Genomic DNA, 72,089 nt, shown 5'->3' on the forward strand with positions numbered 1-72,089 from the left:
ACGGCCTTTTTGCATCAAAACAGCTCTAATACCTATTCCTGAAGCATCACACTCAATTTCAAAAGCTTTAGCAAAGTTAGGTAAAACAAACAAAGATGCATAAGTTAATTTTTCTTTGTTCTGATTAAATGCCTTTTCTTGTTCTTTCCCCCACTTAAACGGCACATTTTTCTTGATGACTTCAGTAAGAGGGGCGGCTAAGCTACTAAAATCACGCACAAACCATCTATAGAAACTAGCTAAGCCGTGGAAACTCCTCACTTGGCTGATTGTTGTAGGCGTTGGCCACTCTTGGATTGCCTTCACCTCTTCCTCGTCCATCTCAATTCCTCTTTTACTAACAACAAAACCAAGAAACACAAGCTTATCCGTACAAAATGTGCACTTTTTGAAGTTAGCAAACAATCTTTCTTTCCTTAGAATTTCCAAAACAGATTTCAAATGCATTACATGTTCTTCCAAATTTTTGCTATAAATTAGGATATCATCAAAATACACAACTATAAATCTACCAATAAATGCACAAAAAACATGGTTCATCAAACGCATAAAAGTGCTTGGAGCATTAGTTAAGCCGAAAGGCATCACTAACCACTCATACAAACCATATTTAGTCTTAAAAGCAGTTTTCCATTCATCACCTTCCTTCATCCTAATCTGATGATAACCATTCTTAAGATCAATTTTTGTAAAGACACAAGAACCATGTAATTCATCCAGCATATCATCTAATCTAGGAATGGGATGACGATATTTTACCGTTATGTTGTTGATGGCTCGGCAGTCAAAACACATCTTCCATGTTCCATCCTTCTTAGGAACTAATAACACTTGGACCGCACAAGGACTCATGCTTTCACGCACGTATCCCTTCTTCAATAATTCACCTACTTGCCTCTGAAGTTCCTTGGTCTCCTCGGGATTACTCTTATAAGTAGGTTGGTTTGGAATTGATGCACCAGATATGAAATCAATTTGATGTTCAATCCCTCGAATTAGATGTAAACCATGAGGTACCTCTTCGGGAAGGACATCTTCAAACTCCTGCAAAAGAGAAACAATATCGCTCGGCAAAGTACCGACGAGATCATTAGTACATAAAAGAGCCTCCTTGTACATGAGTACAATAAGGGGCTGGTGTGAAAATAATGCCCTCTTGATCTCACTTTATTTTGCAATGTAATTGAATTTTTCCTCTCTTGCTCTCATTATGGACGAAATCATCTCTCTTTCTTTTTCACTTTGATCAATGTTTTTCTCTCCTTTTTTTTTTAAACTCTTTTTTTTCAATTTCGGCCTTCCTTTCTTTTTCCTTTTTTTTTCATTTGATCTTTGTAACTTTAATTGGTCCCCCTTAACCTGTTGATGAGAATCAACAAGCATTCAAGGATCCATTGCATGTTCCAGTTGGGCCTATTACAAGAGCAAGATCCTAGAAGATCAAAGTAGCACTGAATGGGCTGATTCAAGAGATTTTGGCTGATTCTAACGCAGGACATTCCAAGCTTGGCCCAAAGAAAGATGAAAGCGTAATAAATTTAATTCAAGCTATTTAGGGCTAATCTGGCTTAATTTGGAGTGACTTATGGCATGGATTAATGTCTGATTGATTTCCTGCTCTATATCAGTTAATGGAGATTTTTTCCTATTCTAGAGCTGTTATTTCAGACCAAATCTACCTGAATTTAGGGTTTTTATTATTTAGTACGTTTTTTAGGTATTTTCCTTGTTTTTAGGTGCATTTAATGCTTTTTAGGTCAAATTTGATTCTTGATATGGTAAGGTATCAATTAGGAGTTATTTTAGAATATATTTTCTTGTCTGTCAAGTTTTATGGAGCCCTTAAATAGGCTCTGAAGTTTGTAAACGTCTTTCATAATATTATTGAATAAAAATCAGAAAAGGTGAGGCTTTGCTCTTCTTTTGGTTCTTCAAGAACTGTGAACTTATCAGGGATTCTTCCTTGTGGCGTTCAAACTTTATACCTTCGGTTCGTGATTCTTTATAATCATTGGGTCAAAGGTCAACTTATACCTTTGGTTCACGTTTCGATTATAAATGTTGGGTCAGGGTTTCTATCATAAATCTGAATTTTAGTTTTCCTGGGTAAATATTCCAATATTTTTGTTGGGTCTCAAAGCGTGTCGATTAAGGTTCGCATCATATTCCAATATTTTTGTTGGGTCTCAAAGCGTGTCGATTGAGGTTCGCATAATTTGTTTTGGAGTTAATGGCACAAGAGTAATAGGTTGCCCTTTAAGAGTGAATAGAATACTTATTTATGAATCTATCATGCATAACCCTCCGATCAAACTGCCATGGTCTTCCCAACAATAAATGGCATGCATGCATGGGAACCACATCACATAGCACCTCATCCTCATATTTGCCAATTGATAATGCCACCAACACTTGTCTTGTCACCTTGATGTTGCCACATTCATTTAGCCACTGAAGCCGGTAAGGTTGAGGATGTTTCAAGGTAGTTAAGGCCAATTTTTCCACCAAATAAGTGCTGGCTACATTTGTGTAACTCCCTCCATCGATAATGACACTGCAAACTTTGTTATTTACAAAGCACCGAGTATGAAACAAGTTCTCCCTTTGGTTACTTTCATCCTCCTTAACCTGCACATTGAGGACTCGCCTTGTTACTAATAAATCTCCAACCACAGCATTTTGATCATCATCGACATCCTCCAAAGATGGCATGTCAACATTATCTACTTCTTTTTGATTCTCCGACTCAAGCTCGCCTTGAGCATTTATCACCATCACCCTTTTGTTTACACACTGGCTGGCTATGTGTCCTCGCCCCTGACATTTAAAACACTTAATATCACGGGTTTTAGAACTCGAAGCCTCGGTGTTACCTAAAGTAGTGGTGGTCTTTGAGTTAGCACTCTTAGATGGTTCAAATTTTGGCTTATTTTGTAGCTGCTCGTCCCTTTTTGGAGCTGTCTTCCACTGACTGGTGGTAGTCATAGGTTGTCCCCTTCTAGCCAATCCCTTCCGTTTGAATTGCTCCTCCACCTTTATGGCTTGATGCACCATATCCGTCAATTTAACATAGTGCGGCACCTCAACTATATCCGTAATCTCACGATTTAAACCGTGCAAGAACCTAGCCATTGTGGCTTCCCGGTCCTCTTCTACATTAGCCCGGATCATAGCTACCTCCATCTCCTTGTAATACTCATCCACACTCTTGGAACCTTGAGTTAACCTTTGCAACTTTTGATACAATCCCCTATAATAGTGATTGGGTACAAAATGCTTCCTCATAAGCATTTTCATCTCCTCCCAAGTGTCCACGGGTGGCTCTCTATTCCTCCTCCTATTAATCAATAATTGATCCCACCACACAATGGCATAATCGGTAAATTCAATTGCGGCCAACTTAACCTTCTTTATCTCCGAATAGTTGTGACAATCAAACACCATCTCCATTTTAGTTTCCCACTCCAAATAAACTTCAGGATCATTTTTGCCTTGAAAAGATGGGATTTTAATCTTTATGTTTCCTAAATCATTATCCCTCCTAGGCCTACCCATTCTAGCTTCTCTATTCCCATACCCACGCTTAAACCTGCCTCGATTCACATATGGCTCATCAACCTCCTCCGACTCTGCCTCTTCCTCAACATTCCGCCATGGAACACGCCCACCTTGTTGCCTGTTGTGGATGTCATGTTGCTGGCCTCTAGGAGTTTCTGCTTCTACCCTATCCAATCTCTCATGAATAGGTTCAATTTCAGGCCTCAACATACGCCTCATCTCCCCTAACAGTGCTTGCATTTGGAGGTTCTGATCTATTGGTTGTCGAAGTTCTTCAGTTGTGTCTTCTTCTTGATTGTTGGCCATGTTTAAAATCTGCAAAACAAAGTTAGAATCCTCACAGGCCCTCCCTCACGTGTTTCACTCAAAAATTGATACACTTGCACTCGTGTTTTCACTCAAAAGGCTTTTACCCTCTTATGGTCTCACACACTCTTGCCTTTTTCCACTCTTTTGTGTCTTCTTTAGTTCTTAATCGAACTTCAAGAAACTAATTCAAAATAATCAAGCAGTAATTTAGAATGGGAAACAACCAAAACTCATCAAAAAGGTCAAGAACTTGAATAAGGTAAGGAACAAGATTGAGAAATTTTCTTTCTTTTTTTTCGTTTTTTTTTTTTTTTTTTTAGTAAGGAACAAGAAATAGAATGAAAATAAAAGATAGTCAAACTTATCTTAGAACCAAAGCTCTGATACCAAATTGATATGAAATCCACCAACAATTGTGATGAAACCCAATAACAATGATGGTTTGGAACCCCAAGATCATGTAGACAAGATTTGTTGAGCCTTGACCCAGCACCCAATTCAGATGAAAAACCAAGACTACAATGGATCGAAAATGCCACACCAAGAATTCTTAAGAAACTCTCAAGAATCAAGGTGATAAGTTTGGTTGTTTGAACGCCACAAGATTAACTTGATAAGTTCAAGAGTTCTTTTAAGAACCAAGAGGAACACAAGACCTCACAAGGAGAATAATTTTTCTGCAAACCAAAAGTTGATTTTTAAAATTCGTACTACCTATCTATATACCTGGAACAACCCTCCAAGAATAGGTAAAGTCATAATTACAGCTTTAAAAACAGAACAAAAAATTAATCTAAACAAGTTCCCACATTTTTTGGATTCTTGGACTTTTAAAGGCAGTTAAACATAGCTAAATGACTAGATTTAATGTATTTTAACACCCTTTAATGGTCAGACCATGCTAGGTGCGAATTTACATGCTAATTAGCCTCTTCAATTGCTTTGATGACATGGACTAAGCCTTGATTATTATCTGAGCCCATCTTGGTCTTTTCAGAATCAGCCTAATTCTCTTGGACTAGCCCATTTAGTGCTTCCTTGAAACGTTTGGCTCTAAGTCTTGTAATTGGGCCACTAGGAAGTGACAAAGGGTCATGTGCAAATTCAACTCCATTTCCACGTGTATGATCAACATGACCAGCTCCTTGATTTGCATCAATACTAGACTTGAACTATTGTTCCTTGAAGTATTAAACACATCATAGGTCTACCCAAATACAAGTAAAGTGTGTTTTGTCAAAGGATTAGCCAATTCTACAGGACATATGTTCTAACAGGTTCCACATATGTCCTAACAGTCACCCCATGGCCTTTCCAAACTTGGGGGCTTGATTTGGTGGTGCCAATCAATACACCTTCCAATGGGTACATATGGATCCTTGTGGCCACGAAATACTTTGCCAAGTAGGCGGAGGCCATACCACTTCACAAAGCCACCAGCGGAGCCGTGGCAAACTTCATTAAAGAAAATGTAATTGTTTAGTTTAAGGTACCTCATAGAATCATAAATGACAATGGTACGCATTTTGTAAACAAGGAAGTGAGGAAGATGCTAGAATTCTACCAAGTGAAGCATCACCAGTTATCGCCTTATTACCCACAAGGAAATGGGCAGGCGAAAGCGACAAACAAGACCCTCATTAAGATCATTAGCAAAATGAGTCAAAAGTATAGCGGAGGCTGGGTGACACATTTGCCAGACGCGCTTTGGGCTTATCAAATCTCACCCAAATCTACCACAGGATTCTCCTCATTCTCCTTAGTATATGGGACAGAAGTAGTGAGCCCAGCAAAGGTAATGATACCATCCATGAGGGTTATACACATTTGCCAGACGCGCTTTGGGCTTATCAAATCTCACCCAAATCTACCACAGGATTCTCCTCCTTCTCCTTAGTATATAGGACAGAAGTAGTCAGCCCAGCAAAGGTAATGATACCATTCATGAGGGTTATACAGATGTGAAAGAAAGAAAGGGAAAAGAAACTCTTTACAGCAGAAAGGTGCAAAGACCTGGAAGGATTGGATGAAAAGAGGGAAGAAGCCCAACAGCGTAGCTGTAGATACAGGAAAAGGATGACCAAAGCTTATGACAGGAAAATTAAAGAAATAGTGTTTACAGAAGGACAACTCGTGTTGAGAAAAGCAAACCATGTTAGGCGAGGTATGGCAAGACTATCTAAATTCTCACCAAAATGGGAAGGATCCTTCATGATAAGGAAAGCACATGCAAGTGGGTATTATTGCCTAACCTAGATGGATGGAAAATATTTGATGTACCTCATTAATGGCAAGTGGTTAAAGCGTTACTATGCGTAGGGAAATATTATGTAATCGTTCCTTTTTCGTTGTTTTTTTTTTCCTTCAAGTGACCACCCTTGCAAGGGATATGGTGTCACAAGAAAGTATTGTAGTTTGTTTTACCTGTAATCATGTGTAAAGGAAAAAAGCAAAAAGTAATGAAGATCATACATGAGGTATTAGCGGAAACATATTGTATCATAAAGCATAATAATAATTGTTGCAGATGTAGCATAATAGATTACAAACCAAAATGTATAAGTCATACTGGACTTATCAATTAAGTCATGAGTACTGAAGAAATAAAGTGTACTATGAAGGGAAGGGGGGAAAGAAATAAACACAAATGAAAAACAACAGCAAAGCTATAACATTTGGTGATCAAAGGCTTGAAATAAGAGTCTAGTCCTCAAAGCGGCTAGGGTCGATAACACCAAAAAGGAGATGCTCATGATGAGCCTTTAAGTTTGCCACCTCCTTCTTCAAATTCTTGATGCGAGTGTCAATGGCGTCAACAGCGGGTTGGATCTTCCTCATAAAGAGGGCTCAAATAATCTCTCATAAATGCCCTAGCAAAAATTCCACAGCAAACCCAATGCGAATCAACTCTTGAACCGCAACCTTCCACTGCAAGATCCTCTCAATAAAAACTGTGTCAATGAAGTTATACTCAATGTTGTTCATCACACACCCTAGCAACTTGAGGAAGTGCTCCTTCGCAGAATGGCCAAGAGGGAACCACTGTATGAAGTCCCCACAGCTACTGTAAATTACCTCAAAGCACATAACGCACTCCTCAAGTTCCCGATAGCCATAAAATTCCACGTAAGGAGATCAATCACTCCAGAGTTCTGCCGAGTTAAGGTCATTAGTCTTAACTTGCTCAAAACGGCCAATGAAGGCAGAAGCCTTGCTAACAGGATTGGGGACAGTGGCAGAACTGCTACCAATCTCAAACTAAGAAGTCGGAGCTGCCTCAGCAAGTGATGGACTTGAAAGAAAATTCAAGGCATAATATAAGCCCCTAGCAAGGAAACGAAGAAAAGAGATAGGCACAATGACAAAAGTTTTAATTGAAAATAGTACGAGGGTAAGGAAGTTACTAGGGCCACCAAGAATAGGGGTTGTGGGTACTACAGAATTGGGGGCCATGGGCACTGTAGGACTTGCTACAGCCTTAAACCTCAGGCATCCCCGTGACTACGTGGCAAGAGCGACATGCAAGGTAAATAAAGGGATGTATTGAGAAATTATAGGAAGATAAGAAAAACAAGACATAGCAGAGATAGAGGATACATACCAACCCTCTTGCTCATCGTCATTGGCTTCATCAGAGTTAGAGACTTATGTCCTCACAACTGGCTCACCATCAGAATCCTCAAGGACCTCCTCAAACCCTTCGTCAGAAGACAAATTTGCATCAGGCCCTCAGGTGGAAAAACTAGGAATAGAGGACGGGGTGAAAAACTAGTGAAGATCCATCCTTTACGGCCTGTGAAAGGGCAATGAAGGGGTCGCTGGCAGATATAACAGCTGAATGAGTAGAAGGAGAAGTGCTCTCAGTCTGGGATGTCCCCACAGGAATGTCTTCCTTTTAGGAAGTAGGGATCTCGGCAGAAACATGGTCGAACTCCTCAACGACAACCCCTTATCATAGGCATTCTCCTTGGCAAAAACAGGCTCAGATAAAGGAACTGGAGTCTCGACAGGAATTCCCTGGGCAGTAGCAGTAGTGGCAGAAGCCATGGCCTCGGCAACGACATCTACTCCATCAAAGAAGCCCTCCATAGGCATACCAGTGGCGATAGAAGCCTCTTTGCATGTGGGGTGGTAAACAGGAATGGGCTTTGGATCGATCTAAGGAAAGGATATCAAGAAAAATGGTGAAGAAGCATAATAAGAAGCATAATAATAAGCATAATAATAATAATAAGCATAATAATAAGCATAATAATAAGCATAATAATAATAATAATAATAATAATAATAATAATAATAATAATAATAATAATAATAATAATAAAAGAAGAAGAAGAAGAAGAAGAAGAAGAAGAAGAAGAAGAAGAAGAAGAAGAAGAAGAAGGACGCATGCACAAATAAGAAAATGCAAAGAAGGGAAGGGAATGTACCTCAGCCTCGAGCTTATCAAGCAATATGGGGCGAGTGGCAAAAGTGTCCTCCTTGTACTTAGACTGCAAAATGAGAAGAAAACACGTGCATAAAGTTAGCCGCAGGAAAGCCCAATAAATAATTATAATAAAAAAATGAGCAAAATTTAGAGATAACATACTCTCCTCTCGGCAGTGACAGAAGGGGCTAGAGGAGATGTCTTCCTCTTGCAGCCACAAAACCTGTTGGAAAGAGGAGCATCCACAGTTGGCTTCAGTGAGGGAGGCCGAGGTTTGGCTGAAATAGAAATCTAGCTAGAATGGGTATGGGCAGAAGGAGAGGGAGAGCTCTCAATGACTATGTTCCGACAGGGGGAAGGCTTTCCTTGTATGGAACGATATCAGAGCAAGTCTTAGAGGAATTATCACCCTTCTTGGCAGACTTAGGTTTAGCGGACCAAGACACCGAACCTTTCTTTGTTAGCGCAAGAAGGTTCACCACTTTCACATTCTTCTCCTAACTAGGAAGGAACTCAACAGCATACAGATACCACCCCTCTCCTTCTCTTGTCACTCAAATATGGCCGACCTACTCTGCTTCCTAGCACATGCCACCACAGACTTGGAGGGAAGCAATAGTTGCGAGTTGCGGAAATAATAGCATGTAGACCCTCGGGAGGGATAAGGGAGAACCCATGGCCACCCAATAACTCCTAGACAAAGGAAATCATCACCGCCTACCAATATCCCATGCATTTAGGCAGTACAAAGACCCTCTCTCTGGGAACTCGGAATGGTGACTGCTATAAAGTGCTTGCTCCAAAACTCAAAAGCACTAGGGCGAAAGAAAGGGCGAACTAAAATGGTAGTCTCGAAGATTGCAATGAAATCATCAAGTATGTCCTGATCAAGCCTAAACTGTCTCCTCACTCTATGGGCAAAATAGTGTACATACTGGATACTCTTATCAACCAAGTAAGGCAACCGACCAACATTGGTGGCTACCAAGTAAGTAATCCCCCTCTTATCAAAAGCTATCAATGAGGTAGTGGTCCTCACAGTGGCCATGAAATGGCCCATCACCCTCAGCATAAGTGAACCCATTACCTAGGTTCCTATAAGCCATCCACGAAAAATCAACCTCCTTATCAAAGAAATCCACAGCAGAGTGCCTAATGGGCTTCAACCCGACCCAACGATAAGCCAACAGAAAATCAGTAACAAAGCAACAACAGAAATTAGTAATCACATTGGGGCAGGACTGATACTTCTCCTTAGCTTGGCGGACTGGCTTACACTTAGCTAGATGCCTAGCATAATGCTCCCAAAGAAGATGTTGCAGTATGGTACTATAGGTAGAAGAAGTAACAATGCGGCAAGAACCTGCCTACCTTTCATCACTTTGCAAAATATCCAATTGAATGTATAGATGACCCAGATGCATAAGGGCCAATGGTAGACTCACTCTAGTAGAAATCTTTATGGCTAACCGAAAGTAAAGGGGTTTCACAACATAGTGTGGGTGTGAACCAAAGATGAACTTACAGAGCCAAAATATGATGAAGGGGGCCTAACAAACGGCAGTGGCAACCGTCAAGAAAGCCCTAACCCAATGGGACAACTTCGTGTTCCCACTTTGAGAGAAAACTATGGTTTTTAATACACTGACTTGTTAAAGAACTGTCATAAAACCCACATTGGACAACTCCAAGTCCACCCATTCCTCCCAACCTAAAAATGTACTCAACTCGAATTTAAAGAGAATGGGTACTGGTAATACCGTTCCTTGGCAGATGTCAAGGTTAGGAATGGAGGAAGCCAAGGGAGCCCAAGAAACTTTGAAATCACGGCGACAAAGGGAAAGCCACACACGGCCTGGCGGAGGAGGTGAATAGTCACCAGACACCACCGAGAAGTGGATATGGGTATCATACCATGAGTCAATGAGAGGAGGTCACTTGCTACCTAGATCGCGACCCCCTTCCTCCTCCTCGGAATGGTCTGATTCAGAATGGAGAGCCTCTCTACCCATGGCCTCAAGGGGCAAATCATCGGTGTCAGCCTCTTTGCCTTTATGATGGGAAAAACTCTCATCCTTTACCGACAACATGGTAGACAGATTGAATGATAAGGGTAATGGGTAAAGAAATTTAAGGACAATGAGACAGTGAAGGGAATAAGAGAGAAAAGAAAGATTATGAGAAGGTTAAGGAAAGTTTAAGAAAAAGAAAGTGAAAAGGCTAAGACAAATAAAAATGCTATGAAAGGAGGCAACAGGTCAACCACCAAAAGAAGCATCACATTAATGAAGCGAAGGTTGTGTTTCAGAATAAATGCTAAACTGGGAAACTTAAAGAGACAAGCCTATTCATGGTAGAAAAGGAAACAAGACAGCATCCATTGTTTAAAAAACTAGCTAAAGAAAATTGCATAAGTATTCAAATATGAATTGCAGGAGCAATTCATATGCTTAGGAGGCTGAATGTTGATGCCCATTTTTGACAAAAAGCCCAGCAGCAGAAGAAACCCAACAATATGGGAGATGGGAAAGAAAGGAGGGGCAAAACGGTAAAGAAATAAGGAAGCAAGCCCAGTGGGTTGAATTGGCAGGATTGATAGCCAGCAAGCTCATGAAGGTAACAAGAGGTAAAGAATGAGTAAATGGGCTGAAGAAGCCCATGGGAATAATGAGAGGTAAAGAAGAAGTAAATGGGTCGGGGAAGCCCAAGAAATAAAGTGGTAAACTCAATGTGCTGACGTGGCAAGAATAAGGGTTAATAAGCTCATAAGAGTAATAAAGAGGCAAAGATGTAGTAAGTGGACCAAGGAAGCCCAAGGAATCAAGCAATAAGCCCATAAGAGTAATAAAGAGGTAAAGATGTAGTATGTGGGCCGAGGAAGCTCAAGGAATCAAGCAATAAACTTATGAGAGTAAAAAGAGGTAAAGAAGAGGTAAATGGGCCGAGGAAACGCAAGGAATAAAGTGGTAAACCCAATGAGCTAACATGACAGGAATAATGGCCAACAAACCCATGAAGAATGACAAGAGGTAAATGGGCTGAGAAAGTCCAAAGGAAAGAATTAATGGGTCAATGGGCTCATACAGCAAGAACACCAGTCAGCAAGCCCATTGGAGCGATGAGAAGTAAAGGCTAGACAAGGCTGTGGTTGACACGATGAAGCAGTATGGTAAGATTGAGGGCCAAAAGGCCCACGACCATGAAGAAGAGAGACAAGATGAAGGCCCAGTAGGCTACGAGGGCAAAGACCTTCGCCTGGACAGTACCAAGCCTAGGAAGGGATAAAAGGAAGAAGACATGAGCTCAAAGCCCACATATCCTCCATGCCATAAAGGATAAACACAAACTAGTACGCACAGCAGAACTAGACAATGCAAGAGTAGTAGAAATGATGTGAAGGCTTGAAAGAAACAAACATAAATGGAGTGGAGCATGCACAAAGGACTAGAACACCACCCACTTGTACCCAGCCAATACAGGGGAGGTGGCCCACGAGTCAAGTTATTCAGAGTGTGTGGTTTGGCGATGGGGGGAAAACGGGGGTCTATTCAAGGCTTCCCGCCTAAGCTTCTTTAGGAGGAATGTCTTGTTGGGATGACATTTCACCTAAAAAAGGAAAGTATGGACTAGGACCACTTGATGCATGCCATAGAGGTAGGTGGTGAAGTAGCTTACTCCTTATCCATTGAGGTAAAACAAAAATGTAGAGAGGTAAGAAACAAGACAAGTAATTGTCTGGAAGTGGAAAGTGGTGCAACCAACACACTCTAGGCAGAGGTAATGGCTGGATAACCAAAGGGAAAGTAAAACAGCAAGAATAGAGGCATGCATCAATAGACCACATTTTCTTTCTCTCATGGCATACCCATTCTCTATAGATTGTAAATCGAGGCTCAAACCACTTAGGCCCATTCTCTAGAGCGAGTAACTTCTATGTTAGAAGCCCTTTGTTGAGGTTACTTGTGTTGGAGATAGGTTCCCTTCTTGGGTTCGCTTTTGCTGGAAAGCTTAGCACATAATCCAATAGACAAGTTGTTCCGTTGATTATGTTTATTGGATGATATTCTTACTGCTTGGCTAGAACTTACCAAGTTATTTATTCTATTTTATTGTAGTGTTATTTCTACTCGTATTAATTCTACCATAACTCTGTTAATTTTCTTAACAGTGTTAGCTTTATTTAGTACATTTTATTGTCATAGTTATCCTACTATAGTATATTTCAGCTATAATACTTGAATCAGTTACTTCTGCTACTACCACACCATACATTTAGCCCATAGCACTCATGCCCAAACGTGTCTACGTTCGATAAGCCTGACTTGTGCACAAGCTGGCCTGAGGCACAGCCCTAACAAGGCCAATCCCGACTCTCTTAACTCAGACTAACGGGCCATAGCGCAGTAGAAGGAGTTGAAGCCCAACAATACAAAAAATGCCCCCATAGGTGGTTGATAGTTTTTGAGTCAAATGATACGTCTGTTATATATATATATATGATAGATTTGATTATATGGTATTCATTCCATGATGATTGTGTCATATTATTATAGACCAAAACATCAATTGATTTTTTGTGTAAAAAAAATTTGGATACAAACCTCTTATTCAAAGACTAAAATACTTTACCTTGAATCTAAGGTTCCTCAATCCTATAATATATGGGTACTTGGATAAATAAAAGTTTCTTTAAATGTATATTCTCATAACACTAACATGACTAGTCAGGTTATATACTAGTTTTTTCTATAAATTTTATTTTTATTTTTATAATTTGATAGTTACAATAGGGAGGATGAGGTATTTGAACCCTTATGAAAATAATATAAAGTATCAAGCATACATTATCATATCATACACATACACATACATATTTAAAAAATGGGAAAATTACACTTTACTCACTTGTGGTTTGTCCAAAAAACACTTTGTCTACATATGATTTAAAAATTGACAGTTTACCCAACTGAGGTTAGCTCCGTTTGTCTCCTGTTACCCACCTCTATTAAAAATATGAGTAAATTTATATTTTTGTTACTCTTTTATGTCTCTCTCTTCTCAAAATATAAAAAACTAAAAAATTAAGGGAAAATAAGATCTAAAAGCTAGGTTTTATAAAAATCAAAACCTAACTTTTACATCTTTTTTTCATGCATCAACTTTTAGATTTTCTATTTTAACACATTAAAAATTGAAGTGAAGCCAACTCTGACATTCTCATAATGTCATTAATGTAACCCTTGTAGATGGTATCGAAACCACCTTCACCAAGAATGTAATTGGAGTGAAAACTCTTGGTGATAGTCTCGAGCTCGTACAATGTGAAGGCAATAGCGTGAGTGTAGAGGAGAGCGTTCTTTTTGGAGTCCTCAAAGTTGCGAGGGGTTGAAGAAGGATCACTCATATCCGATATGGACTGATTGTGCCTCTTGTCCTTGTCGGTGTGACGGTGAGTTGGTAACATGTGGAGCTGAGGAACTGCTTCCGATTTTACATTTGTCAAAGGTCAATACTCAATAAAGCACTTTGAAATGAACAATTTTATACCAAGTGCTACAACATTTTTAGGGGAAAAAAGGAGAAATTATGAAAGTTGAACCTAGAGAAAGTAGAAATGAGAGAGAGCAAGGAATAGATCAGAACTCAGTGATAAATTGTGAGGAAAAGCAGTAATAATTAATAAAGCAATGGGAGTGGGAGTGTGTAGTGCGGTTGTGGTACTACAAACAAGAATAGTGCTCGAAGTTACAGTGGTTGTGGTCAATGTGCTCCTAATGGCCCAGACCCAAGGTTTCATTCTTCCCTGCCTTCACTATCTTTCACTGCCCCTATTTTTCCCAGCTTAATAAATTAAATAAAAGTCATATTTCTAATTTTCTATCACTATTAATACTATAAAATACTCTCTCTCTCTCTCCTAAGAATTTTTTTTAGTACTCCATAAAATTAAGTAATATAATACATTTTTGTTAAAATAGAAGATCTAAAAGTTGATGATGTCGTGGAAGCCTGAAGAAAGTACACACAATACTCTCTTAATGGAACAGAAACTAAACTATTAGCTTCTGGAAATAAATCTCAAATGCACGAGGGGTTTCCTTGAATCAACAAGGAGATAAATTAGAATCCACATAAGAAAGAATTTGACAAAAGTTTGTGTTTATAGATAATATTCTTATTTTCCTTTGACGACTACAAAACATATAAATACTAGGAAAAATGTCTGAAACTCTAATTTGCACTAATTATGCTATTAGTTAACAAAATATTGAAATTTACCAAAAGTGGAAAAATTGAGTTAAATGCAGAATCACAAACTACTGACCTTAAGGGTCATCCCAAAATAAGTGGGACCTTATTATGACTTTTGAGCAAAAAGTTATTAAGGAAACAAAAATTGCTATAAACGCAAATTGCAGCTTTTGGGGTCTAAATGAAGGAATTTGCCATTTTTAGGGGGTATCTTGTTGCAAAGCGATGACTATTGCTTAGAAGGCCATTTCATTTCAACTTGCCAAATTTCATGCGATTCCGACTCTGAGGCCTATGATTTCTACTAGTGCATTTTTGCCTTGCGAGTTGTTTTCAAGCGTGCATAAGAGTCCAAGAAGGCCATGGCGATCTATTCTACATCAATATCCCCTACTTGAAAAGAACTCAACCCCGAGTTCCCACTATCTGGTGCATCAAGAGGATAGTACTCATATAAGTCAGCAACATTGAAGGTGGAAGAAATATTCATGTTTGGTGGAAGAACAACAACATAAGCATTGTTGTTGATCTTCTTTGTAATCTAAAATAACCCATATTTCTTGTCCTTCAACTTGTTGTAGGTACCAATAGGAAACCTCTCCTTTCTAAGGTAGATTAGCACTAAATCCCCAACACTGAAGATCTTCTCACCTCTTCTTATCAACAACTTCCTTGGAATTGGCACTTATAGCTTCAAGTTTACTTGGCACTTATAGCTTCAAGTTTCTGCCTCACTGCTTTGTGCATGGCCTGAAAATAATCAGCCATATACTCTGCAACTTGACTCATCCCTGGAAGATCAGGTAAAGATACCAAGTCCAAAGCATGTTTTGGGAGCACGTAGTAGATGATGGCAAATGGTGTTAGGATCAGTGCCCTTAAATCCTATTGTATAATGCTATGTATGATATTATGAATGAAATTATGTATGACATGATGTATGACTTAATATTATGATTGATAAAGTTGTTTTATTATTATCTAAAGTAATGGTAACATGAATATGGGACATTATCATATCGTCCATGAGATGCATAGTATGTGATTTATGTGAAAAGTCATAAATGATACAAATCACAAGTTCTTTGTAAACTCAGAATTATAGTTCGTAGTCGGTGATGAAATTTGACATTTCATCTGCGAAAACTATACCATATTAACTAATTGGGACATTATCACAAATCATCTTAGTTGATATGTTATAATCTTGATCATGGAAGTGTAGACTACTAGTTGATATGTTTTAAGAGTCAAGACATATTGAATTGGACCACTTTGAGATTTATTATTCTCCTAACGACTGTCAAATGAATAATAAATCTCATGACTTCTATTTACATAAACTCTTAATCCTAAAAGGATAATCGACCTGATCATAAAGTGTAGGTTACTTTGATATATCAAGAGTGAGATCTAAAGTAACAGTCAAAACCTTAGTATGTTGGGCAGCCACATTTAATGTTGATGGAACATATATTCTCAAGATGGAATTCATAGTCTCTTAACGGAGATATAAAATATTCTCTTGAGATAAGTTTAATGGTTCAATTATTCAGAGAGTTAGACCTAACCACTTTGGTAAGAAGTTACTAAAGTATATATTTATAAAATTGGATTTCATAAATATATGTTGAATAACTTTAAGGGATTAAACTGTGTACTCAAGGATAAGATGTAATAATTTACAAAGTGGTAGTCTACATTCATGACTTTGTATTACTGCAAATATTTTATGAAGGGGTTGCATGTATAATAAAGTCTTGGGATATAATTTATTAATAAAGCCTAGAGTGCAACTATATTTATATAGTGATATTAAATATAATTAATAGTAACTTTGGACTTGTCAAGAGTTGACAGAAAAGTCCAAGACTCATTGGAGCTAGTATCTAATTAGTCCCTTTTGGTCCCACTCCAAGTCGCATACTAAAGCCCAATTGGAAAGGCTCAAAAGGCTAGCCCAATTAGAAAGGCCCAAAAGGCTAGCCCAATTAGATAATCAGTTATAAGGAGAGAAACATACAGAATTTTAATGTATGAAAAAGAGAGATATCATTGTGAAATAGTATGTATGTGAGAGTGAGACACACTTTCATCCTCCCTTGAAAACTGATTAAGAGACCACACATCTTGGGCGTTAGTGAAATTGGAGTGAAGATTAAAAGCGTTCTCAAGAACTTATGATCTTTGGTTTTGAAATTCACTGCACCAAGGTACACTCTCTTAATTCTATATTCTGAAATTTACATAGTGCATGTTATCAATTACGAATAAAGTAGATCTGTTAATTTTCTGTTGCGTACATGCATATTTCCATCAAATGGAGACTTACCAGTGCTTCCACAAGGTCCGTCAGAAGTGATTGATGAACTTGGTATCATGGTCAAATGTGATGGACTTTGACACTCCATAAAATGCACAACTTCTTTAAAGAATAGATTGGCCAATTAAGTAGCATCTGAAGTCTTATTGCATGCTAAAAAATGGGACATCTTTGAGTACTTGTCAACCACAACAAAAATAGAATCCATACCTCACTGGGTTCGAGGAGGACCCAGTATAAAATCCATAGACAGCTCCTTTCATGGTGCTTGTGGAACTGGTAAAGGCATGTATAAACCAGTATTCTAAGATTGTCCCTTGGAAGTTTGGCAGATTGGACACTTCCTCACATGATTGCCAACATCCCTCTTGAGTTGTGGCCAATAATACCCCTCTTCCACCAATGCTATAGTCCTATCTTTGCCTATGTGCCCACCCAAACCTCCACTATATAGCTCCCTAATAATCCGTTCCCTCAATGAACTTTTAGGGATGCATAATTGATTACCCTAAAAGAGGAAACCATCCCGGATGTACATATTATTGATAGCAGTATGGGTTTGTTGACACTTACCCCAAATACCACCAAAATCCTCATCATTCTCGTATAACTCCTTAAGGCAATCAAACCCTACAACTTCAGTATATAGCATGGTCAAGAAATATGCTCGCCTACTAAGCGCATCTGCTACCTTATTAGTGACACTAAACTTGTGCTTCAATGTGAAATGGAAGCGCTATAGATAAGCCACCCACCGAGCATGAATCTAGTTAATGCTAGCTTGACTATTGATGTACTTCAATGCCTAATAATCTGTATATAATACAAACTCCCTTTTAGTCAAGTAGTGCTCCTAATGCTTACGTACTACAGCAAAGAACTCCAGTTCATAGGGCAACCATTTACTTTGATCTTCACAAACTTTCTCATTGAAGAATGCTACTAGTCTATTGTCTTGTGATAGAACAATGTCTATCTTGACCATATATGCATCACATTCCACCTGAAATACCTTATCAAAGTTAGGTAATGCCATAACTAAAATGGTGCTTAGCTTCTCCTTGATTAAGGTAAAGCTCTATTCTACCTCATTTCCCCATGAGAACCTCCCCTTCTTTAGACACTCAATGATAAGGGCTACTATGCTACTAAAATCTCAAACAAACCTTCGATAGAAGGTTGCTAGCCTATGGAAGCTTCGAACATCACTCACTGTCCTTAGGGTTGGCCATTCTCTAACTGCACGGACCTTGTCCTCATCAACATGAATCTCATCCACACTAACCACATACCCTAAGAACAACAACTTATTAGTTAAGAAGCTACACTTTTTCAAGTTGATATACAACTCATTGGCTTGCAACACTGTCAATACTTATCGCACATGATTATAGTGGGTTACTTTTGTTTTACTATAAATCAAGATATCGTCAAAACAAACTATCACAAACTTCCCAATAAATGGTTTCAATACCCGATTCATAAGTTTCATGAAAGCGCTGGGAGCATTAGATAGTCTAAAAGGTATCACCATCCATTCATACAACCCCTCCTTTGTCTTGATAGCTATCTTCCACTCATCTTCAAGTCGAATTCGAATCTATGATACCCATTCAGCATATCAAACATGTCATCTAGTCGGGGAATAGGGAATCGATACCTAATTGTGATCTTGTTGATGGCTCGACTATCCACACACATACACCAGCTCCAATCCTTTTTCGGTGTTAATAATGCTAATACTACACATGGACTTATACTTTTCCTGACCTGTCCCTTGCTCAGAAGCTCATCCACCTGCCCTTGTAAAATCTAACCCCCTTGAAGATTCATTTGGTAGTGTGGTAGATTTGGTAGACTAGCTCTAGGAACTAAATCAATTCAATGCTGGATGTCACGCATTGGTGGTAAACCTGCAGGCAGCTCTTCTAGAAACAGCTCTTCAAACTCCCTGATCAATGGTTGAATTGCCTCAGGTATCTCAACAACCTTCTTCGGCTCTCTATCCATTACCACTACTGCATTAACCTATTTCAGCTCCTTACACTCCTTGTCAAACTCATCCTCATTGTTGACTATGAGAAGTGATGGCTTCCCCTCCACTTTATAGGCTTTAGGTACACTGCCTTCCTTAATAGGACCAAGGACAATTTTTCTGCCATTCTTAAAAAATACATACATATTATCCTTACACCTATGAGTAGCATCTACATCATACTCCCAAGGTCTACCCAATATTAAATGACATGCATCCATTTCACAACATCACAAATGACTTCATCTACATAACATTTACCCATATAAAAAGTAACATGACATTGTTAAGTAACAAGATTTTCTGTACCTTTATTGATCCAACTATTTTGTATGGGGAGGGATACTTTTTTATCTTCAGCCCCAACTTGGTAACTACACTCTTCAATGTGATGTTCTCTACACTGCCACTATCAATGATCAAGTCATAGAGCCTCTTACGGATGTTGCAACGTGCTCAGAAGATCTCATTCTGCTAATCACTGTGAGCTACCCTTGGTATGAGCAATAATCTCTGAATCACTAAAGACTTCCCTAGTGGCTCACCTTCCTTATCTCCCTGAATCTCATTAGGATCATAGGCATATAGATTAGCATCATTATACACCTCGTCACCCTCTTGCTCCTCTTTTGCCATGCCCTATTCTGCAACCACCAGATTCACTGCGGCTCACTTAGGGCAAGCAGTAGATCAATGTCCTAGTTTTCCACACCTGTAGCACTAATTCCCAATTGGCCTAAAATAGAGGTTAGCGTTTGCTATCAATTGGGCTGCAAAACCAATTACTGCCATTGTGGACTGGTTGACACCACTATTCTCCCAACCACAAGTTGTGATTGTGGTGTATATATGGGTTGTTTACCTTTGTTGGTAGTGGAACTGGATGAATCTGAACTGCGGTTGGGAAACTTCGAACCTACCTTGAGATAATGATATTTTATTTTCTTGGATAGGGTTACAGCCTCATTTAAAGTATATAGGGTTTGTAAGGATACTTGATCTTCGATGGAAACTTGCAGCCTATTTACAAATCTGGATGTTCGTTGATCTTCAGTTTCCTCCAAATCATTGCAATATGCCAACCTGTCAAACTCCTTCATGTACTCATTAACTGTCCAAGTACCTTTACCTAAAATCCTGGTACTGTTTGAACAACTCCTGCTGGTAATTTGGTGGCAAAAACCAATTTGGCATTAGCCTTTTCATCCTTTTCCATGATCTTATTTGAAGCTTTCTCTTATAGGTCCGATTTAACTAAACATGATCCCACCAGGCAGATGCTCCTCCTTCAACTTCTATACCACCGAACACACCTGTTAATCATTTGGAGTACCCATATAATCGAAAAACTTTTCAACCTCACTGACCCAAATGTAGATGATCTTTAAAGGAGACATTACCATTAAAGGATGGTAATTCTACTTTCATATGATAGTCCCTCTGATCCTAATAATCTTGGCCATTATCCCTAGCAGGACCACGCTAATTCCTAAGGACTCCTTCAATGTACTCTTCGTCCTCACTGTTCTCCTTATTGTAGTCTTCCCACTTATTTTGATTTGGACCACGATGGGAAGGGTCATGTCATTCTTCGTCATCATGATTCGAGTTTCAAGTAAGTAGGGTGGCAAGCACTTCTTGAATTTGGTCTAGATTCTGTTGGGTCAAATCATGAAATAGTTGATTCTCATCACAAAAATCGAGGAACTCAGCCCTAGTGAGGACTGTGTTGTCGACGTCATTGCCACTGCCGTTGTTGTGGTGGTTACTGTCTCGCCGGTTAGCCATCAGACTAGGGTATGTCAAGGCTTTGATACCAACTGATGTCGCAGAAGCTTGAAGAAAGCACATCTGATGCTCTATTGATGGAACAAAAACTAAATTATTAGCTTCTGGTAATAAAACTCAAATCCACGAGGAATTTTCCTAAATCCATAAGGAGATAAACTAGAATCCACAAGAGGAAGAATTTGACAAAAGTTTGTATTTATTGATAATATTCTAATTTGCCTCTAACGGTTACAAAACATATAAATACTGAGAAAAACGTCTGAAACCCTAATTCGCACTAATTACGCGATTAGGTGATAAAATACTGAAAGTTATCAAAAGTAACAAAATTGAGTTAAATGCAGAATCATAAACTAATAATCTTAAGGGTCCTCCCAAAACAAGCGAGGCCTTATTCTAACTTTTGAGTAAGAAGTTATTAAGGAAACAAAAATTACTATAAATGGCAAAATTACTGTTTTCGAGGCCTAAATGAAGGAATTTGCCATCTTGTGGCAAAGTGATGACTATTGCTCAGAAGACCGTTTCGCTTTAGCGTACCAAATTCATGCGATTCCAACTTCGATACCCATGATTTCTACTAGTGCATTTTTGCCTTGCGCGTTGTTTTCAGGCGCATGTGAGAGTTCAAGAAAGTTACAGCATCCACATCAGTCCATGGATACTCTTGTAAAATGCAAAAAACAACTCTTTTTACACATTTTGATCAAAAAAACACCCACATCAGTGGATGTAAAGTTGTGCAAAATATAAACCTAGCTTGTAAATGAATAGTAACCGTGTAAATATACATGGCTACTGTTCACGTTTTAACGATTTTTTTATTCTTTTTTTCTCTCAGACTTACTTCTCTTCCACAACCATTACAACAACACAGCGCACCAGAATAACCACCAAACCCAACGCCACCACCAAACACCAAAACCTAGCACAGAGAATTAACCCAACACAAAATTAACCCAAAATCAACATAAAATTAGCCCAAAATCAACAGAAAATCAATTAGAAAATCCAACTCAAAATCAAAACAAACCCACTAAAAACCCAACTCAAATTAAATCAAAACTCACCGGTAAACCCAACCCAAAAATAGTCCAAACCCATCAGAAACCCCAGCCCAAACCATACTCAACGGAAAACTCACGTGAAATGTCCAACGGAGCTAGATCTGCCGCCCGATCTGCTGCCACTACTGCCGCCTAATCTGCTGCCGTCGGGTCTTCCATTGCTGCCGCCGAATCTTCCATTGCTGTTGTTAGTTGGGGGTGGGAGGCGAAGGGTCGGTGGTGGAGGAGAGAGGGAGGGGCGAAGGAAAGAGGGAGGCCGAATCGGTGGAGGGCTGAGGCAGCGACCTGGATCGGCATGACGGCGGGCTGGGTGAGGCGACTGTGAGGGAGAGAACGAGGGAAGGAGAGGAACGGGTGAGATTGAGAGAGCTGAAGAAGTATAAAGGTAGAGGAACTGGTATTGAGTGAGTATTAATAAATAATAATAAAATAATATTATTTAATTAGAATAGATGTGTAAAATAGATGAACTGATGTGGTTGTTTTGGAAATGTGGTAGTGTAAAAATAGAAAAAGTAAGTTTTTAGTGTAAAATAAACGAAAATTTTAAACGGACTAATGTGGTTGCTTATGACGGTTTGTTCTACATCAAATGATACATGAAAATAAGATGTAAATGTTAGGTTTTAATTTTTACAAAGCCTAGCTTTTAGATCTTCTTTTCCCTTAATTTTTTTAGTTTTTTATGTTTTGAGAGAAGAGAGACATAAAACAATAATAAAAATACAAATTTACCAATGTTTTTAATAGAGGTAAGTAATGGGAGACAAACAGAGTTAACCTCAGGCGGGTAAAGTGCCAATTTTTAACCATAGGCAGGCAAAGTGTTGTTCAGATAAATCACAAGTGAGTAAAGTATAATTTTACCTTAAAAAATATTAGAGTTTGAAACCTTGAATACTATAATAAAAATATATGTTATTATATTTTTTTATAAGTAAATTTGTATTGGATCAAATAAAACTACTTCTTGTCAATAAAAGTGAAATACAATAAGTTTAAAAAATTACAAAGGTTATGTACAATTTGAATACTATAATAAATATATATATATATGTTATTGGAGTCTTTTTATAAGTAAATATCTATTTATAAAACAAGACTATTTCATGTATATAACAGTGAACACAAGAAATGGTTTATTTGGGATCCGCTTATTTTGCTAAAATTAAAAACTTTATGCTGAAAGTACTGTAGACAAAGGTAAAAGTTAGCTAAAATAGTATAGTGAGACCCATAAATAGTAGCAAAAATAAACTAAATAGTAAAATAAGTTGGAAAAATTAATCATATCAAACGGACACGAATTTTAAAATGTCGCAAAAGGTTATGTACATAAAGATAACAATTCTAAAAATTCAGGATTTGACATTACGATTAATGAAAAGTCTATGTACACAAAAAGTCTATAATTTAAATGATTATATCTCAATATCAAATATATATGTTATAATCATACATAAAAGTGATAAAACAATATTCTAATCCATAATATCATAAGAACATAAAATCATATGAATATCGTTACAATCTAAGGAAAAACTTGTCTCATATGCTATCCTCAAAGGGCTAAACTAGTTACAATTTATGTTCCTTGAAATTACTTATATTCGTGAGATTCACCTAGTAACACTTATGTGGGACTCATCAAGTGCACAACTCATACTCATACAATTAAATCCAAATAATTTTGAGGCATCACAATGCTAGAAAGTACAATGAAAAATTGAATAATATATTCTCAATACATTAAATTACTTAATTAATAACTTTACTAAGTTGATACTTGACAATGTGTCACAAAATCATATCAAAGAACATAAATATGCTACTAAAATTGATTATATTTAAAATATAATCCAGCATAAGTAATCGATCTTTTAGTATTTGAATTTTTCATTTAAATTTCTAATATACCCTTAGTATATTTTTCATTTTTGTAATATTAAAATTTGATATATTTTGTTTGTTAAATTATTTTGTGTTATCACTAAATTATAAGAAAATTAGTACGTTAGAAAAATGACATACTTATGGTAGCTTATACTTAAACCAATTTTTACTAGAAGATATTGAGAGCATCCACATCAGTGAGTGGAAACTCTTCTAAAATACAAAATTTCTCTCATTTTACACATTTTGGGCAAAAAAACACCCACATCAGTGGGTGTAAAGCTGTGTAAAATTGTGAAAATTCATCCACGAGCTACAGTAACCGTGTAAATATACACGGCTACTGTAACTCGTCTATTTATTATTTTATCAATTTCCCCATTCGCTCCTTTTTTTTTCTCTCTTCTCCGTGCTCAACAAACTCAGTAACGTCTGTCCTCATCTTCTTCTTTTTCCTCAAATGCACACAAACACACCCATACACAAACACATCCACACAAACAAATCAACACAGAGATACACTTGCTTAGAAAAAAAAAAACACACAGAGATACACAAACACAGATCGGTGCTTGATCAGAACGATCGGTGCTTATGAAACGATCAGTGCTTGTGGAACGATCGGTGCTTGATTGGATCGGAGCTCGTGGGTCTTGCATGATCAGAATTAGGGAGATCTGACCGAGATGGGTCTTGCCTGATCAGAGCTAAGGAGATCTCGGATCTGATCGGTACTTGTGGATCGGAGCTAGGGAGATCGGTGTTCGTTGGTTGGGGGTGGGAGGCGAAGGGTCGGTGGTGGAGGAGAGAGGGAGTCCGAATCGGTGGAGGGCTGAGGCGGCGAGCTGGATCGGCAGCGACGGCGGGCTGGGCGAGGCGACTGTGAGGGAGAGAGTGAGGGAAGGAGAGCAATGGGTGAGACTTTTTTTTGATACAGAATGGGTGAGACTTGAGAGAAAATATAGAGGAACCGGTGAGAGTGAGTATTAATAAATAATAATAAAAAAATAATAAATAATATTATTCAATTAAAATAGATGTGTAAAATAGATAAACTGATATGAATGTTTTGAAAATGTGGTAGTGTAAAATAGAAAAAAAAAAAGTAGATTTTTAGTGTAAAATAGACGAAAATTTTTAAACGGACTGATATGGTTGCTTTGAGAGCATTGTAAAATTGTAAATATTAATTTGCATTAAAAATTGTAAATATTAATAAGAAATTAAATAAAATTTTTAATGAAAAGTTAGAAAATTTTGGATGTGTATATTTTTGAACAAAAAGTAATACATATGCCAAACACCAATGAGTCTCACAAATTTTGACACACACGCCACCTTTCCTTTGACATGACTGTCCCAGTAACTCTCTATTTCCATCACAGCAGCGGAGAGAGAGACCGTGTGGGGTCTGAAAAACTAAAAAGAGAAACTGTTGGGTCTGTGTCTTTCAGTACCCATCCCATCATATATTCCTGTTTTTTTTTTTTTTTTTTTCAAGACTTAGGCTGGAAGTTTTAAGTTTCTTCCTTAGCAAGGAGTTCAAAAGTTCCAGCCTTTCAGTCGTCACTATTCCATCATCATCTTCATCACCCATCAGGTATATATTGCCTTTTGTATCTGCTTCACTCTCTCAAACCTTTCTGTAACTCCCTCTCTCTGTTTCCCTTCGATCACACTCATCACTCACTGACTTTTCAAGTTCTCAACTTTGGTTTGTATTGTTAAATTTCGTTGACACTGAATCGTTTTTCTATGTTTAGTCTCTCTGAGAATACATAGAATTGGGTTTGATATATATATATATATATATATATATTTATTTTGTTGGGTTCATTCAGATTCACTGGTTTTGTTTTGATTAATAATGGTGTACAGAGTGAAGCAGAAAAGCAATTGAACCTCTGCAATTATGGAAGTAGACAGACCCCAGGAACTTTCTGCTGAACCTCTCTCATTTGCTAGAAGGTGGTTCTTCAATTTTTTTTCCTGCAGAAAAAAAAAAAAAATTTTCGTCAAACTTTCATTTTCCACTATCTTCCCATCCCCCAGTTGATGGGTCATCAGTATTTCTTGAAATTGCTTTCCTTAATTTTGTTTTTTAAATTGATTTATAAAAATGTCTCTTAAATTGGGCAGTTGTTGCAGTATAACTGTTTGGTGGGTTTTCAGTTTCTTTATCCTTGTTTGGTTGATGGGAAAATGAAGTAAAAGAAATAATAAAAAAGGGTTTTATTTATTTATGTTTTTTATTTTTAGTTTGCTTCATCTCCTAGATAAGGGGCTAGTAAGAGGTCTTTTGAAGTTGTTTATGTTTTCTTGGTTTATTTATATTGGTTGTGTTGTGTTGCAGTTATCAACTTGAAGCTCTAGAGATGGCAATCAAGAAGAACACTGTAGTGTTCTTGGAGACTGGCTCTGGCAAGACTCTGATTGCCATTATGCTTCTGCGCAGCTTTGCCTATCATCTCCGCAAGCCTTCGCCTTTCATTGCAGTCTTCTTAGTTCCCCAAGTTGTGTTGGTCTCTCAAGTATGCCAACTTTTAACTTCCTCTCTTTCTCATTGTATACATAATCACATGTATGTAGTAGGCATATGTAATTGTTTATGCATTTAAGGCATTAGGTTCTATATTTAAATGGGATTCATCACATGTAGGGATCAATAATTGCCTTGAAAGTATTGGGTTTTAATGGAGTGAATCACATTTCTCTTTAAGTTGTTAGAGATAGGTGTTAACAGATAAAAGATGCACTTGCAATTTAACAAAAAAAGATGAAATATTATGCACTGCCTGTACCATTCTTGATTCATTTCTAATGTTGGGTAGCATTGAAAACAAAAAATTGCAATTGTTTGTTTTGGTTCTAGAAAATTTTGAATTTTTAAACTTGATGTGTCCCATGCATATCTATGGCATTGATATGGAAGTTTGGATTTTTAAATTTGGGGTTCAGGTTTAAATTGAAAAGTAAACTTTTGTTTCCTATATATTTTTTAGCAGTGAAGTTAGATATGGATACTGACGCTGAAATTAAGAAGTTTATCATTCTCATTCCCATTATAACATGGACTTGAAATTCTGGAATTGTGAGAGAGCATCTGTTGAAGAAAAAAATATAATGAATCTTTTTAAAACCTTCTCCATCTCTTTATTATTAGCAAGCTAAAGTGGTGGAAATGAATACTGACTTGAAAGTGGGCACATATTGGGGAGATATGGGAGTTGACTTCTGGGATGCTGCCACTTGGAAGCAAGAAACAGAAAAAAACGAGGTGCAATTTTCTTTCCTCTCTATATATATACTTTAATTAGAAGAAAAATAAATCATATTTGTGTGATTGATCTAATGCTTTTTTAGGAGTTTTGCATGAGAACTATGCTGTGCTATATGACATTCTGTGAGGGTTGTTGACAAATTTCAATAATAAATGACCATCTTTATATGCTGTTTTCACAATGAGTTTCCGCTTACCACCTTCTACATGTAGATATGTTTTTATTTTGTGCATGAAGGTGCTCTAACTTTGTAGAGTTTGAGGTCAAATTACTATGTAATCTCCTTATTTCAGCAACATGTATCATACTCAATGCCAATGGTCTTTGGATCAAATGGCATCTCCTCTTCCCATAAACAAGGGTTGGAGGGTGTGATCATGAGTTTAATCCCAGATGGTGCTCATTTGGTTTGAGGCTGTGTCTGGTCTGAAGATAAACCTGGGTAAGTCTGAATTGGTGCCTATGGGGGTCACTTCATAACATTGAGCTTTTGGTGGCTGTCCTAGGCTATAAGCAAGGGTCTCTTCCAATGAAATATTTGGGTCTCCCTTTGGAGGCAAAATTCAAGGATAAGACAATTTGGAATTCAATTCTAGAGAAGGTGGAAAGGAAATTAGCAGGTTGGAGAAATTATATTTATCCAAGGGAGGTAGAGTCACTTTAATTAAAAGCACTCTTTCAAATCTACCTACTTATTTTCTTTCTTTATTTACTATTCTTGCTTTAGTGGCTAACCAAATTGCAAGACTTCAACAGAACTTTCTATGGGGTGGCCTAGGGGATAAGACTAAATTTCATCTTGTTAATTGGGCTGCTGTTTGTGCTCCACTTTCTTCAAGTGGTTTGGGGATTGGGAACATGAGAATTTTTAATGTGGCTTTATTAGGGAAGTGGTTATGGAGATTTGGGCAAGAAAGAGATGCTCCTTGGCGACAAGTGATAGTGGTAAAGTATGGTTGTGAATGGGGTGGTTGGTGTATTTGGAAGCAGAAGATTCCTTCTAGAGTGACTTTCTTTGTATGGACTATTGCCTTGGGGAAATGTCTGACAATTGACAATTTAAGGAAAAGAAAGGTATGCATTTTAGATTGGTGTTATATGTGCAAATGTAATAGTAAAACTATTGACCATCTATTCCTTCATTGTCCGATTGCTATGGAGCTGTGGGATATGGTTTTTGGTTTATTTGGAGTTTGTTGGGTTATGCCAATGTCAGTTGTTGAGCTTCTTGCTTACTGGCAAGGTTGATTTGGTTGCCATTGTAATAGATATATATGGATCGTTGTTCCTCATTGTTTGATGTGTATTTGGAAGGAAAGAAATAGTAGGTGTTTTGAAGACAACGAGTGTTTTATGCCTGATCGTAAGTTATTATTTTTTAGAACCTTATTCTTAGTGTGGAGAAACCAACCCTTTTCTTCAATTTTGGATTTACTTGATACATGTAATTTTTGTATTTGATATGTACACCCCTGTATACTCCCTATGTACTTGGGGTGTTTCTTTTTTTATATCAATAAATCTTTTTTACTTCTCAAAAAAAAAAAAAAACCTAATTAATGAAATTTTTTTATTTTTTTGTGCATTAGGTGCTCGTGATGACACCTGCAATTTTGCTTCATGGTTTGAGGCATAGCTTTTTCAGCCTAACCATGATAAAAGTTTTAATATTTGATGAATGCCACCATGCAAGAGGCAAACACCCATATGCTTGCATTTTGACGGTAAGTTGTTTATAACTTTTATATTTTTTGTATTGCCATTACCTCTTTAGCATCTTAGCTATTATCATTGTGCTTAAGTATTTATTCACTGAAAAATTCCGTAACAAAATATGGCTGACTTCTTAATTTTGGGGGATAAAAATTTTCACATGTTTGTGACAGCATTCCAACTTCTCAATAGTTTCTAGCTCTAATTTATCTTATGTTGGATGAGACGATTTCTCAATCTCATGCATTACTTAAGATATTTCAGAAGATGAATACTCCATTTCTACATGGCTTAAGGCTGATAAGGAGAGAAAACTATGCCAGGGCTTTATTAGCTTGTTATGTGCATATATAAGCCTTTTTAGTTTGACTTGTGTCTGTTGATCATACATGTATTTGTATTCTTAACTGATTTGTCTGTTGGAAGGATTTGGATATAAACATGTGCAATCATATTGAATGCTTATTGGAGGTTGGATATGCTTCAGTCTTTTGATTGACCTTGGCATGATGGGTAATTCAGGGTGGGGTAAAGTTTGGCGACAATAGTTTATTTGTCTAGATCACTGGGTTTCTTCATATACAATGGGTAAGAAAAAGTCTTTTATGCTGTTGGGATATCTTTCATGGATCCAGTAAAGTGATAAAATACTCTTGGTGGTTAATGCCAAAAAGGTGAAATGTTCAGTCTCATGATTTTACAGGCACTGGTAAAGATGTTTTATTTTGTGTTGTCTTATAGAATGTTTTTATATGGATTGGTTGTTGCTGCATTCAGATTTTGTTATCCCTTCCAATAGCTTCTTGCAATCTTATAGATCTTGGAGAAGAGGCAAGTTCATGTGTAAAAATTAGTTATGGAGGTCACAAGTTTTCTGGAGTTTGTGTTGGGATGGAAATGCATGATATTTAGAGGTTTTTGTATGCATGATGCATGCAATTGTTGGAGGTTTTGAATTTGCATTGCTTTCAGATTCAGTCAACTTGTCACTTATGATTATGTAATGCAAGTGTTTGTTTCTTTGTTATTGCTTGTTACCCATGAAACACATTCTTTTGTAATATATGAAATACTTTGAATGCATTTGCAGGAGTTCTATCACCGCCAGTTAGATTCTGCTAAATCTGATATTCCTAGAATATTTGGGATGACTGCTTCCCCCATAAAGTCAAAAAGTATGCAACCTTTGAAAAAAATTTAATATTAATTTTATTAATTTTTAGTGGTTTTTAATCGCTTCTAATAATTTTTTTTGTTGGTGAAAATCAATCACTGCTTTTCAATAATTTTCCCCTTTATTTGTTGGGTTTAGGTGGAGACTCTGAATTCTCTTTCTGGGAAAAGATTAACGAACTTGAGACCATGATGAATTCAAAGGTTGCTTATGCTCTTTTGTGTATAAGTTTGTTGTCTCTTACTCTTTTTGTGTGTGTTTGTCTACCGAAGTGTCATATTAATTTTTGTGGGTAAACTGATTGACTGCTTGTTCCTCCCTTCCTGTTGGTTGAAGGTTTATACCTGTGCTAGTGAATCTGTGGTTGCTCAGTTTATACCATTTTCGACTCCGAAGTTTAAATTTTACAGAGACTGGAAAGTTCAATCCACTCTATATGCTCAGTTAGGTGATAAGTTGCAGGTTTTAAAAGAAAAGGTGAGTATATTTTATGTAAAATTGCAGTTTTTGAAACTGTAATATATTCTTCATGAAAAATTCTTTAAAATGGACCACATCTTATTCTTTAGTTTATATTTAAAATGCCTCTGTAATTCATTGTGAGTTGGGGGAGTACTTGATGTAGTCATGTAGACCATTCTTAGTGTCAAAATCGCCTTCCTGGTTGTTGTAGTTCTTGAAATTTAATTTCTTCTTTATGTATTCTTTTAGGAAAGCTTGAGCACACATCCTGTGTGCTTAGGCTGGATGTGTGCTCAAGCTTTGCTCTTTGAGATAAAATTATTATTTGTATCACAAAAAAGTTCTTGAAACCTCTGCATTTCATAAGTAAATTTAAACTTTCGTTCTTTAAAGATAAAGCCAGTTATATACTCTTCATGTAGTTAGTTAGTAATGTAGTTATAATAATAATTATTATTAATGTTATTGTTATTTAAAATTCGATAAGTTTTGACTTGGAAAGCACTAAGTTGCTTCTTTGAAAGTTCTAATAGTATATATATTTCTTTCAGCATGAACACTCACTGGAAAACTCTGATCTCAAAGAGTCTACCAGAGATTCTGCAAGCAAAAAGATAACAAAGATTTGTTTAGCTTTATTATTCTGTTGGGATGAACTAGGTATTTGGTTGGCTTTAAAGGTATTTATACTGTCTGTTTTTTGCTCTTCTATTTGTCAATGGCAATGGCATAGCAGACATCACTGATTGTGCACTTGTGTAACAGGCTGCAGAATCTTTTTTATGCAATGAATTTGACTTATGCAATGAAAATGGCTCAATTTCATGGGGGAAATTGGATGTTCTTAGTGAAAAAATTGTAAAAAATTTCAGTTCGGATGCCTTCAAGGCATTTGAAGCTTGTGTTCCTTCAGGTATTTCCTTTCTAAAAAAGGATTGCTGTCTTCTATTGTTATTTGTTGCTTACACTTCTTTCTTTCTCATTACTTCAGGTCCAGGGTGGTCTATTGGTGATAACTTTAGCGCCAGTATGGATGCAGGGCTTCTAACTTCAAAAGTTATCTGTCTCATTGATTCTCTTCTTGAATACAGGTTGGCATGATGTGCATCATCCTTATCATTGTGAAAGATGTTTGTGATTTTATGTCTTACAATAATGTCTTAAGACTCTAGGATTTCCAATTGGAGTCTTGAATACCTGAAAGCTGGAGAGCATTTTTCCTGCATTCATAGGAAACACTGATTGCTCTAACACAATAACAATTCTAAGGAGGAATGAATGGCCTATTTTCTAAGTGATGCAAAATTAATAAATTTTGACAAAGTTGAGCCTTTTGTCATGATTCTATAACGAATTTTTATTTTTATTTTTAAATCCTTCAGTCTCATTTCTAAAGAAGGCGTGGTTCAACCAGAATGTGGAGCGTTTTTTTTTTCTTTTGCTTGTTTAAGATAATAGAAGTATTCATTCCAACAATTTTCTTCGTTCCAATTGTACAGGGATTTAAAGGATATTCGGTGTATAGTTTTTGTGGAAAGGGTCATTGCAGCCATTGTCTTACATTATCTATTGAACGAGTTGCTTCCGAAATATGGCAGCTGGAAGTCTAAATACATTGCAGGGAATAACTCCAGGTTGCAATCCCAAACAAGGAAAATACAAAACGAAATTGTGGAAGAATTTCGTAAAGGCGTGGTATGTGTTTTTTCCTCCTCTATGTAGTTTCCAAAAATGTGTTTGTCACTAATTTCCTTGTTTGATTGTGGGTGTAAAATGTGTCTATAGGTTAACGTCATTGTTGCAACATCAATTCTTGAAGAGGGTTTAGATGTTCAAAGCTGCAACTTGGTTATTAGATTTGACCCTTGTTCCACTGTTTGTAGTTTCATACAGTCTCGAGGCCGAGCTAGAATGCAAAATTCAGATTATTTGTTAATGTTGAAGAGGTAACGTCCTTTCAGACCTGGTTCATTCAGATGCATGGTTTTAAAAAACTTATCTGAAAATATCTACCTGTAATTTGTTTCTGACTTAAGTCTCGGTCACTGCTCTTAAAGAAGTGCCAGTAATTTTTCTCTCTTCCTTTTACCTTCAGATATACTGTTATGAGTTAGTTGTTGATCTGGCTTATTCTGAACATATATGGTGCACTATTGGTATTTGGTACCCTCTTTTGATAATTTAAAATTTTACAGTGGGGATGGTGCTACTGAATCTCGACTGAAGAAATATCTTGCTAGTGGAGATATTATGAGAAAGGAGTCCTTACTCCATGCTTCGCTTCCTTGCTCACCTCTTAAATGTGATTTAAATGATGAGGAATTTTATTGTGTTCAAAGCACTGGAGCAGTTGTTACTCTTACCTCTAGTGTTGAATTGATATACTTCTATTGCTCACGGCTCCCTTCGGATTGGTTAGTTAATACTTCTAGTAATCTTTATATTCTAAGCGGCCATGTATGTTGTTCACTAACTACTTAACTTCATATTTTCTGTGTATTTGACTTGACGCCTTCTTTTATTTCCTCCAGCTATTTTAAACCTTCTCCAAGGTGGGATAAGATGACTCGTACTCTACATCTTCCCATGAGCTGTCCATTACCTGAAGTTGTTGTACAACGGGATGTTGACCCAAAAATTTTAAAGCAGATTGCCTGTCTTGAAGCATGCAAGCAACTTCATGAGATTGGAGCATTGACAGACAATCTTGTTCCAGATATCGTTGTGGAAGAAGCCGATGCACAAGAGAGTGGTAATATTATCATGTTGTAGCATTTATTTCTCCATGCGTTTGACTGTCTATAATATTATACTTGCACTTTCTTATATAACATTGGGAGAAGTCTGTGCTCCTTGCCTTCCCCAACCACCCCCCCTCCCCCCCCCCCAAACAAAGCCTTTAATTTTTGAACTTTTATTATTGGTACTTATGCTATTGTCTGTAACTGTTGATGTGCAGGGAAAGAACCTTATAATGATGAGCAACCCTGTTACTTCCCACCTGAACTGGTTGATCGTTGTACAAAGAATTCTAATATAATGTATTATTGCTACTTAATTGAGTTGAAGGAGAACTTTAGTTATGATTTTCCAGTTCATGATATTGTTCTTGTTGTGAGAAGTGAATTAGAACCTGATATTGGAAGCTTTAATTTTGACTTGGATGTTGAAAATGGTAGTTTGAAGGTGAATTTTAAATATGTAGGTTCGATTCATCTTACACCAGATCAGGTGATTTCTCATTCTCTCTCTCTCTCTCCTTTGCTTTATTTAACTGGTGTATTGAATAAATTTATGAGAAATTTGTCTCTTTTTGTAAAATTTTGTTTGCAGGTCCTTTTGTGTAGAAGGTTTCAGATAACTGTTTTAAGAGTTCTTATAGATCGTAATTTGAACAAGTTAAAGGAGGTTTTGGATGGATATTGTCTTGATGATAATCATGAGATTGACTATCTTTTGCTCCCAGCCACTGGCAAACATCACAGACCTTTAATCATTGATTGGGAATGTGTTGTTTCTACAGAGTTTTCATGTGGAAAAGCTTGTGAACGTCATGTGCAATGTGGTTCCAAGGGTTATGCTCGTAGAATACAAACCAAAGATGGTCCTGTATGCACTTGCATGCTTCGTAATTCTTTGGTTTATACGCCTCACAATGGTCATGTGTATTGCATAACTGGAATTCTGGGATTGAATGGAAATGCACCTCTAACGCTTAGGGATGGCAGAATCATTACTTACAAAAAGTACTATGAAGAGCGGTATGTTATTACTTTTTCAGTCCCATTTTGTTCGTCTAGAATTTCTTTTTTGGTTGTCAATGGGCATCAATTTACTCACTTTCCTGTTAACAGTTATCCATCTTTGAATTCTTGATAGTTTATATGGGCAATTCTAAAAGTTTTACATTTTTTATTTTTTTGATAGAGTAGACATTTCATTAGAAAGTTGGATTTTTTTAAACAGGGCGAACAAAGTGTTGGTTTGGATACGGCTGAAATCTCCTGCGTTTGCGTTTTTTTATTTATTTTAATCCAGCGCCTCTTGCACTATTCATTATCCATGAACAATGCATTTAGGCTTATAAACAGTAAAAATTTTGTGAACAGTAATTTTTTAATTATTATTTTTTTGTTTTCAGTTTTCAGCAAAATAAGCTGTATCCAAACGGACCCAAAATTGGGAAGAGGGAGTTCATTGAATGAAATATATATATATATATATATATATATATATATATATATATATTTTTTACATATATCCAGATGGAATATGCTTTAATTTTACAATATAAATTGTTACTAATCTGAAATTTTCCAAATACAGACATGGCATCAAGTTGTGTTTTGATCACGAATCATTGCTTTCTGGGCGACACATTTTTCAGGCACAAAATCACCTTCAGAGATGCAGAAAACAGAAAGAGAAAGGTTTGAATTTCTTTACTTCCTATATGTTACATTACCATCCTTTTTTTATCGGACCCAAGCAAAGCATGTTTACAATCATTCGGTCATGTTCCAGTTCTCTGTGTCTCTACTCTCTCAAAAGTGTACTCTAAACTAGTTAGTCACACTCATTCACTACGTATTTATCATATTATTATTATTATTATTATTATTATTATTATTATTATTTATTTTTGGCTAAGTTTCAATTTAAGCAAGTAGTAGGTAGGGCATGTTTAGTATGTAGGAAAAATCCTGCAATAGAATGTATGTTCATGTGGAATAACTATTTGGTCGTATGGTTGCCATTTTATTATGACGTATAGTTTTTCCTTAGGAATAGCTATTTCCCTAAACCAAGAAATAGTTATTGCTTAGGTGATGCGAACCTCAATCGACACGCTTTGAGACCCAACAAAAATATTGGAATATTTAACCCAGGAAAGCTAAAAATCAGATTTATGATAGAAACCTTGACCCAACGTTTATAATCGAAACGCGAACCAAAGGTATAAGTTGACCTTGACCCAATGATTATAAAGAATCATGAACCAAAGGTATAAAGTTTGAACGCCACAAGGAAGAATCCTTGATAAGTTCACAGTTCTTGAAGAACCAAAAGAGAGCAAAGCCTCACTTTTTTTTTTTTTTTTATTCAATAATAATCTTCAAAAACGTTTACAAACATAAGGCCTATTTAAGGGCTCCATAAAACTTGATAGACAAGAAAATATGTTCTAAAATAACTCCTAATTGATACCTTACCATATTAGGAATCAAATTTGACCTAAAAAGCATTAAATGCACCTAAAAACAAGGAATTAAATCACCTAAACCTAAAATAACGTTTTTACATAAAAATACTAAAAATAATAAATTATAATAATTAAACAGTAAATTGTGTCCTACATCAGACCCCTCCACTTGAAACAAACTCGTCCTCGAGTTCATCTTTGATATCTGAAATCTTCCGCTCCAAATAAACAAATACTTTGAATGCTTTAATGATTTGATCCGGTTGTGAAACTTGAATCCTTCATAAAGTGTAGCAGAAAATTTCTTCTCATCTACTTTCAATTTATTTGCAACATCAATCAACAAAGGGTTGATAATAAAATTAAAATTTTCTACTCCAAGAAAATCAACAAATTGAATACTCATCTTCAACAAATCAACTAAGACTGGAGGATTGTGAGTTGTGGACTCATCCTCATATTTAACCTCAATTGAATCTTCCACAATGTTCTCAATAATTACCATCTCTCTTTTTTTTTTTCAAAGTTTTTTTTTCTTTTTTTTTCACGTTTTTTTTGGATGATAACAGGAAACAAAAGATAAAGGGATAGAAAACTGATTTTAGAACCTGTGCTCTGATACCAAATGATGCGAACCTCAATCGACACGCTTTGAGACCCAACAAAAATATTGGAATATTTAACCCAGGAAAGCTAAAAATCAGATTTATGATAGAAACCTTGACCCAACGTTTATAATCGAAACGCGAACCAAATGTATAAGTTGACCTTGACCCAATGATTATAAAGAATCATGAACCAAAGGTATAAAGTTTGAACGCCACAAGGAAGAATCCTTGATAAGTTCACAGTTCTTGAAAAACCAAAAGAGAGCAAAGCCTCACTTTTTTTTTTTTTTTATTCAATAATAATTTTCAAAAACGTTTACAAACATAAGGCCTATTTAAGGGCTCCATAAAACTTGATAGACAAGAAAATATGTTCTAAAATAACTCCTAATTGATACCTTACCATATTAGGAATCAAATTTGACCTAAAAAGCATTAAATGCACCTAAAAACAAGGAATTAAATCACCTAAACCTAAAATAACGTTTTTACATAAAAATACTAAAAATAATAAATTACAATAATTAAACAGTAAATTGTGTCCTACATCATTAGGAATTAGTTATTTCCCAAAAAATAGTCTCTCTCTCTCTCTCTCTCTCTCTCAGTATAAATTCCTCAAAAAATCAACCTTTTCCATTATAATTCAAAATCTAGCAACTGTAGTTATGCAATATATGAAAAGTAAATATGTATATATAAATATATATATTATATATAAAAGTAAATGAAAATATATTTAATAATTAATTAATAGATGTATCCCTCTCTTTGATACCTAAATACATCAACATTTTCCATTATAATTCAAAATCTAGCAACTGTGGTTATGCAACCAGGATGCGAATTACTTTCTTTTTCAATTTTTATTTTTCAATACGAGTATTGATTTTGTTGGGAGGACTATAATTTGACTACCTACAACCACTTTAAAAACAAACCCGCGTGGTGTGATGTCGAAAGTCAAAAGATTTGAGTGTGTCATCACCAATTAGTTTTGAGGTGGAATGACATAGCTCACGGTCCGACAAATGGTATCAGAGCCAAGGTCATGGGTTCGAGTGACAGGAGTGTTATTGTGAGGGAGGGATTGTTGGGGGGACCATAATTTGACTCCCTACAACCATTCTAAAAACAGGCTTGCGTGGTGTGATGTTGAAAACCATAAAAGATTTGAGTGTGTCTTCCTCGTCACTAATTGGTTTTGAGGTAGAATGGCATAGCTCACGGTCTAGCAAATTTGATTAGACATTAATGTTAATTTTAAATTCAATTTATAGGATAGTTTACTCTTAGTGAAAATATAATTTCATAAGTGCAATATTTCAGAAATACAATTTATGAAGTACATTTCTAGGGTTTTCTTCCAATTTTACAACCAATCATATGAATAGGAATAATGACTCCATAATAGTATCTTTTATTCTCTATAATACAAATTCCTATTCTTTTAAAGTAATTTATAAGCATGGTGTCTTGTTGATCCTACTTTTTTTTTTTGGTCATATTATTTCTCTTAGAAAGGGTATACTTCTGATATATTTATTTCTTTGATTTTTATTATTTTTAAAAATGCCTTGACACAATCCTATAGGTTTTGTGTTTGTTGTGTTTACACTTATATCTTTTCATTTGATTAGAACAAAGTGGATTATGTCAGCTGGCCTTTTGTGCTCTGGAAGGTGTAACCCTTGTTTTTCTTCCCAGATTTAAGTGGAATTATCATATATTGATGAGGATGGGGCATGTGACAATGCATAGGATGACATAGAACTAATTCATTGAATAGGCTTTTCTAAGAAACACCGGTACGGGTATGGTACTATATGGAATATGGTGATATGGAAATTCTTGAAAAACTAGGATATGATATGGCAGGGATATGTCTATTGATTAATTATTAAATATATTTTCATTTACTTATATATATATTTATATTTATATATACATATTTATTTTTCATATATTGTTAAGCATATATCAATTTAAGACCAATAATGGATAATAAAGTGAATCCATGACCCTTAGATGGTGTTTAGAATACAAATCTAGATCCAAAGAGTAAATAAAAGATAACTAGATAAGCGTATAATATTTAAACCAACATATAAAAAATATAAATAAATATTTTCACAAGTTTGGGTTATGACTGTATCATGGTGTATCCCAGACATATCAGTACTTAGAAAAAAAAAAGCCGGGATACACATGCAGAGTATCCCAGAGGTATCCATGCTTCCTAGAGGCTTTTTGAGATGATTGGATCTGTGATGTTTCTTTACCAGGATTTTAGTGTCTTTCAAACTTAGTTATTATTTGTATTAACTAACATTACATGTTTTATCTTTTTTCAGAATCAAGTAATACATTTGTGGAATTGCCTCCAGAACTTTGTTCTATAATCATGTCGCCAATATCAATCACCACATTTTATTCCTTCTCATTTGTTCCGTCAATTATGCATCGGCTCGAGTCTCTGCTTATAGCTTTCAACTTAAAAAAGATGCACCTGGATCATCATTGCGTGCAAAATGATCTTATTCCAACCATGAAGGTACATTATCCTTCTTATAATTGTTCATCTAGTGGTTGACAGGTTAGGTCCTGAAGGGCAGTTCATCCTTTTTTTATAAGAATGTTTTGGCTCCAAGGGTAGGGGGAGTGGAGATCATAATTACTGACATCCACTTCTTTTCAAATGGTTCCCTTGAAGATAAAACATGTAATGTTAGTTAATACTTGATGATAATGTTTTGCTTGTAGGATATTATGTGTCTGTTATCATAGCAAGTATGCACAAAAGAATAATTGTTTGAAAATAAAGGATGCTACTGTTAGAACATTAGAGATAATTGAGGATGACTGTCAATTTATTTTTGCCCCATACATTTGGCAGGTAAAGCATATAGGCTCTCTTTTCAATTTGTGAAAGTATTAGGTTTGGTTCAAAATCAAGTTTGGAACTGATGTCTTATCCACTTGTTGTGAAGTTATCTGCGGCTGGATTTACATCTAATTTTAGGCAAACTTCTTGTGTTTTCTATTGATGCTCCACAGTTTGTCAGAGAAAGCATCTTATGTTTTATAGTAGATATCCTATGTACTTCAATTTTCTGTATTGGTAACTTTATATAGTGTGCATAACATGACTGTCATAATATTACACTGTGGGCCTTACTTTCTTTACAATATTATAGTCCCTAACTCTGTTGTCAATTGTATATTAAAATCTTTATTTTAACTTGTGCTAACCATTTTTTCATGGTAGGTCTTGGAAGCAATTACTACAAAGAAATGCCAAGAGAAATTCCACTTGGAATCTTTAGAAACTCTAGGAGATTCTTTTCTCAAATATGCAGCTAGTCAACAGCTTTTTAAGACTTATCAAAATCAACATGAGGGTCTCCTTAGTGTGAAGAAAGAGAAAATAATTTCTAATGCAGCCCTTTGCAAGTTTGGATGTGGCCGCAAAATTCCGGTAATTTTTGTTTTCTACTAATTCTTTGAATTCTTGGTGTTGTCATTCTTTTGAAATGAATTTGATTTTTCCTGTTCACAAAAAAAAGAAAATTATGTATTAGATTTATTGTTGCTATTTCATATTTATTCTTTCTGCATTAAATTAAATACCAGAAGGATACTGGCTTCATGTTTAAATTGTGGTATTATATTTATTTGTTTACATCCCCTACCCCTTCACTAAAAGGTTTATTTTTTATGTTTCCTTTTCCTTTCCCTTTGTGGTTTTTACAAATTGGTTTGTGTTGAGTTTAAATAAAATCTGTTCTGTTACGCTGATGTGTTGCATTCAAAATGAAGTTCTAAGATATGATAGCGTAAAATTGCTACTTTTTTTTTTCCCGTACAGTCTTGTATATTTTTCTTGTTAGCTCCTCTTTTCTTATTTTTGTTGTAAACATCAATTTTGGAAATTTCAATTACCTTTCTGATTTATATTTTTCTCAGGAAGTCTCTCTATTCCTCGTGTAATTATTGTTTTTCGAGGTACCTGAAGAATCTATTTGTTTTAAATCACATGGCTCGTTAAATAAATTAAAACTAGTCACATGACTAATTAAAGTCATGAGGTGAAAAGTGCACATGGTCGTTGTTTCAATCGCTACGTAGTGAGTTGGAGGAATTTTCCTCCAAACCAATTTGGAGGTAAACTCTGTCCTTATTGGTACGATGTAAACATAAAATATTCTGCCAAAGCTCCTCCTCTAGTTGATTTGTTTTTAGAAACTACTTTTGGTGTGTAGTTACTTTTAAGGTCTTATTGGAATTCCCTTTGTGGCATTCAAAATTACAGTTACTTAGCTGTTTTAATTTTAATTTTGTTTAAAAATTGTATATGCGACTTACTTTCTATTCTTCACATTGTAGGGATTTATTCGCACTGAGCCCTTTGATCCTAAAATGTGGATCATTCCTGGGGAGAAATCTGGGAGCAATGCATTAAATGAGGAGTTGCTTTCCAATAACAGAAAAATCTATATTAGGGGAAATAGGAAGGTAAAAAGTAAAAGAGTTGCTGATGTCGTTGAGGCCCTAATTGGTGCATTTCTTAGCACAGGTGGTGAAACAGCAGCCTTATTATTTATGTATTGGATGGGTATAGAGGTAGATTTTCACATTACACCATATGAGAGGCACTTCCAAGTTCATGCTGAGAAGCTTATAAATGTCAGACGTTTGGAGTCCCTGATGAACTACTCATTTCATGACCCTTCCTTGTTAGTGGAGGCATTGACCCATGGTTCTTACATGCTTCCTGAGATTCCAAGATGTTATCAGGTAATTTGATGACAAGTTAGATTTGAATTATGGTGCATCAGTCAACTTACATCTATGCTTTATTCTATTTTTACACTATATGTGAACAGCATAATGGTTGGTCCTTTTTATTTTATTTTTTTAACACATTCTTTCATGATCTCTCTTTTTTCTGTTTCATGAGCTTAAGCTAATAGTGATTTGGCTTTTGTATTTTGGTCTGATTAAACTGCTTATGTTTATTACATGTTCTTTGATATTCATTCTTTGTAACTTTATTAACGGTTTGTTGCTTGTGCAGCGACTTGAATTTCTTGGGGATGCGGTGTTGGATTATCTCATGACCCTGCATTTCTACAATAAATATCCTGAGTTGTCACCTGAACTTTTGACTGACATGAGATCTGCTTCTGTGAACAATGATTGTTATGCACGATCTGCAGTGAAGTTTGGACTGCATAAACACATTCTTCATGCGTCCCAAGATCTCCATAGGCATATAGTAGTAACTGTGGACAGTTTTGAGAAATTATCTTCAGAATCAACTTTTGGATGGGAGTCACAGACAACGTTTCCCAAGGTTGACTTACAATTCAAATTCTTACTTTTGTTTCTATTTAAACTTGGGTCCGGTTAATATGTGCCCTTAGGGCACACATTAGCAAAATCCTTTAAACTTTATGCTGAGTTTTGATTTCTTCTTCTTTGCTTATTTCCACCTTTTCGCTTGATCTAATTTTTTTTATTTAAATCCTAGCCTTTTTTATTTATGGTCTAGACAAAGGTCTTGGATTTTCAAGTTTTTGTAATTTTATTTGAGAAATCATCAAATATTTTCTAATTGGTGACAGGTACTGGGTGATGTAATAGAGTCTTTGGCTGGAGCCATTCTTGTTGATTCAGGATACAATAAGGAGATAGTCTTCCAGAGTATGATGCCTCTTTTGGAGCCCTTAATTACACCTGAAACAGTGGTGTTCCATCCTGCAAAAGAGTTGAATGAACTATGCCAACAAGAGCATTTTAACATGGAAAAACCCATTAAATCCACCAACAAGGACGGGGCTTCCATTACAATAATGGTTGAAGCTGATGGGTTCTTGTTCAAGCATACAGCTACAGTTGCCGATAAAAGGATAGCCAAAAAAATAGCTTGCAAAGCTGTGTTGGATTGCTTGAAGAAACACATTGCCATGACAAGAGCACCGGAAGTAGGTAAAAGATGAAGCTTTTCACTTTCAAATGGTAAAAAATTTGAAAGAATCGAGTTATAGGTGAAGTTGTAAAAACTTGAAAGAAGAGTTATAGACTTATAGGCATTGTAAAGAGTAAAGACTTATAGGTGAATTACAAAAAAATGTAGAGTGGTGTTGTAAGTTCCTTTATTTTCTTGCAACGAATTTGTGGTACTGTTGCCAGTTGGTTCAACATAGTTTGCCTGGAAGTAGCAATAAAGGCAATGTTGTAATTTTGAAAATGAATTTGTTGCTTTTATGTATGGTATTATTATTGCCAGCGGCTTGAGAATGCTATCTAGAAATGTTTACTTTTCCCAGTTGCTGACATTTCTGTACGTATTACTTCCAAATCAGGAAGGGTTGGAAATAAAAATCTTTATTCAAATTCTAGAAGTAAAAAGGTTTAGGTTTGATGATTACCTAAACCCTTGTCATTTATACCTATTATTGTTTGTTATTCAAGATACAATAGAGTGTTGTGCTTGCATATCTGTTTGTTATTGTAAGTATTCATTTAAGCATCAGGGGTGTGTATTAGTTATCTGTTGAGTACACCTCTATGCTTGAAGAATTAGCATTGTAATCTTGGGTAATTATATACTATGTGCAATTAAAAAAGAAAAGGACTATTGAAATGCATATGCATCGTATAAGTAATATCTCTAACAACAACTCGGTTATGAAGGAAATTTGGGCATGTGGAATTGAAATTGTTGAAACCAGTAATATATCTATTTGGCATTTTAGCTTTTATGTTGAGGTTTTTAAAACTTTACTCTTTCTCGCATTTTTTCACTTTTTAAAAAAATTTTAAGGTATAAGTATATTTAGCACACTTTCACTGAAAAACTAGATAAGTTGTTTCTAAAAAGATAAATTGCTAAATTATATTGAATACTACATATAGGGAGGGAGGCTGTATCTAAAGGCCAGTTCATATATTAGCACGTGTACAAGTACAATGTTGATTACTAGTTTAATACAATGATACAATATAGTACAAAGTATGGTACAAGGGGCCTAAGGATGAGCCTTTTAAAAAGAAAAAGAAACTATATATATATATTAAACAAAGATTACTTAAACATAAAGTAGTCTAAAACATTAAGTCAATAGAATGGTAAGTTTTGAAGCTGTAACCTGCAAGTGCAAGATCTCTCGTATAAAGAACAAGTGAAAGATGCTAAGAATTAAGTCCTCTTATTTTCCATATCATCAAAAGTGTGTTGATTCTGTTCCCCCATATAGCCTCATCAAACATAATAGAACTATATTTCAAATATCTTATGAATGATAAGAACTACGTCCTCATACTTTCCATATCCCTAAAAATTTGTCGATTCTATGAGAAATGTATTCCAAATATCTTTTGAATGCTTGCCAAACCAGTTTCTCCAACCGAATATAAGATTGATCATTTTTTTTTCGGGTAAAATCCACTGAATCCCAAATAATTTAAAAACAAAGCTCCATAACTCTGAAGTAAAAGTGCAGTGCATCAGTAGATGATCTACCGTCTCCTCACTATGTTGGCACATACAATACCAACTCACAATCGTAAAACCCTCCTTAATAAGCTTCCTACAAGTAAGGATCTTCTGCCACGCTGCTTTTCACACAAAAAGAATCTTCTCCTATGTCGCTTTCCACGCAGAAAAAGCGACCCTCAATAGAGTCTTAAGCCCCTAAATGCCTTTAATTTTAAGGAAAAAGTACAACATTTGAGCACTGAGACTTAATAGAATGAACGAACAATAATGCCTCCACTCTTCTTCAATCTCCATCTAAACTTGGTCACCAGTCACCACCATCTCTATTGGGGATATGAGTGTCCATAAGATTGAGGAATGATGTCACCAGCTCTAACTCCTTGTCATTAATGTCCCGAAAGAATCTTACATCCAAACTCCTTCATGCCCCATCGCCAAATCTGACCAACAAGGATTCCACTGAAAAATTTCTATTAATAGAACTAGAATACAATACAAGAAAATGATTCTTAAAAGTTCAACTCCACTGCAACGGTCATGCCAAAGCCATATTTGACTACCATAACCAAAAAAAAAGGGCAAATAACACCAATCCCCAAGCAATATAGTCAGTTAGCAATGTTTCTAAACTATATACTAAATTAGCATCTCGAGTTTAAGAGACTCGGTTTACCCCTAAGAACTCGAGCCTCAAAGGCTCGATTTCCATGTTCTGATGTAGTTGATGTGGTTTCTTATCTACGTGGAATCCACCTAGAACTTGACCCTTACAGCATCAGCATCAGGAAATGCTATCCCATTCCATTTTACCATCCCAAAAAACTATTTTATCAATTATACCATACCAATTTACAACACACCTAACATCCCAAAATTCTATTTTTTTCCCATTTTATTTAAATATTCTATTTTATTCCTTATTTTACTATTTCTCTTTTTCTATTCCTTCTCCTCTCTTTCTCCCTCAACCTCTAGCACCGGTTTCAACACAGAGCCGCACACACAGACAGGCCCATGATACACTGATCCACCTATCCAAACCCATCACCACACACACAGAGCCACACACATACACAAACACAAACCGTCAAACCATCAACAGAGCCACACACATACACAAACATAAACCATCAACTGAGCCACAAACACACAAACCATCAAACCAATCGGAGCCAACAATAGCCACCACACCTCCAAAGAAACCCACCACCGATGCCTCGTTGGAATCACAATCGGAGCCATCAGAGCTCCGATTCAAACCCATTCAAACCCATCGGAGCTCTCACACCGATCCAAACCCAGCCCTCCGATCCTCGCCAATCCAAACCCACCATCAACTGCTCCCAGCCCACCACCATGCCCAGATCAACCTATAACCCTCACACCCAGATCAACACAGAAACCCACAAATCCATAGCAACCCCATTGGAATCCATAACAAACCCATCGGAATCCATATCAAACTGATCTGAGATAGAGAGGAAGGAAGTGCTGAGATTGTATGAGTTTCGGGTTTGAAGAGGAGAGAGTAGAACTTAGTAGAGAGAAATTGGAGAGAGAAAGTGAAATGAAATGAGAGAGAGGAGAGAGAAGAAGCATCAGAAAAATAAAAAACTAATTTTTATTATACAATATTGCTACAGTACCATCTTACATATAGGATGGTACTGTAGCAAGATTGTAAAATTTTTTGCAATGGAATGATTTTGCAAGTCCGGCTGTTGGGGGCTTTTAAGGCTTAGATGCTAAATACTAGGAACATATGGCATTTGCAAGTCCCACTGCTGATGCTCTTAGAGGCTCGAGTTCCATATCCATCCTTAGAGGCTTGATTTCGGAGTTCTAAGAATGACGTGGTTTTATCCACATGGAATCCACTTGGAAATTGACCCTTAGAGGCTCGATTTCTTAAAAGCAAAATCTAGCCTTAAAGGCTCGATTTGCAAAGTGTAGTGGATATTAATCCACGTGGTTTCGATGGGTCCCTATTTCCTCATAAAGGTCATTAAGACCCCAGCCCTTTCTTTATTGTGGGTCTCTCGGGCAGTGGATAGTGAAGAAAACCTCTCTTCATTCTTGTACTCTCTCACTCACTCATACAATCCTAACACTCACAGCTCAAAAATCCACATGTTAGGTAAGGGTATCTGTACTTTATAACTTCTACCAATTTCATTGGATTATTGAGTGAGGTTTTTAAGATATTATTGTAAATACTATTCATATGTATCTAGTTGTTAGAGTACATATTTGCTAAGTTTTTATTAAAAAGTAAAAATTATTTAAGATAAATTTGTATTGTTAGGTTTTTATCATGGGTATGTAATAGATCATGACTCTTTTTTTTTGGTTTGGTTTGATATTTTTCTTTATCAAAACTTTTGTTAGAATGATTTGAAATTTTGTAATAGGGGTGAGTTTTGTCATAGTTGAACAGCCAAATTTAGTTGCAGCTGCATCTTTAGTATTTTCTTTTTAGTATGAAATGATAATGATTGAGTGTGTTTGTATGTGATGTGGGTGAGTATATGCAAATGTGGGTGTATTTGTATATGCATATGATGTAACAAGTTGTAATTTTTGTACTTTGACTAGATAAAAGGTTTTGTAATTGATGTTAAATGAAAGAGATAAAATATGTCACTAACATATTACACTTGACTCTAATAGGTTCACAATCACAATTGAAGATGATTGATATAAATATATACTATGGTGGACTCCTTGTCAATCCTAAAAAGATTGATGGATTCTCATTTAAAGGGCCTAGTATCGAGTGCTATTATATGATAATACGTCCAAAGTTAAAGACGTTGAATGATTTGAAGATGAAAATTATGGAAGAATTGAATTTGAACCCTGCTTTTCATGACATAAAGATTATTTACTGTTACCCATGAGAAGTCCTTCATGAACGAATAAATTATAGGTATATGGTGATCAAAGAAGACAAACATATAAAGATCATGTTTAATAGGATCCATAAACTGCCTCAAGTAAATGCTATTGAGTTGTACATCAGTTCAAAGCTGCTTGTAGAAGTTGGTGCCGAGGAGGTGCAACAAACAACTACATCTTTACACTTTACAGCCCTAGATGATGGATGCACTATAATGGGAGGCTATACACTCCCACCTCAAGAGAAACATTTAAGGGAGGAAAACAAAGATGAAGATCATGCTGCCAATAATAGTAAAACACTCCCACCTCAAGAGACACATTTAGGGGAGGAAAACGAAAACGAAGACAAAGATTATGCTGCTAATAATGGTGAAAATCTTGATGATACAGATGAGTACGAAGAAAGGATTGACCAAGGTGACTTTGATAGGAATGTTAACGACCATGAAGTTGCTCCCAATTTTCAAGATGATAATATGGTTGATTGTGATGAAGGTGATGCAGACGATGATATTGGTGTCCAATGTGTTACAAATATGATTACTGCCTACATACCAACTGCCTCGTTATTCTATGCAAATACTTAGGAAAATATGATTGATCCTTTATGTCTTCAGATACCATTTGTTTGTACTTGGGAAGAGGGGATGAATTTTAGTAAAGGGTTGACTTTTGCAAATAAAGAGGCGGTGAAACGTGCATTGATAATTTACGCAGCAAAGGAGAATAGAAATTTTACAATTAGTAGGTCGACCAAAAGTAAATTGTGTGTGGCATGCATTGATGAGTCATGAAAGTGGTATGTTGTGGCATTCATGAAGCCTAAACTTAATGGTCTATGGATGGTCACGTTTTATGTGGGTCCACACAATTGTATACCCCTTGGCCTACGAAGAGACAGTAGAATGATGGATTCTAATTTTGTTCCATCAGAAATTGTTCCAAAATTGCGACAGGATCATAGTGCTCGTATTAATTAGGTCTTAGACATCATTAAAACAAAGTATGATAATGAGCTTTCTTCCTATAAAGTATGGGATGCAAAACAAAAGGCAATTGCAAAAATATTTGGGGATTGGAAACAATCTTACCAAAGGGTGTGAAAGTTATTGTTGGCATACTTGGATCAGGATCCAGGCACCCGGTACTTCTATCACACCATACCCAGTAGCGTACCTGGTACTACGTTAATGTGCTATGTATTTTGGGCATTCACTCCATGCATTGATGGATTCAGATATTACAAGCTAGTGATCAATATTGATGGGACCCATTTGTATGGTAAATATCGAATGGTGTTGTTAATTGTAATGGCCACCAATGCTAACAATAAGGTTTTTCCTCTCGCCTTTACTGTTGTGGACAAGGAGTCAGGGCCTAGTTGGGGGTGGTGTTTAGAGTGCCTCGAGGTTTCGATAGGGCATGTGATACCTGATGAGGGCATTTACATTATTTCTGACCGGGATATTGGTATCAAAAGTGTCATTGCAGCGTGGCTTAGAGGTGATGACAGAAGATTATAGGTATTTCACTAATATTGCCTTCGACATGTTGCTAACAACTTCAATGCACAGTTTCAGGATTCGATTCTATAGGCATTGGCCTTCAAAGCCGGATATGCTACTCAGGAAGCTAAATTTGAGTCCATAATGCAAACTATTAAGGAAGTCCATATTAATGCCCTTAGGAGGAATGTGATGGTACAAACGAAGAAAGACAATCTTGTACACTATGCCATACACATATCTAATGAGTGGGGATCTAGACACATGGACCCAGTCACAAGATGGTGGAAGACGTTATGGGGCAATGACAACTAATATCTCAGAGTGCTTTAATAGGGTACTTAAAGGTGCATGCGGCTTGCCCATTGCTGCAATGGTTGAGTTCACTTGGTGCAAACTTGTTGCATATTTCAATGATCGACATAAAAAAATTACTTTTGATCTCTCTCGAGGTAAGGCATGGAGTAAATATGCCTTGGGGGTCTATGGCTCAAATCTGCACAAAGCATCAAGACACTCTATGAGGGCATTTAATCATGAAGCTAGAATATATCAAGTAGTTACCCTATACAACGACTATAGCAGTGGAGGGGGAAACCACAGTCATGAAATAAACATAGTGGCCAGAACATGTGGTTGTGGAAAGTGGCAAAACATTAAGATCCCTTGTTCACATGCAATTAGAGTTTTTCAGTGTCTGCGAATTGATCCGACCAACTATATTGACCCATGTTATAGTTTGGACAACGTCATTTACACATATTCACATCAATTTGTGGTGCCAAAGTCAGATTCATTGTGGAGAGAAGTTAACAGCCCACGGTGGGTGTCTGACCCAAATCAATTTTGAGCCAAAAGTCGACCTGTGAAATCAAGAATAAGGAATAAGGTGAATGGGGTACAACAAAAACCGGGAAGCCAAAGGGAAGAGTCGGACTTAAGGAAGATTCGACCGAAGTAGTGATGTGAACTGTGCCATGAAGAGGGGTATAACCGTAGAAGATGTTCCAATTCCTGTGGGGCTTCAACAAGTAGTGATGTTACAAACTAGGTAAGTGCTGTTTTTATATAATATGCTTAGATTGTACAAAGTTGCTGAGATGTAAAGATCGGATTGTATAAAGTAGCTAACTTGCATAGAATTTCATCTGCTTTTTGTTCTTCACACTTGGGAACTATCAACCATATTTAAATGTTTGTTAGGTGAGCAGATAGTCAATTTTGGAATGGCATTGTAGCTGGAAATTGTGGTTATCTTCAGTATGGACAAGTGCATTTATCAAACTAGGCTATGTTGTATCAACACAATTATTATTTTTTTTATCGCTGAATGTACTTGTAATCGAACTATTCTCTATCCTATGTATTGTAATCGAACTATTCTCTACCCATTGTGCTTGTTGGATTAGTTACGTTGTGCATCTTTTTAATGCAACTGACTTCAAAACTTGAGAATCCAAAATTGTAGTGAAAGTAAATACATACATACAGTATCTACATTTGTCAAAGGAAGCAATGCCACTAAACCATAAAAGTACTTCTTGTCGATGATATTTCCCCTGATAATTAGATAGCACTTCATATCAAATGTTCACCACTTGTAGAAAAAACAATAAATTGACAAAATATGAGCATTCCCTCAAAAAACATATATATATATATATATATATATATATTATTTGTGAGGGACTATTGTGCTTTGCTTTCTTTGTTTCTGATGTTTGCTCTATTTCTGGTTGTATTTGGTTGTTTGCTGCCTGCATGTGAAAAAAAATCTCAACACAAATCGAGTCTATGAAACTCGATTTGTGGAAATCGATTTTTATATACTCAAGTTCCACTGAAGTGTTTTAAAAAAAAAACAAGCATAGCTCTCTGCCTAGAAACTCGATTTGCCTGAACTCGAGTACTAAATAGAACTCAAGTTTTATATACTCGATTTCCACTAATTTTTTATTTTTTATTTTGTAAAACAAGGAATAAATTGGTGTGTGAATTAAAAAAAAAAAAAGCCATTTCAACCAAAAGCCATTTAAAAAAAAAAAGTCATTTCCCTATATATTCATAATCAAACTGTACTTGTTCACATAATATGACACATCAAAAAGGCATTTTCTATATCACCATTGCTTGTCCATATAATCTGATACATCAAAATACTAGAGACATGCCTAACTTTGTACACTTGTTCACATCAAAATTCTAAACATATCTTTCTACACATGCAACATCAATGTACTAGTTACAATCTTTGTCAACCAGTAGTTACATTACAATCTTTGTTAGTTACCTTTTTGAAGCTTATGCTTTCTTGTATAATATTTACTTTGTGGAGGAGGTCTTGCATATCCTTGGTTAGATGCCTCGTGCCTAGCTTTGTGTCCATGTTTGTGACCACTTGTCCCACAAGGAGGTGCCTTTGATGTGCATTTCGGCTGACCTTCTGGCTCTGCAGGTAACCCAACAGCCTGCTTAGTTTACACATGCATATGTAGTTGTTAAGCTTTACTCTGAACATAGTTGGCATGGGGTGGGTCGATGCTTGAAGTGGGGCTAGTAGAGCTAGTGGGTGGGAGGGATTCATGGTCTATATGGCCACTGGTGTGGGAAGGTGGCTCCGTGTGCATGACAGGAGGGGTTGGAAAGTCAATACCTAGGTCAAAGGATGGAATTGGTGAAAGCTCAAGAAATGAACATGGGGTGGGTGGAAGGATGTCAGATGTAGGACATGGATGTGGGGTGGGTGGAAGGATGTCGGGGCTAGGAGATGGATGTGGGGTGGGTGGAAAGGGACCAGGGCTAGGGAAAACTTGAGGGGTTGCAACATGCTGATGACGGCCATGTCCGACAGGAGCTTTGCTCATGCTTGGCCTCTCAGTAGCCACTGCCTCCTCATTTTGGCCCTCGGCGATTTGACCACGTACATAGTCAATCTCATTCACTGCTTTCAACACATCAATAATGTCCTTGTAGCCTGGAGTGCCCACTCCATGATGCCTCGACTAACATAGGTATCCTTCAATTTGTAAGTAGAAGATTAATAAACATGAATGAAATTAATTCATTTCAAATAGATAGAATTATTTTCTATAAATATAAGGCTATACAGTAGTACCTTAGTCCAAGGTTGTTATAACCTAGAGCATAGAGGGTAATTATTTTTCACATACATAAACATACATTCAAATTGAAATGCACTAAAACAAAATTAGGATTTGAGATTCAATCCCCAATTTCATCTACTTCATCTTTGTAAAATCTAGAGAAGGAAAATCGAAATCCAGCCTAAGCCTATTGGTACTTCTCTTATTTTCAAACATAGAGGTTTTGGATTTTAATCTTTATATCAGAACTAAATTTGAAGTTATGGGTTTTATCATCTTGTTTTAAAAAATGAAGAGTAAAGGAGAAGCAAAGTGAGTGTTGTGATCAACACGGTTCCAACAATCATGGTCTGAGTCAAATGACAAGTAAGAAACCATTAACATCAAGTGAATGAAAAACTAACAACAAAGGAGGTCAATAGAAACAATTACAACTACCATGGAAATTATAAAGAAAGTTTTTTTTTTTTAATCCACAACTTACATACCCAAAGTCCCAAAAGAAAAACTTGAATAAAAGCAAAATAAAAAAGAATTTAGAGTTGTTAGACACTACTACTACTACACTAGAACCTCACTCTCCATTGCTTATAGTTATTCTCAATATGGAGGGAAAAAGTTCAAAGGAGAATGAAGGTTGCTGGCTTGTAAGAACCAACTTTGATGTAACAAATTAACTATCTAAGTAATTTCACCCAAGAAAGCAACCGCATCTCTACAAAAAAAAAAGTAGAAAAAACTCACACCCTAGTACCCAACTCACCCATTAAATTGCAACTGAACTTTATTATTTGTCACCTCAATAAACCAAAGTTTTTATTGGACATTCAAATATAAATATAAAATTCCCAAATAGACAAAACTCTATTTCCTTTAAAAATAACTAAAAGAAGACAATCAAAATTGGTGCAACTTTGAAATGAAAGAACAGAAAAAGAAAAGGAAAAAATATTGGCTGTCCTTAAAGTTTATATGAAATTTGGTTTTCATCCCTAAACATCTAAACTATCATAATTTTTTTTTGGTCAATAAACAATTGAAAACATCACACTTTTGGAACTTCCATCCATGAGGAAACACTTGAAAATTCTCATGCCTAACTTAGAATGTAAAAGGCTCCCAAGGAAACAAATTCCAAGACTAAATAAGACATGGAGAAATGAAAGAACTTACCATTATCATCATTTTAGCACCTCGCGATTGATGAACCTTCGAGTTACCCTATGGAACCAGTCGAAGTACTCATGGTCAAGAGGCATATCACCAAACACTGCATGACACGGTCGTTCAAATTGATTACCCCACTCAAGGATATGCCCAGCATGTTTCTGCGTCCAATCAACAACTACCTTCCCCCTTAAATCAATCCCATGAAGCACTACATTAGTATTAACAGGTTAGGGAATTTCCTAGACCATTCCAAAATGACGAATGACACGATCCAGTGTATATTTCTCTACTAGGTGGAAACATACAAGCGGCATCATTGCCGTCCACACTGCCCTCCCTGCGTAAGCAGTACGTAAGAAGGTTGCTTAATTCAGCTTCATACGGTTGCCACACCACCTACAACAGCCAAAAAACAAGTAGGCAACACATTAGGCACGTTTCCATCTTTTCGAGTAACAGACAATTACAATGTGTATATTTCAAAGTTCACCAAAGCTATATCCTGTTCCTAAACATGTCAAAAAATACATTTTGGTACTTGGTCCAGCAGCATTGAAGTTATTTGCTAGCAATACCGAAGCAAAAAGATGTTGGAGGGCCTGTTTTTCTTGCTTGGAACCCACAACCACCTACAATTAAGAACGAGGGGATCAATATCTACAACTTTCCTGCAAATATACTCTTATGATTAAAACCCCATAAACACATTTTTAAAATTTTTTTATGATTAAAACTATAATGTAATCAAGTTACATGGTTATGTAATGATCACAGAATGTATATGAGGTGTCTGAGGTAGAGACTTACTTCATGGATAATGGACCACGCACTAGAGGACCATAAGCACCTACTGGCGGGCCACATTCAACCCTCAAGCACAAAAATGGCAACCTGGCTTATGCCCAATACTGAACCAACAGCAAGGACCCACCAATCTAACTGGCCGTCTTATTGCTTGCTTTGCATAACTCTCTATAAAACCATGCAAGGCAAGCACTTCCCTAACTGTAACTTCGTGGGTTGTGAAGGTCTTCCAATAACTACACCCACATTAGATGCACCCTATCGCCAAACTTGTCCATGAAGATTGTGTCCCCCAGTAGCGCTAGAATCTAGCATCGTGCATACTTATGCATTTGATCCTTTTCAGCATTAGGCAGCAATGTAACTGCAACTTGCTCCAAAAGCCATTTGATGACAATCCTCTAGCCTTGCAACATTGATGTATTATCCAAAGGAACAGTAAAGCCAAGAAAGTCCAGGCACACGTCCCTCCAAACTTTCTCAGTTCTCCTGACTACAACCTCGCCATCAACAAGAAGCACGAAAAGAACCTCCACATCTTGCAACATGATGGTCACCTCACCATATGGCATGTGGAAGGTGTGAGTCTCGGGCCGCATCCCATGATCAATCTCTCTACTTGGGGTCCTGAGGAGTCCTTCCAAACCAACTCCCTTAATGTGTGTCTACATTCTATGAATGAAATGGGGTACCATATGAAGGAAAGAATTCAAAACATAACAATTGGTTTTAGTGTTGTGCTTTACCTGCCCATTCCAAATAGCATCTGATCAATGTTGGGCTTGCAAAGTCAACACCAAATCATCAATGGGTCTAGGTCGCGCAGCCTTAATCTCGTTAGCATTCGCAGTAGCCATACTGCACAAGAATGATAAGCAGTTAGTTTGATAACTGAGTGACTTGCAAGGTATTAATTGTTTAACATACATTACCAATCTTAAAAATAAAATAAAAACAAAAACAAGCTTATACCAATCTTAAGAGTTATAAGTTTATACTTTAGACTTACCAAAAAAAGAATAGACATTAGAAGATGAAAATATCATAGATTGAATTCTGGTTTTTGTAGTAATGGGTCTAGGTCGCGCAGCCTCAATCTCATTAGCATTCGCAGTAGCCATACTGCACAAGAATGATAAGCAGTTAGTTTGATAACTGAGTTACTTGCAAGGTATTAATTGTTTAACATACATTACCAATCTTAAAAATAAAATAAAAACAAAAATAAGCTTAGACCAATCTTAAGAGTTATAAGTTTATACTTTAGACTTACCAAAAAAAAAAAAATTTAGACATTAGAAGATGAAAATATCATAGATTAAATTCTAGTTTTTGCAGCAACTACAGTTGCTGCACTGATAAAAAATCAAATATAATTAGTTTTAATGCACACCCAAAATGAATAATAAGCTTTTAGAACTCTATCAAGCACCAAAGGTGGTTCAAGTAGTACTCTTATGTTTGAATTCAGGGGGTATAACACATTGGGGAGACTTCAATTGAGGAGATAATATTAAAATAACACAAACGTTTAAGCTTATTAACCACTCACACTTGTCATTAGTATCCCATGTGGAACTTCAACATTTAACTAACTAGACCCCTACATTTATTGCAGCAAGCATTAGACATTAGTATAATTTGGTAACCCAACAACCTTCCATTTTTCACTTCATTAAATGTTGTTTCCCACAATTTTTCACTTTCGATTTTAATTTCAGTTCAGTTTTTAATAATGCTTAACATAAATTGAGTGAAGTCAACTCAAGAACAACAAAATTAAGTTTCAAGGTATATATATCTTAAATTTGACAAGGTATTTGGAATCAGGGCATCTTAACTTAAAGAGTTCAAACATCACAAGATGATAATTGTCATACTCATAGATTAAAATTCTAGTAAATGATACCAAATCAAATATATATCACAACAATACTAATCGCATTGTTTAGCCAAAAAAAAAAAAACACTATATATAGAAATGCATTAATGAAATATATACCAAATCAAATTTAATGTTTAATTTTGAAATGATATCGTTTTATCACGAGCGTGACAGGATTTACTTATGCCCTTGAATCACATCAAACAACACTTGTTTCCTTTCGTCCTTCCTAACTTTGCTTGTACCATTCAATACGCAGTTTTCTAATGCAAGTATTATCTTATTTGCATCAACACTGTGAAATGGATTGAAAGGTTGAACACTGCACAATATTTCTTTTCTTCCTCTAACAGAATTAACAACTGAAACTGTCCTATAGCTCATATCCAGGGCTAGCATTAGGTTAAGGCCATTTAGGCCATTGTGTAGGGCCTTAATCTAATAAAGGCCCAAAAATTTTTGAGTTAATAATTAGATACTGAAATTAATTAATTAGTTAAACAAAAAAATAAATAGTGAACCTCTCTCACTCTAAGAAGGCTTCTAAAACAACGAGACAAAATATAAATTTAACTCAATTAAAAGCCTAATTTTTTCACAAAAAAAAAAAAAAAAAACTAAAATAAAAGTCATATAAGTTTGATGAATTTTTGGTTGAATCCATTAAGTTCAAATTTTGTCATTTTAATCTATTAACTTTAACAATGAAATCATTTAAGTCCTTTCGTTTATTATTGATGAAACGATGTCATTTCAAAATTAAACATTACATTAGTGTTTTTTTTTTTTTTGCTAAACAATGTGATTAGTGTTTCTTTATAACATATAATGACAAAAGGAACACTATATACCAAATCAAATTTAACTCTTACAAGCTATTAATGAAATGAAATGCATATCACAGGACAATGCATAGAAATTTGATAGAAGATCCATCCATCTCCCAAACTCCTGTTCCCTTTTTTTTTTTTTACAAAATACAAGATAGAAATTTGATTTGCCTAATTCTTTTTTTTAATAGTGAATTTCAGGACAGTGAGGATTTTTATATCAATATATACATGATTCAATGATTTAAGCATATATAAACAATTCAACCCACGAACACAAAAAAGCGTAAAAATAAAAAATCAAACCCACAAAAAAAAAAAACATTTAACAAAGAAATGGATTACCTGGTGTTTCACAAGCTTCTATAGATTATGGGTTTCAGTGACACAGAAGCTTGGACTTACGGGTAGCAGGTTTCAATGAGGTAAGGTGGCTAGAGTGTTTGGGTGAGTGTGTGTGTTTCGGTGTAGGGGGAAGATCAGAGTGTGTGGGTTTTGATTTAAGGGGAAGAACTAAGGGAGAAGAATCCTTGTTTGGATGAGGAATTTGGTGGAGGACAAGGAATTGAGAGTGTAGAGGAAGAATTAGAGTGAGGAATTGAGAGTGTCTCTGTGGTAAGTGTGAATGACTGAGATGGGAGTTGTGAGAGTGTGAGTGAATGATAGTGTGAAGGGAATTTTGCTTTTATGAAATCAAGCCTCTAAGGGTTGAGTTCCACGTGGATAAAAAACCACGTCATCTACATCAGAACATAGAAATCGAGCCTCTAAGGGTCGAGTTCTAAGTGGATTCCACGTGGATAAAAAACCACGTCATCTACATTAGAACATGGAAATCAAGCCTTTGGGTTTGAGTTCTTAGGGTAAACCGAGTCTCTTAAACTCGAGATGCTAGTTTAGTATATAGTTTAGAAACGTAGCTAACTAAATATATTGCTTGGGAATTTGCCAAATTTTGCCCCATAACCAACACCTAAATTATTGTGTTGTCAAAAGTCAACTCCATCTAATTCAAATGCTAATCCATGGACAACATCTATGAGTGCCTTGAACCGATGTTGCACACAAGCTCCCCATTCCTCTCCAAACCTAGTAGATACAACATGCCTCCATAGTCTTGTATCATCTATCCCAAACCGCCATAACCACAACCCCAACATAACTTGGTTAAAGGTAGTAAGCTATCATATCCCTAATCCTCCAATCGCAATCCAAGTCACTCCACAAGAGCTTCTTCTGTAATCTCTTAATCATGTTCGCCATACTAGTAAGGATAAATACTATGTAGGTAGACTTGAAGTCAAAGTAGTATTTTTCCACAATATATGTCATCCTTTCAACAAATAAAGCATTTTCCAACTAGCAGCCAACACTCAAATTTCTCTTGAGGGATAGGGTTTCATTTCATATGGACATTAATAGCATATTGAGATAGGTCATTGGCAAACATTTTACCTTACAAAATACAATGTTAGCAAGTTTTTTAATGTTCTCCCTCGTACCAATCAGAGCCATCTCACTTATATACAAATTAACTTTTGTATCCCATTTTTTTATCGTATCCCCCTTTTTTTTTATATAAGAGATATGGTACCCACCTAGATCTGAACTATTAAATTAGTGTTTTTTTATCCAACCCGGGAATACTTGTTAATGGTAAAGCAGGTCATGTATATATAAACAAAGAAAAAAAAAAAAAACATATCGCCTGTCATCCTACGCTTCTGTATATCTATAAGCTTCTTTTCTCTGACGGCGTAGGCTTGTCTCAGATGTAAGATGTAAGACCTTAAGAGCATCTACATCAGTTGGTGGATACTTATCTATAATCCAAAAACTCCTTCATTTTACACATTTTGGCCCAAAAAACTCCCACATCTGGGTGTAAAGCTTTGTAAAATTGTGCAAATTTATCCACGAGCTACAGTGATGAGAATCAACAAGCATTCAAGGATCCATTGCATGTTCCAGTTGGGCCTATTACAAGAGCAAGATCCAAGAAGATCAAAGAAGCACTTAATGGGCTGATTCAAGAGATTTGGGTTGATTCTAATGCAGGACATTCCAAGCTTGGCCCAAAGGAAGATGAAAGCGTAATAAATTTAATTCAAGCTATTTAGGGCTGATCTGGCTTAATTGGGAGTGATTTATGGCGTGAATTAATGGCTGATTGACTTTCCAGCTCTATATCAGTTAAGACAGATTCTTTCCTATTTTGGATCTGCTAATTTCAGACCAAATCAACTTTTATTTAGGGTTTTATTATTTAGTACGTTTTTTAGGTATTTTCCTTGTTTTTAGGTGCATTTAATGCTTTTTAGGTCAAATTTGATTCCTGGTATGGTAAGGTATCAATTAGGAGTTATTTTAGAATATATTTTATTGTCTGTCAAGTTTTATGGAGCCCTTAAATAGGCTCTGAAGTTTGTAAACGTTTTTCATAATATTATTGAATAAAAATCAGAAAATGTGAGGCTTTGCTCTCTTTTGGTTCTTCAAGAACTGTGAACTTATCAAGGATTCTTCCTTGTGGCGTTCAAACTTTATACCTTTGGTTCGTGATTCTTTATAATCATTGGGTCAAGATCAACTTATACCTTTGGTTCGCGTTTCTCTTATAAACGTTGGGTCAAGGTTTTTATAAAAAATCTGAATTTTAGCTTTCTTGGGTAAGTATTCCAATATTTTTGTTGGGTCTCAAAGCGTGTCGATTGAGGTTCGCATCATACAGTAGCTGTGTAAATATACACGGCTACTGTAGCTCATTTATTATTTTATCAATTTCTCGTTCGCTCCTTTTTTTTTTCTTTTTTTTTCCTCTTCTCCGTGCTCAACAAACTCAGTAACTGCTCTCCTCATCTTCTTCTTTTTCCTTAGATGCACACAGAGATACACTTGTTCAAAAAACACAGATCGGTGCTTGCTCAACATAGAGATACATTAGCTCAAAAAAAAAAAAAAAAACACAGAGATACACAGATCGGAGCTCATGGGTCTTGCTAGATCTGAGCTTGGGAGATCTGTGCTCGTGGGTCTTGCTTGACTGGATCAGAGGTCGTGCTTGTCGGTCTTGCTTGACTGGATCGGAGCTCGTGGGTCGTGCTCGTGGATCTTGACTGGATCAGAGCTCGTGGGTCTTGACTGGATCGGAGCCTGGGCCGTCTCCCGCACTAGCATGGACAGGCCGCGCCGCCCCGTGGCGCAGCCTAGGAACAAGGCCAGAGTGGTGGGGCGGCTAATCGAGAGAGTTGATCTAAAAATGGGTAGAGCGTAGAGAGATGGGTATAGAGAGAGAGTGTCTATTCAGAAATAATGGGTAGAGAGAGAGAGCGCGTATTGAAGGGGGGCGGTTGAGAGAAATAATAAAATTTTTTAAGAAAATCGATTATTTAATTAAAAGAGGTGATAAAATAGATGAACTGATATGAGTATTTTGTAAAAGTAGATGTGTAAAATAAAAAAAAAAGTAAATTTTTAGTATAAAAATGAATGTGTAAAATGAATGATCTAACGTAGTTGCTCTAAAAATCTTAGATGTAAGATCCATTGTCATTGTTGTGCTGACACTGACGATGTAGGCTTGTCTCCATCGAAATCTTAGCACTGGCGACAGCAGAGATCTTGATCAAGATGTAGTGTTGTATGACCAGTCACCTAGATCTTAACCTCCAAATCCACACAACTCTCTCTCTTACAATGTCCAAGCAAAAAGAATTCACAATTGGAGACTGAGAAGCTGTTCTTGCAAAGAAGGAAGAGATGGTGGGGGCGGTGGGCCCTAGTCAAGCAAGTTTGATGAGAACCCACAGATTTATGAGTTGGACATTATTACTCTCTAGAGCATCCAAACAAATCCAATTTATCAAGCATTATTCTCAACCGAACACTTTAAGATCATGATTATAGTGATTTGAAAGAATATTGTTTAATTTCTTTTTTAAACGTTTGGGTCTTAAATCTCATGAGGTTTTCTGCAAGAGACTGGATCGGTGGATCTAGATCTTGATCCAAGTTCTGTATTATCGCCAGTGGCAAGAACTCGATGGAAACAAGCTGGTGTCATCGGCGTCGGCACAACAGTGAGAAGAGGCATGGCTATGCAATTGGATGTTAGATCTGTTTTTTTTAAAATAATATAAAATGATGAAAATCTGACTTGTCAATGAATTTTTCCTAAACTGTTGATGTGGTATCATTATTTTAAACTATTTATTTGTAAATTAATGACATGGTCAGATCTCAACCATTAATTGCAAAATGAAAGATTAGGATTTTAAGAATTCTATGTGATAGGTTACACTAAAATCTAGAGGATGTTGATCCCTTCTCTCTTAACTTCTTTCTCTTCCAAACCAACTACTAAACTACAAGACCAGAGCCCCGATTGCTAAACAAATCCCTAGGCAAGACCCACAAAATAAGAAACAGAGTTTTTCAATTCCTGCCGCTCTTTGCTCCGACGATTGTATTAACTAGGCTGCTAAGGCCATCAAAAGGGTCAGTCTCTTTTTCTCTTTTTTCTCTGACTAAGTTTATTTTAGTACTAATAAACGATTATTATGGTTTTTTTGACAATCAACGTATGAGATATATGTGAATTGTCTTAACTTTTATTTCCTATTAGCTTTTAACCTGCGCAATACATAGAAATATTTTATTATATTTATTTGTTATGTTCTATCTTTAATTGTATTCCTTACAAAGCAACTTATATTCTTTAAATGTTTTCCTAAGAAAGAAACTTAACTAGAGAGAAGAAAGAAATAATAAGAAAAAAAAATAGAAAAAAGAGAGAAATTATAAATTTGATTAATCAAATGTATTATAAAATGTGTAGAAAGAAAAAAGAGAGAAAAAAATAGGAATCATTTCACATCTCTTGTAAATTTCAACTACTGATTAATTATTACAGTACGTCAATGAGTATTTCATCATTAAATACAATAGTAATACTTGATTGATGCAGCCTTAATGCAATAGTAGCTCTTGAACAATGCAGCAATTCAATATGATAGACCTGTACACTAGTAGTAGGAACATCAGCAAAATTAGAACTCTAGTAGAATAACCTACTAATAATTTAATGAAATTACTTCCTCGAAGACATTTTGGTTTTACTACAAAAGAGACCAAAATATTAATTATAAAGCAATAAAATTTTATCAGTGTTTGCTAAGGACTTAAAGGAGGCAGCAAGTTAGAATACTGGTCTATTTTAGTTGTCACAGTCTAGACTCTAAGAGAAAATTCAGCCACTGTCAGTTGGAGAATTCATTTGGGCATTTATACTATTGTAACTTGCACCATGAGCTTAAGAAAAAAACAATCATTTTTATTGTAAGTATTAAATGTAGTTTGTACTCGTTTTCTTGACCACTAAAAGGAGGTAATTAAAAGACTTTCAGAAAATACATAGAACTGGAAGTCTATGAAAAAATTAAAATAAAAACCTTCTGTGGGGAGTAAAAAGACCCAAGTGAGCATGTGGGCCTTTGGGCTCTAGCAAGGAGGGCCGATCTGTTCATAAGCTAGGAATTTGTTAGTACTATGAATCGGCCCATATGCCGAGGGTCCGAGGATACAGCTGAGGGTGAGTTCCTCCTCGGACCGTTCCAAGAGAACTCGGAGATGCATTACAAAGGTCAAGGCAGAATTCTGGAAAGACTGTTGGTTAAAAGGGGGAGACCCTGAACCTTCTAGAGGCACCAGTGTTAAAGAAAATATCAAGAGCAAAGGCTGCCACCTCCGCATTAAAGACTCTGCACCTACCTCCCTGGCCGTATTAATGGGGAAGTGACCCCTGAACAGTAGGGTTGAAACTTCTAGTCACTGTCCAAAAAGCATCAGGGAAGGAGGTATTTAAGGGGGGTGAAGGCCAAAGAGGGGGGGTCTGTAACTAAGAAAGAAATTAAGAATTGTAATCTTTAAGGAATAAAGAGAAATAGTAAAGAAATAGTCCTCGGCTCAAGTCCGAGGAGACCCATTTCCAATTACCATTCATTATTTACAAGTGCTTGCATATAAAAGTCTGTTATCAAGTTCTCAGTACCTTTAACCTAGATTTTAAACCCACGCTCTACAAATTTTCATTGTTTAAGGCTCATTGAGCCTGAGCCCATAACCTTCTTTGGGTCCAGGTGCAATTGTGTACTTACACCTTCATTCTCCAATCTAACAAACTATAAATTATCATGTTTTAAATTCTCCAAATTTTATAAGATCTAAAAAAGAAAAAAGAAAAGATTAAAAACTAAAATTTATGCTTTATTGCTATTTACAGGCTGCAACATTTGTAAAGTTTGACCACTCTTTTAACTGTTTATGAGATGCAAATGCCCCATAGTTACAAAAAAGCAATAAACAATTTTTTTGTTACAAAAAATGTTGAATTCATACTGTTAGCCTATATTGATGTAACTGATTTCCAAAACTTTTTTCCAAATGAATAGGATGCACAAATGTATTTAATTTCTTGGAGAACTGAAACACCAGGCACAGCCCCAAAATGGTCATATCATCCGCAATAAACAAATGTCTCAACACCCAAGCACAAATCCACAACTACCCAAAGTTTATCGACCACAAACCAACATAAATTCATTGGAAAAATGTTTGAAATAATAATAATAAATAGAGAAAAACTCACCTTATTCATTTGAAATAATGTTTGAATGTCTTCTACCGTGTGAAACTCAAAGAATAAGAGGTGTCCTCCAACCAAACATGGTCTACTAAATGAATTACATGCAAAACCTGTCAACTTAATAGCAACCACACTCATTGTTCTGTTAATGAAAATTCACACCAGCAACCATAAAGCTACAACAACAAAATACATTGTCTGCAATTGTCTACCATTAAAACAAAAGTTTAAAGTACCTAACCCTGGTAATTATGCAGATAGGGTGAGAGGCAATAAAAATTAGATAGAAAAAAAAAAAACAAAGAATAGAACAAAACAATAACCTTTTTTTAACTCTTCAGCCATTGTTCTTATATGGCAGTTACAGGCTTCTCTCTCAGCACATGTTCACAAAAACTTTTACCTTAGGTCTAAAAACTTCCATTTGAAGTTCATAACTCTAAATTTTGTTTCCAATATATTAACTTATAAGTTATAACACTATTTTCTCAGACCCGAAAAAATAAACAAAAACTGCCATAAAATAACTTGAAGATCACCTATAAGCAAATTTAACTACATTGACTTGCTAAACAAAATTACAAACAACCATTCAACTGAAATTTTCTTTTGGTCTTCATATAATAACTTTGGAATATTGTTTGTCATACGTTAGAATAGAAAAGGCATCAGACTCTCTCTCGGTCTCTTTCAATTTAACAGTTTTTTATTTTGCTTTAAACTGTGCACACAGTAAATGGATAAATTTGAAAGCCCTCAAATAGTGCAACATGTGGTATTCTGGAACTTTTAAACTGGACACGTGCTAGAATTTTAAGGGGTGTTTTTTCCTATGTGTTGCAACAACCTTGCTTAATGACTTCATGCTTCATCTCTAAATCTTGTAGGTCCAAAGTTGTCAACAACCATGCTTTTGAACATTGCGTTTAATCTCATAATTTCTTCACCTACAATAGAATGTTAATAATTCAATAGCCGAAATAACAAAAGGCTTAGAAAGAGTACTTGGCTATTGAGGATCACACTACACACCCACTTTAAACCACTGAAAGCAGAATCCCAGGTTTATTGTTCTAATTTTCCTCTTTTTAACACACTAGATTTGCACTTCACTTTTGATCATCAAGGAAAAAAAAAAGCAATGTTGCAGTGCTTATAATTTCCATGTGACATTGACAGACTTTGTGAAAAATTAGGAGGCTGGGAAAGCATTGGTTTCATAAGTAATCTAGCTTCAGTTAACCAACTCCAAAATGCAACCACCACAAAACAGGTTCCAAAAAAAATAACAAATAGCTATATAACATCATAAACACAATTGATCTACTTACAAAAGAGGATTCTTTTGCATATAGAAATAACCATTGATTAAAATGCACCGGAGAAATCAACAAACAAAATCTGAAATTACTTAAGGATCAAACCTCATCCAATCAACCAAAACTAATTCAAGAACAAAAAAAAGAGTCAGGTAGGTATCTAACTGGAAAATAGTGATATGAACTCCACCAACAATTGTGATGAAACCCGATAACAATGATGGTTTGGAACCCCAAGATCGTGTAGACAAGATTTGTTGAGCCTTGACCCATCATCTAGTCAGATGAAAAATCAGGACTACGATGGATTGAAAACGCCACACCAAGAATTCCTAAGAAACTCTCAAGAATCAAGGTGATAAGTTTGGTTGTTTGAACGCCACAAGATTAACTTGATAAGTTCAAGAGTTCTTTTGAAAACCAAGAGGAACACAAGACCTCACCAGGAGAATAATATTCTGAAAAACCAAAAATTGATTTTTAAAATTCGTACTACCCATCTATATACCTGGAATAACCCTCCAAGAATAGGCAAAGTCATAATTACAGCTTTAAAAACAATACAAAAATTAACCTAAACAAGTTCCCACATTTTTTGGATTCTTGGACTTTTAAAGGCAATCAAACATAGCTAAATGACTAGATTTAATATATTTTAACACCCTTTAATGGTCAGACCATGCTGGGTGCGAATTTACATGCTAATTAGCCTCTTTAATTGCTTTGATAACATGGACTAAGCCTTGATTATTATCTAAGCCCATCTTGGTTTTTTCAGAATCAGCCCAATTCTCTTGGACTAGCCCATTTAGTGCTTCCTTGAAACGTTTGGCTCTAAGTCTTGTAATTGGGCCACTAGGAAGTGACAAATGGTCATGTGCAAATTCAACTCCATTTCCACGTGTATGATCAGCATGACCAGCTCCTTGATTTGCATTAAATAGTGTTCATAAAAATTACTGATTTTACACCAAATAGAAATTTTATTCTTTGTAATAGGTGCAGATTTTTAAACCTGTCAAAAATTGATTTTACATAAAATATTAATAAGTTGTAGAATCTTACATGTTTTCTCAACGTTGTTCAACACCATCTTGTCTTTTCATCTTGCTCTAGTATGCTCCTGAGTCAGATTGAATACCTCCAACTCAAGCCTCATCACATCCATCAATGATATTCTACACATTCCCATAGGCAGCTCTCATACCTACATAATACTCAACAAAGACTAAAAAACTTAATTAAAAATTACAAATGAAGAAGAAGCTACTTTTTTTTTTTATTTCTCCCCAAATATTATAATTTTGTGGTTCTATTAGGCAAAGTTAGAAAACCTAAGAATGAAAATGTATTACACAAAATGAGGAAATTAGCAGAGATGAAACAAAAAATTACAGCAACTAAATTAATTTATGAAAATTACAAATGACAAATTTCTCTACTGAGTCAAAACAGAAATTCTCCATCAAATGAATAATACCCTCCATTCTTCCTCACACCTACACTGAAATTAGAGTTCAGAAGCAAATGATGACCGGGCATGAATTTATTTTGTTTTCAAAAGCCTTAAAATTTTTGTCTTTGATAAGTGAGTCACATTAAGAATATTGATGAAAATATATACATTAATCTAATTCATAAAAGAAATTCCTATTTTTATTTTCCTCAAGAAACAAAGTAGAAACAGATAATGATTCATAAGTTATAATATAGATGATTCTGATATAATTGAAGATTGAGAGGCAGGTTTTTTTGCTAAAAACAGGAAGGGCAAAGTCTACTCAAGTTTTGTAATGCCTTCAATAACCGGTGGTAATTGTTTTCATTACTAAATTCTTAATCAAATTGTAAAGTAATAGCATCTTCAGCTGCAAAACGTTATTTTAGGACTTCTACAATTGAATATTAAACATATAACCACAACACAATGCTACAAATGCCAAAAGGACTTCACTTTCCGTCAAATAGAAAGAATGCCTTTGTTACCAAAGAGTTGTAGGCCTGTTATATCCTAAATATTAAGGGTGAATTTGGTTAGGCTTTTTGAAAAAGTGCATAATGAAAAAGTGGAGTTTTCAAAAAGTGCATAATGAAAAAGTGTTTTTTCAAAAAACTGAGTGTTTGGCAAAAGCTGTTAAAAAGTGCTTTTTGAAAAAGTTGAGTGTTTGGCTAGCACTTATAAAAGTTGCAGTTTGAGAGATAAATTACCAAAAAAAACAATGTATATAGAAGGGAGTTTATTTCATACTTAAATCGACTACTTCATATACTTAAATCAATATTTCTCTTTCTAAAAAAATTATTTTTTTCTCATTAATATTAGCTAATAATAACCTACCAATTAAGATTTATAGTGAAAGTATTATGAAAATATTGTGATAAAAATTGATATTGATTTTAAATTTGAACGTAGTATTAAAATTATTTTTTTTTCTTTTTCTATAAAAATTATTTTTTTCTCACCAATATTAGCTAATAATAACTTACTACTTAAAATTTATTGTGAAAATATTGTGATAAAAATTGATACTGATTTTAATTTGACCGTACTATTAAAATTATTTTTTTCTCTTTCTATAAAAATTATCTTTTTCTCACCAATATTAGCTAATAATAACTTACTACTTAAGATTTATTGTGAAAATATTGTGATAAAAATTAATACTGATTTTAATTTGATCGTACTATTAAAATTATTTTTTTCTCTTTCTATAAAAATTATTTTTTTCTCACCAATATTAGCTAATAATAACTTACCACTTAAGATTTATTGTGAAAATATTGTGATAAAATTTATATTGATTTTAATTTGATCGTACTATTATAATTATTTTTTTCTCTTTCTATAAAAATTATTTTTTTCTCACCAATATTAGCTAATAATAACTTACCACTTAAGATTTATTGTGAAAATGTTGTGATAAAATTTATATTGATTTTAATTTGACCGTACTATTAAAATTATTTTTTTCTCTTTCTATAAAAATTATTTTTTCTCACCAATATTAGCTAATAATAACTTACCACTTAAGATTTATTGTGAAAATATTATGATAAAAATTGATACTGATTTTAATTTGACAGTACTATTAAAATTATTTTTTTCTCTTTCTATTAAAAATATTTTTTTCTCACCAATATTAGCTAATAATAACTTATTACTTAAGATTTATTGTAAAAATATTGTTATAAAAGTTGATACTGATTTTAATTTGACTGTATTATTAAAATTATTTTTTTCTCTTTCTATAAAAATTATTTTTTTCCTCACTAATATTAGCTAATAATAACTTACCACTTAATTTATTGTGAAAATATTGTGATAGCATTTCTTTTTTTTTTTCTTTTTTTTCCCTTTTTCTTTCCCTCTTTTTTTCTCCTCCACACACGTCACTACATTTCCTTTTTTTTCCCTTTTTTTTTTCTTTTTTTTTCCAACTCTTTTTTTCTCCTCCACCCAAGTATTACTCTTTTCCTTTTTTTTCCTTCTTTCCACACTTTTTCCCAACCACTCAAGCCACTTCGTCCACACTCCAGAACATTCCACAGAGCTCTCCTTTATTTTATTTTATTTTTAATTTTTTTTTCCCTGCAAGAACTCATCCATCCACAGAGCTACTGCATCTCTTTTTTCATCTTTTTTCTTTATTTCCTTATTTCTTCTTTCCTTCTTTATTCCTTTTTTTTTTTCACACTCTAGAGAAGATGATGATGAAGAAGATGAAGATGAAGATGATTGAAACATAAGGATTTTGGGTGGATTTTGGGATTTTGGGTTTTTTTTTTTTTTTTCTGTGGATTTTGGGTTTGATTTTGAGTTGATTTTGTTTTTGGTTGATTTTGAGTTGGGTTTGGGATGGGTTTTCCAATGGGATTTGAGTTGATTTTAAGTTGTTTTGTGTTGATCAGATTAGAAAAATAAATTTTTTTTTTAAATTCAGAGGAAGAGATGAGAGGCGTGAGTGAGCTTGATGAGAGGCATTAAAGAAGACGAAGAAAAAAGAATGGACAGATTTATTGAAGGGTAATTTGGTAATTGCCCAAGATTGTCCAACAGATACATTAGAATGCGCACTGGCTTTTGGCAAAATGGACCTCCAGAGCTCCATAATGGATTGCGCGTTTTATGCCTTGGCCCAAAACGCAACTTTTTTCCAAAAAGTTGCGTTTTGTGTTGAACCAAACGCACATAAAGGGCTGGCTTTTTGAAAAAGTGACTTTTTGGGCTCAAAACGTTGAAACAAACGGGCACTAATTTCAAAGGCATGTATCAATTATATAGAGGAATCAAGGAATAGCACTAACAACCTAAACAATTATTTTTTTTAATCCACATACTCATCTATGAATTTCTTGTATGGAGCTATACCATCTACCTAAAGTTTAATGTAAACAATGTGTGTTTTCTTTAAGCAGCATTCATATTGCTTTAGTTATCTAATCAAAAGTTTTAAAAGTGTGAACTTTTATAAAGCATTGAGTTTAATGCTAGAATTAAATGAATTCAAAATTTAGAGGCAGACGAAAAAAAAAAAATCTAACAAAAAAACTGCCAAAAAAAAAAAACCAATCTTCTTCTTCAATGTAAAAACTTAAAAATTTGCTTCCATTGGTCTACATGTCAAAAGTCTTCATTAAGCAGTGCATATATAATTTGTGTAGATTGTGGTAATCCTTTTAAAAATTTGCTTTTGAATTATCCTCAACCCTCAATGGTTAAAGACACATTATTCACCTTTAAAATATAATCACCTTCTTATCCATAAGTAAGTTAATTTGTTTCCACTTATGTCAATTAGAAGCTAATACATCATAAAACCAACATTGGCATGAACAACAACAAAGAAAACCCAACAAAAGTATCAAATTTGAGTTAGGCTTCTCCCTCACAGATCTTTCTACATGCCTTACAAAAAGCAGATTATTTAATCAACTCAGGCTTAACCTTAAGATCCAAATAGTATCAAATTTGATAATTTTTCTTAATCACATCAGCATATAACATATTCAAACCACTCACCTAAAGACCAAGTTATAAATTGTAGAAATGGTGTCAGCCAGTAAATATCTCAACCAATAAAGATATCAAAGCAAAAAAAACAAACCACTTCAATTAGAAAACAACAGCAAAAAATGAACAGAGTTAGTATTTTGTACCTCTTAGATGAAGGTTTTGATATTCATTGGCTAGTGGTGTTCCTCCTTTGGGTTAGTAACCTGGAGAGAGAGAGAGAGAGAGAGAGAGAGAGAGGTGAATTGGTTAAATAATAACCGAGAACACGTCATGATTTTTGTATGTAGAAAGACAAATATAAAGGAAGGTAGAAATAGACCTTTGATTGAGTTCTAGGGTGCCCCATTCTTGTCCCCTAGAGACAAATAGAAAAACAAAAGAATACAATTGTACATCCTAAACAACAATCAGAATAGAAAAAGGCAATACAAATCAAATAGTTGGCGTACAACGCTCAACCCAATTTGCAATATTCATCAACCTAGAAAGTTAACATTGACACCTAAGCCAGTAGACACAAAATTTTGAAGAAAAAAAAATAATACCAAAATCAAAAGGAATTAAAAAAAAAATGATTAAAAAAACTAAATACAATTCAAAGAATGAAATTGAAATAAGAAGAAGAAAAGAACATCACATAGGATGACAACCAAACAACGTTTAAGCAAAAGAAAATTCCTTATTTCTCGGCAATAATTTTAATGGATGTCAACCCTAAGCTAAATGGATTTCAAATGTCTTTGATCGTGCCCTTTCTTTCTTCATCATTCAACCTTAATCGAAACCAATAGCCCAAATACCTAAATTAATAACAATCAATCCAAAATAACAAAACCTAAATCATATTTGATACAAATTTTTTATTGTTTAAAGAAACCTGTAACAGCAGTGGTTCAAGCAGTCTATATCAGTGGCAAGGGGTGGGTTGAAGGTGGGTGATGGTCTGACATGGTGGTGGTCCCCACTCACCCGAACGTTAAACCCACTCATTCAAGACAAACGAAAACACCTTCCCTCCACCCTTTCAATAGTCACTGCAGCTGCCATACGATCTGCTGCTCTTCCCATCTCTTCCCTGCAAAATTATTTTGTAAAATCTGAAAGTTTAGAGTGTATAGCAATTTATAATGTTTTCTAAGTGAAATTATGGTTCTCTGTATTGCAATCTGTTATGATTCTAGTTTCATAACATAATTGAGAGCATTAACATACCATACACAAATGATACATGTTTTTTTTATATAATGATATCCACAAAGAACACAATTGAAGGATGATTCTTTCATGGACCAATCTAAGTATGATTCTAATATCATAAAATGATTGAGAGCACTAATAGAACATACACCGATATATATATATATATATATATATATATATATATATATATATATATATATATATATATATTTATTTGTTTATTTATTTATTTATTTTGCAGGAATATCCAAGTGAGAAGAATTTTAAAAATAGGGCAAACATAGTAAATCTAATTTGCATAAAATTTCTTCGCAGATTTCCACTGGCTTTAATAGGACCATTCAGAATTAAACTTTGGTGTGGTTTTGATTATTAAAGAATTGTATTCTAAGTGACAGAACAAATCTTCATCTTAATTTGAATGGGAAAGCAAATTCAAAATAAAAGTGACCCAAATGGGCAAAATCGATTCTAGATACTTAAAACCAATTTAAGCCAAGTCAAATACCCTAAACAAAACAACTTCTAACCAAAATCCCTCAAACCAAAATCTAACCCATCTATTTAAACTAATTAAACAAAACTACTCCTAATCAAAAAACCTAAATCATAACATCATCCATTAATGCCTCTAAAAGACGTAGATAAGGAAAAAGCCCAATTGCCTTTTTTTATTCCTACCCTGTTCATGTGGCTTATATATTTTTTTCTAGAATAATCTATTGCTCTATTTTTAACCGGACACCATTAATAGATACCCACACATCAATTTATCCAAATCCCCAAAACAAAACTAAATCTAACTCAAATACCTTAATTAGAAATATAACCCAAAAATTTAAATGAAAAAAGAATCCAGCCAAATTATAAGAACCTGATCATAATTAATGCACAATTTGAAAAGCAAAGAGAAAACTAACCGGTAGAGAAATTGAAAGACATTCTCTAATTGCAAACTATCGATACATGGGCAATGGAAGTTTTTGATTTTTTTTTTTTCCTTTTAATCGGGTTGATTGGGATTGAGGCTTTACTTCCAACCGCTTGATGTTTTAAGTAGGGTTTTTCCCGGCGATATATGGGTGGAGGCTGGGCTGATGGAAAGAGAACTCCATGGTTAGGGTTTTTGCTTTTAAGGAAGACAGAGAGAACGACTGAATTTGTTGAAGGAGGAGTAGAATCGGAAAGGAAGAGACTGTGTGTCTACAGTTTTGGTGGTCGGAGTATGGCGAGGGGATGGGCGGAGGCAGGAAACTCTGTAGCTTACGATTACAAACTCTGTTCTCTCATTCTTCGTATAGCAAGTCTTTCACTGTATTTTGGCCGGTTAGATTTCCTTTTATATTGAGCGGTCTGAAACAGTGTTTTAGTGTAATCCAAACAGTATAATTTATCGTTTTTAAATTGATTTTATGTAGCTTTTTTCCTAACGTGGCATCACCTCCTCCAAGGCTTCTGCTTTTATATATAGGTATTAGATTAGATATTAGATTAGATTAGATTACTAATCAGATTAATAATTGCTTTAGTTTGGGTGTTGTTGGTTTTGAAGGTCGATTTGGATTTCAAGAATTTACTAAGATTCTAAGTTTCATTGAGGATGTTAGATTGCATATTCACTAGCTCTTGTTTACTTCAAATTTTCATATTAATATTCACACACTTAGAAAGAAAACCAGACCCTAAAAGAATGCCCACAATGAGGTTTTTGAATATCAAATTATGTTGCTATCTAACAACAATTGAGAACCAAAACGTGAGATAATTATTGTTGCGATTTTGTGATTTTGTATGACTGACTTGCCTTGGTTGTTTTAATGAGTTGTTATGCTCATTACAAGAACAACTCAATCATGGGTTTAAAAAGAAGGCATGCCAAGTTCTTGAGGAAAGTTATTATAGAATTTCAAATAGGGATTTCTCTCAACCTTTTATTTTGGACCTCTATCCTTGAAAAAGGCATGCCAAAATCAACTGCCTAACCGAAGGGAGTTGTTCGTTGTGTTGTGATGTTAGTACTACCCAATGTTACCATAGAACTGTCAAACATTAGAAAAAAAATAAGGGTACAACCGAATGTGACAAAAGTACGATCAAATATCATGTTGGTAC

At 35.4% G+C, this 72,089-nt stretch overlaps 2 protein-coding genes across 4 annotated transcripts in view; one reads left to right on the plus strand and one right to left on the minus strand.

Moving 5' to 3' along the window:
• The window catches only part of LOC142605822 (uncharacterized), a 6,000-nt gene extending 2,136 nt beyond the window's left edge, over positions 1 to 3,864 (minus strand). The window contains exons 1-3 of the mRNA XM_075777256.1: positions 2,374 to 3,864; positions 262 to 1,110; positions 1 to 171 (exon numbers count right to left, since the gene is read on the minus strand). The exon at positions 1 to 171 is cut by the window's left edge and continues 247 nt beyond it. Coding sequence (XP_075633371.1) covers positions 1 to 171; positions 262 to 1,110; positions 2,374 to 3,864 — 2,511 coding nt within the window. The remainder of the gene's footprint in view (positions 172 to 261; positions 1,111 to 2,373) is intronic.
• A 21,283-nt stretch (positions 3,865 to 25,147) lies between these two features.
• Positions 25,148 to 42,434, plus strand: LOC142607588 (endoribonuclease Dicer homolog 2). Of its 3 annotated transcripts, none has more exons than XM_075779131.1 (23): positions 25,148 to 25,257; positions 25,536 to 25,625; positions 26,011 to 26,188; positions 26,821 to 26,934; positions 28,528 to 28,662; positions 29,742 to 29,826; positions 29,964 to 30,028; positions 30,162 to 30,302; positions 30,839 to 30,967; positions 31,053 to 31,200; positions 31,279 to 31,378; positions 31,787 to 31,982; positions 32,073 to 32,233; positions 32,483 to 32,701; positions 32,819 to 33,039; positions 33,247 to 33,518; positions 33,621 to 34,048; positions 34,614 to 34,717; positions 38,453 to 38,652; positions 39,367 to 39,576; positions 40,485 to 40,895; positions 41,176 to 41,454; positions 41,726 to 42,434. In XM_075779131.1, the coding sequence occupies exons 2-23, from the start codon at positions 25,570 to 25,572 to the stop codon at positions 42,098 to 42,100; spliced, it is 4,227 nt and encodes a 1,408-aa protein (XP_075635246.1). In that variant the 5' UTR covers positions 25,148 to 25,257; positions 25,536 to 25,569; the 3' UTR covers positions 42,101 to 42,434. The 3 variants fall into 3 exon arrangements, with proteins under 3 accessions (XP_075635246.1, XP_075635247.1, XP_075635245.1); XM_075779132.1 differs by having other exon boundaries at positions 25,239 to 25,371; XM_075779130.1 differs by lacking the exons at positions 25,148 to 25,257; positions 25,536 to 25,625; positions 26,011 to 26,188; positions 26,821 to 26,934 and adding exons at positions 27,445 to 27,587; positions 27,695 to 28,012.
• The last annotated feature ends 29,655 nt before the right edge of the window (positions 42,435 to 72,089 follow it).

The sequence above is a fragment of the Castanea sativa genome, chromosome 8 (assembly GCF_040712315.1).
Source record: "Castanea sativa cultivar Marrone di Chiusa Pesio chromosome 8, ASM4071231v1".
Classification (NCBI taxonomy): domain Eukaryota; kingdom Viridiplantae; phylum Streptophyta; class Magnoliopsida; order Fagales; family Fagaceae; genus Castanea; species Castanea sativa.

Coding starts and splice junctions, on each gene's coding strand:
- LOC142607588 (XM_075779130.1), top strand. CDS start 27,468: ATGAAATATTTGGGTCTCCCTTTGGAGGCAAAATTCAAGGATAAGACA. Junction 28,663..29,741: donor CATATGCTTGCATTTTGACG/GTAAGTTGTTTA, acceptor ATGCATTTGCAG/GAGTTCTATCACCGCCAGTT. Junction 30,968..31,052: donor GTATTTGGTTGGCTTTAAAG/GTATTTATACTG, acceptor CTTGTGTAACAG/GCTGCAGAATCTTTTTTATG.